Genomic DNA, 72,089 nt, shown 5'->3' on the forward strand with positions numbered 1-72,089 from the left:
AGTGAGTATGGTTTTACGCCGCTTTTAGCAATATTCCAACAATATCACGGCGGGAGACACCAGAAATGGGCTTCACACATTGTACCCATGTCGGTAATCGAACCCGGTTCTTCAGCGTGACGAGCGAACGCTTTAACCACTAGGCTACCCGACCGCCCCATATATAAAGGTGAAGATGGTTAAATGAGATATGTAAGGTTGAAGATGGTTGAATGAGATATGTATAAGTGAAGAAGGTTGAATGAGATCTAAAGGTGAGGTTGGGGAAGATTGAGTATGAGTCAAGATCATCTGAGCATGAGTGAAGATTGCTGAGTCAGCAGAGCATAAGTGTCCAGGATAGCCGAGTTATTCAGTGTATCTAGAAAGATATGATATGAGCGTCACGATACCACCTGACACATCTGACATGGTGATGTATACATGTAGCATGGTCTACGTGATGAATTAACAAACAGTAACATGATTCCACCCGTGGAGACGTGAATAGTGTAAGTGTGGCAATTCAGGCAGCTTGACAATTTATGTTTCAAACAAGTACATGTACTTTAACAAAAAGGTTTGTTTCTCAGACAGGTATAAACATATAAGCAAAAGATGAAGAAGCAAGGATATATCAATCAATAATATAATGCATAACCATTTTGCAAAACATTATGTGTGTGTCGGTATTGTTTTACGCCATAATTAGCAATATTCCAGCAATTTCACGGCGGGGGACACCAGAAATGGACTTCACACATTGTACCCACGTTGAGAATCGAACCCGGGTCTTCAGCGTGACGAGCGGACGCTTTAACCACTAGGCTACCCGACCGCCCCCAAAACAGTATGTACTGCATCCGCTAGTCTGTCTTACAGACCCTGATACAAATATACTCTGAAAATGAACAGAGTCACTGGGCTCCTTTTTATTATATTTTTTATCAAGATAACTGAACAACTGTACTTTTCTGTACGATATGTTCAGAGACCAGATGTTAGTCTATGCATCTGCTGGAAGAAGCGGGACCATTATTACCAATGAGATTGAAAAAAAGGAGACAAAACCATTTCCAGATTCATAGAAAACATGATCATAAAGAATGTTAATAGTCCATTGTACACTTCCGACAATACATGTATCAGAGAGACTGCATCGTGTTCAGCCTGTCACCGCCAGTCAACACTTAGTGTCAGTTTAAGTGGACTTTGAAATTCATGGAATAGTTAACATTCAGTGAAGCTGGTTCAGCGCATTTAAGTTACAGTGGGGGAGAAGGACGTGCAATGCTCCCGGCAGGGTCGGGAATTCCAGCTAGTTATCACAAAATATAGGCTGTCTGGGGAACAAATACTAGCAATCGAGCTTCATTGAATTGTGTACTTTCTTATGGAAGCCTATTAGTGCCACGGTCTAAGACAAGTATCATCTACGTAGATTAAAGTATTATCTATTGCTACATAGATGGTAATAAAATAAAACTGTGGCACTCACACGCTTCCATACTTTCTATCTCAAGTGAATCTGATAATAAAGATCTTTCCTCCGAACACAACACTTAAGTTGGTTGGTTGGTTTGTTGTTTAACGCCGCACACAGCATTATTCCAGACGGCGGTCTGTAAATAATCGAGTCTGGATCAGACAATCCAGTGATTGATATCATGAGCGTCGATCCACGCGATTGGGATCGATGATCGTGCATCAACCAAGTCAGCGAGCCTGACCACCCGACCCCGTTAGTCGCCTTTTACGACAAGCATAGTCGCCCTTTATGGTAAGCATGTGTTGCTGAAGACCTATTCTATCCCGGATCTTCACGGGTCTACAACACTGAAGAGTAAACAGATAATTCTTATAGCTTTATGATCCATTTATGATGTCATCCTCAATTTTACAACACAATGTTATTATAGGACATTAAGAGAGTGATTGGGTATGGTTACATGCCGCTGTTAGCAATATTCCAGCAACACAAAGGCGGGGAACACCAGCAATGGGCTTCACACATTGTACCCACGTGGGGAATTGAACCCGGGCCTTCGCATGTCGATCGAACGCTTGAACCATTAGGCTACCCCACCGCTTCGATATGACGCCAAACAGACAAAACTCCCGAGAGGCATCATACTGAAGCATGTGTTATCATTCTCGCATCCGATAGGTAATCGAAGCGCATCTGGAGTGCTGGGATGCATAATATAAACGCTGCTATAGCAGAACGCTGTAACAATAGCGACAGGTGTATTGATTGCGACGTCGTGACTATTGCGTTTCGCCTATACTAATAATAAGGCTGACTGGTATATTTGGTATGTGGTCCAGTAACCTGATCTTGCTGCGATTGTTTTATCTTTGTACCGCTCACCTCCTGACTCCGCTGACCCCACACGGGGGCGTGTCTGTATCTTTATGTGCTTGGCCATGTGAATAATCATGTATATCGTCATGTGTATCATTATGTTATCATCATATGTATCCTTATATGTATCATCATGTTATCATATGTATCATCATGTTATCATAATATGTATCATCATGTTATCATCATATGTATCATCATGTTATCATCATATGTATCATCATGTTATCATATGTATCATCATGTTATCATGTTATCACCATGTAATCATCATGTGTATGATCACATTATCATCATGTGTATCATCGTGTTATCATATGTATCATCATGTTACCATCATGTTATCATATGTATAATCATGTGTATCATGTTATCTTCATGTGTATCACCATGTTATCATATTTAACATCTTGTTACCATCATGTTATCATGTGTATAATCATGTATCGTCATGTTATCATCACATATATCGTCATGTGTATCGTCATGTGTATCATGTTATGATCACGTGTATCACCATGTGTATCACAATGTGTATCGTCATGTTATGATGAAGTGTATCATGTCATCGCCATGTTATCATCATGTGTATCGTCATGTTATGATCACATGTATCGTCATGTTATGATCACATGTATCGTCATGTGTATCATGTTATGATCACGTGTATCACCATGTGTATCGTCATGTTATGATGAAGTGTATCATGTCATCGCCATGTTATCATCATGTGTATCGTCATGTTATGATCACATGTATCGTCATGTGTAGCATGTTATGATCACGTGTATCACCATGTGTATCACCATGTGTATCGTCATGTTATGATGAAGTGTATCATGTCATCGCCATGTTATCATCATGTGTATCGTCATGTTATGATCACATGTATCGTCATGTTATGATCACATGTATCGTCATGTTATGATGAAGTGTATCATGTCATCGCCATGTTATCCTCATGTGTATCGCCATGTTATCACCATGTGTATGTCATGTGTATCATAATGCTTTAATCATGCGTATCTTCTTGTCGTCATCATGTGTATCAGTTATGCACCTCCATTATTCTGTGAGGACACCGTCGGTTTATATATCCCAGCATGGTAGTCCTGGCAGGGCAGTTTGGTCTGGGCCGAGAGGTTCTAAACAAATCGCAAGTTAAAGGGGGAGATGACCTGGGCAAATAGGCTCCCAAAGCAAGTTTCATTAACTCACATGTTATGATGAAGATCAGTCAGACAGTTACTGCAGCTGGCTACCCTAATTACACAGAGATAATACCGCAAACAGAGCACGTCGGACCTGGACAAGAGATGCGCCCCAGGTCGCGCAGCATCGCTTCAATCACTGTTTCCGACACAATGCAACCTCGTGGCAATTACAATGGCCATTCCAGTGTTGGTGTCCATCAATCTAAAACACTTTCCGTTTTTAATAAATGAACAGTATCGTGTTCCTGATTTCATTGTTATGTTGCAAAGTTGAAATTACCAATAAACCAGGATGTCTCAATGCATATACTAAATCCTTTCGGACAACTGTATCACTGGATTGTCTGGTCCAGACGCGATTATTAACAGACCGCCGTCACATAGCTGGAATATTGCTGAGTACGGCGTTCAACAACAAACAAACAAATAAAACCTACCAAAGGGTGTAAAAGTACATATTCGAATAACCTCTTGTTGGTTGAACTAACTTTAGTAAGAATATAAACTGTACTTGAATAAACAGTCTCTATGAACTGGGGGCACGGGTGGCCCAGTCGTCTAAAGCGCCGCGATTCGCTGTGCAGAGTTGCGTCCCCTGGACACGCCAGAAACTTATGATTGTGGGTTCGAATCCCGGTTCGCCCCAATTATGTTTCTGGGTTTGTCAGCACCATACCCATGCTCGTGGGTTTCACCGAAGTGGTAAACGTCTGAGACCTGCATCACTTCGGGCTTTCCTCCCACATTAAGCTGTCACGCCGTGATATGACTGGAATAATGTTAAAAGCGGCGTTAAACCCAACTCACTCACTCACTCACTCACTCACTCACTCTATGAACTCGCGTATAATGATACTGTGTGGTTGATCTAGTCTGTCATAACCTGAATCAAATATATCCAATACAGCCCTGTCGAGTCTATAACGTTTGGCACGTCTAGATTATTGCAGTCGCGGTATGGCTGAAATATTAATTGCCGATGTGACAATAAAATCTTAACTCACTCACTCACTCACTCACAAGATTACTGCAGTACCTGAAAATGAAGAAAGTCTATGGGACCTTTTTATTATATTTTATAACTATTTTAACAACTGTGTTTTCTGTAAAATATGTCATTTCAGAGACTAGATGTTAGTCCATGGTTGATCATATCGGCAAAATATACATGCACGCGAAAGGTATAGGTTATATATAACATATTCAATATGAATTCGTCAGCACATCCTGATATAGGGAGTTGGTGCAGAGATTACATAGGTGTGGTACAGTCCTCGTATTAGTGTGTAAACCTGTGTCTGACACATCACTCCGACGTCCTCCGTGACAACAGGTCGCATGTTTCCCCAGCGGGTCCTTGTGTGCGAGGCTTCACGGACAATACATACTTGTATTAGCCGCCAAGACAGTTAGTGGGACTGGAATGCGCAGGTTTGCCAGAATAAATTTGATCTCAGGTTGAAACACAGGTTGGTCTCATTCGGCAGTGTTGCAGGGAAGCTTTCATATCGATCTCGGTGACCTCGTGAAGGTCATTGCCAACATGGCAGTAGGGTCACGTGCCCAGTGTTTGGAATTCCCACCGAATTGATGGATAACTGGTTTTCCGTTACCGTGGTGTTACGTAATCATTGACCGACTCTTTGACAGGTGGCCTGACAGACCGTTACATACCTATATCAGCATGTGGAAATAACGCACTTCGTGCTTCGGTATAACAGAGTCTATGCGTCATTATATTGATATCTGCGATCGTAGCCAAGACTAAATATATTACCGACGGCTGAATTAAAAGAGATAGTCAGCAGACCTCGTCTTTAAGTTTCAAACATAAGCATTAATATGTGATACACCAGAGTTCAATGAAAAGTCAGCATTAACGGGAGTTACCGCCCCTCATTGCTTGTTATAGATACAGATGCATCAAATGCAGTTAATAACTTGTTAATAACATATTTGTTCATATAAGATATATTTCGTCTAGTTTCTTTGTTGTTCACGCTGCGATATTCCAGCTATATGACGGCGGTCTATAAATCACCGACCTGACAATTCAGTGATTGACATCATGAGCATCGATCTACGCAATTGGGATAAGATGACATGCATCAACCAAGTCAGTGAGTCTGACCATCCGATCCCAATAGTCGCCTCGTACAACAGGGACGGGTTGCTGAAGACTAATTCTTACCCGTATTTTTAAGGTTATATTTCGTGTAATAATTACTTACAGCATTTCGTTTGTGAGTGAGTGAGTGAGTTGGGGTTAACGCCGCTTTTATTCCAGTATTCCAGTTATATCATGGCGTTATTTTAGTTTGTATAACCTCGAAGCAACGACAGTACATTGACACTGCGGTTGTTGTTGATAACGTCCGTGTGGCCGTTCAAGACACTGTTGAACATATTATGATATAAGATATTTATAAATATATTTGAGAGGACATTGAAATGTGTCTTGACGTACGACTTCACAGTGTAATTAATAATGAGTGAGTGAGTTGGGTTTAACGCCTCTTTTAACAGTCTTCCAGTTATATCACAGCGTGACAGCTTAATGTGGGGGGAAAGCCCGAAATGATGCAGGTTCAGACGTTTACCACTTCGGTGAAACCCACGAGCACGGTATGGTGCTGACAAACCTAGAAACATAATCAGGGCGAACCGGGACTCGTACCCACAATCATAGGTTTCTGGCCTGCCCAAGGGACGCAACTGCACAGCGAATCGCGGCGCCTTAGACGACTGGGCCACCCCTGCCCCCGTAATTAATGATGAAATGTTCTAGTTCTGTTGGCGTTTGGATTCCAAAGATGAAGAACACGTTTTCATGCATGTATTTGCCAAACATAGTGACTGTTTGAATGTAGTGATGAGCCGAAATTCAAAATGCAAACCTTTCACGTCGGCCTGTGAATACGTCAGTCCAGGACACGCAAACCAGTGGCTGAAAGTATGAGCATCGAACGACCCACACAGTCGAAACATGATGGCTCACATCACGCATTGTAACTACCCAATCCCTGTCGACTGTTCTGTCTGACATCTCCACAATGTCAACTTAAGGTGGACTGCGCTATTAAATTAAATAAAATTATGAACTCTTACAGCGCACTTTCCAATGTATAACTGATCAAATGCGCTAAGACCATGATAGATCTAGTCAAAGGTTTGAAGGGACAGGTACTGTGTGGTCTTTAAATGTTTGTCAAATTTTATGATTCTCTGATATTTGGCGTCAGATTGTTCCACAACACTGGGCCAGCATGTTGACATGACCTGTCACGTACAGGTATGGCTTGTTCCGTGACTTTGGTACCGACAGCTGATGTTGACTTTGATAGGAGTGAGCTATGTGCGAGCTATGTGCTATTCATAGAAAAATAGACGATAAAGTAAAAGGTTACAGTTACATGATTAGTGGTGCATGGCAAAAATCTACACTTCCAATGTCACAGGTGACGTGAAATGAAGTTTACGGGTTTAAGGTCGCGTTCAAGAGTATTGCTTTTTAATAGCGACGTGCATGCATGTGTTTGCGTGCGTGTGGCCCCTTATATTAGTAAGGATAAGCTAACATCTTGTCTCTAGAAAAAACAGTTAAATTGAAGTTATAAAACATAATCATATCATTTTCAGATACTGCAGTAATCTAGACTTGCCAAATATTATAGACTTGCAAAGGCTTTATTGGATATATTTGTTTCAGGGCCTGTATGACAGACTTTTGTCCGGACTGATGTTTCATAGTGCAAGCCCACTGAGATACCATGCGGCTGTTTGACATGGATACCCCACAGTTTACTGACCAGACCTTGTTTTACCCATTAATGCGGAGCGCCAGACATGTTAACAACAAGTGTATGAGGCCGTACCTTCATCTTGATGTTGTAGGTCTTGCAGGATGCAGGTCATTGTATTTGTGTAGTTCATTCCTGTCTCTCCGTGTACTGTCGTAATGGATTGTTCTAGATATATTAAAATCTATTTGTCTACAAATGATACTTGTCATAGTAAGATATACACTATACGTAGTGTAGATATGATTTGTTTGTTTGTTTGTTTGTTTGTTTGTTTGTTTGTTTAACGCCGCACTCAGCAATATTCCAGCTATATGACGGCGGTCTGTAAATAATCGAGTCTGGACCAGACAATCCAGTGATTGATGTACCAAAGGTTTGAGCACAGACTGGTATATATGCTAAAGATTCAGATCTATGTTTCTTAGTGCACTTAACAGATCTGACAATCCAGTGATTGATATTATGAGTATCGATCCACGCAATTGGGATCCATGACATGCATCAACCAAGTCAGCGAGCCTGACCACCTGATCCCGTTAGTCGCCTCTTACGACAAGTATAGTCGCCTTTAACGACAAGCATGGGTTGCTGAAGACCTATTCTATCCCGGATCTTCACGGGTTGTGTAGATATGAGAAATACCACACCTCTGAGACCTCACTACAATACATCTGCGTTTAACATAATGATTAATGTAACTGAATATGACTAAATGTGAATGCCTTTTATAAGGTGTGCGAGTTCATACAAAATGGAACGGAACAGAAAACAGAATATATAGAACATGAAGAGTTAATACCCATCTAGGAAGTTATCTTTGACCGCTTATATCTCGCCATCTCGCGCAGTATTACAAACGTATAGTGCGTACAACTTAACTGTCTACTGTACAACGTATAATGTGTACAACTATACAACATCTACTGTACAACGTATAATGTTCTACAACTATACAACGTCTACTGTACAACGTATAATGTGTACAACTATAAACGTCTACTGTACAACGTATAATGTGTACAACTATGAACGTCTACTGTACAACGTATAATGCGTTCAACTATACAACGTCTACTGTACAACATATAATGTTCTACAACTATACAACGTATAGTGTTTACAACTTTACAATGTCTACTGTACAACGTATAATGTGTACAACTATACAACGTCTACTGTACAACGTATAATGTGTACAACTATACAACGTCTACTGTACAACGTATAATGTGTACAACTATACAACGTCTACTGTACAACGTATAATGTTCTACAACTATAAACGTCTACTGTACAACGTATAATGCGTTGAACTATACAACGTATAATGTGTACAACTATAAACGTCTACTGTACAACGTATAATGCGTTCAACTATACAACGTCTACTGTACAACATATAATGTGTGCAACTATACAACGTATAGTGTTTACAACTTTACAATGTCTACTGTACAACGTATAAAGTGAACAACTATATCACGTCTACTGTACAACGTATAATGTGTACAACTATACAACGTCTACTGTACAACGTATAATGTGTACAACTATACAACGTCTACTGTACAACGTATAATGTGTACAACTATACAACGTCTACTGTACAACGTATAGCGTGTACAACTAAACTGTCTACTGTACAACGTATAATGTGTACAACTAAACTGCCTACTGTACAACGTCTAGCATGTACAACTAAACTGTCTACTGTACAACGTATAGCGTGTGCAACTATACAATGTCTACTGTACAACGCATAGCGTGTACAACTATACAACGTCTACTGTACAACGTATAGCGTGTACAACTAAACTGTCTACTGTACAACGTATGGCGAGTACAACTATACAACGTCTACTGTACAACGCATAGCGTGTACATCTAAACAACGTCTACTGTACAACGTATAGCGTGTACAACTATACAATGTCTACTGTACAACGTATAGCGTGTACAACTAAACTGTCTACTGTACAACGTATAGCGAGTACAACTATACAAAGTCTACTGTACAACGTATAGCGTGTATTACTATACAATGTCTACTGAACAACGTATAGCGTGTACAACTATACAAAGTCTACTGTACAACGTATAGCGTGTATTACTATACAATGTCTACTGTACAACATATAGCGTGTCCACCTGTTCAACGTATTACACAGCACAGCTTCTTTCCTAATTTGGATTAATCCCATGTGTATCTAGGGATTTCTAGGGCGATGCGCATTACTGCACTATAAGCCGATCAGGAAAACCGACCTTGGGATTAGCTCCGCATTGAGGCACACAACGCCCCTGCCACACAACTGTCTGACCGGTCAAGCGTAACGGTTTTGAAAAAAATATTGCTTGGGTTGAAGTACGCTGAATGTGAACAGGGATTGATGAGACGAGGCAAATCTAGTGTCAGGTGAAAATACTTCCGTGCACATGTCCCGCTATGAGGAGAAATGGGACTACATAATCTTTGTAATCACGTTTATAATATGATTACGTGTTGAAGGTTATCTGTGGGTTCTACACACAGCTGGCACAACTTCCTACACGCCTACACGTCAAGTCGTCTAGTTAGAAGCGTGTTACTCCATACACTATCATAAAATGCCTAATAATGCTGGTGTATTTGCTAGTATCGTTCTATCAACAGGCGCACTACACAGTGAGTGATACACTCCCTAAGACATCACTGTGACTGACAACTCCATGAACTGACTGTATGTGGGTGTCTACAGCAGTGGGTCAGTCGTAGCATGTTCCCCACACCTATATCATTTGTGCCTACCCACCACCAGCCCAAGTATCATTGTAGGCCATATGTATACTGACCTGTAGACGTATTGAGGACACACCCTGTATAAATCAATCTCAACAAGGTACAGTTTCTGGAACTCATGGATGTTCGATGGCGAAAATTCTCTAGAAATATATATACTATAATAATCATTATTAAATGATAATAGAGTAAAGCCCCTTCAACCAGGAAAACACTGCTCTCAGAGAAAATAACGAATTATTATTTAAAAAATCCCATTAACGAATCAAAGGTTGGAGTAATATCTTCTACCAGAATTTGACGTATTCAATGGCATAGCTGTCCGGTAAAACAGTACACAAATGCTGTATAAGGTGTTGTTGGAGCGTCCGAATAATGTTACAAGACGGACAATAATATAACAGTCCTGACAATGAAATAATGGGTTTGGTTTGCTGTTTCTTTATTGATGATGGATCTTGCGATACACTCGCTGTACATAATTCATAATAATAAAACAGAGGCTTGTCTCGTCTCGGCCCACCCTACCTGACCGCATTCCTTACTCTCACACACAACTGTAACCCGTCATTAAGACGTAATGTTGCATGTCTACATAAAGGCAGATTAACATTGAGTAAGCTGTGACGCATTCTAGTACGTCCACGTAGATAAGCATAGAACATAGGTATCTATCACCGCGGTGACCTTACGCAATCACAGAAGCGACCCTGCGGGGGTGCTGGTTTGCTCCCGGGGGACGGGCGATTACCTCATCTCGTGTGGTCACGTTGCGCGCGGTATAATGAATATTGATTCTAATTCTCTTGTCGAGGATTTTCTTAAAGTATATGTGTTTTATAAAACCAGAGACCATTTAATTCTATTATATGGTCTCTGATAAATCATATCAGTTTCACAAACGAAATCAGCTTATGTGTGGATTAGTCTGATGTAATATTCAATTTAACTAACGAAAAACCTCAACAGTAGATCCGTCAGTGTCTTTGATTACACATAACCGATTTGACACCCTTCAGTTTTACGCATGTTTGTATTTAGGTTTTGATAAAAACGGAAAAATATATTGGGGAAGTTGTCTGACGTAAAATCGATGTGATAAGTATAAACGTGATTGGTTCAGCCGGAAAGATTTGAAAGATCAGGATGCTGTTTGTGTGAGCAGTGTATAGAAGGTTGAATCATTCGCAGCCTTGTATTTTCCGTAATTGTACACGTCCAATAACGTTGTAACAGCCTCGATGACAGACTGGCTATCTGACAACCACACAGCTTCCTGCAAACACTCGGGAAGTAGATCTCACCCCAACTCACAAACAACACACGTAACGACTCACTACATTTATAGGGAAATGATTCGAGGTCTCCTTTATTATTGAATTCATACAGAATTCTTTTCGTTTATGTGATTACTGTTAATATTTAATAATATAAATCAGACTTTACTTGCCAAATCAATAAAAGTAAACAGTTTTACAATTACCAACAAACTTCAAAAGTGAATATTACGTTAATAGCACATATTACTTTGATTGAATAATTGTGCCAAAATACATTCTAAATACAACATAATATGTGAAATATTTCTGTTCGAATGTTAATCGACAATAAAAGCTACAATATGATTGAAATTAAATACCTGCGTCCAAAAAACAAAATATATACATTACGATAAGCTAACGATCAGATGGACGTTTGTATACTGTGGTATATATACAATTATGAAATATTTCAACACAAGTACACGCATAGATATTGATAACATACTTCGGTATTTACGTCTATCTGCTAACGTCACCTACAACCCTGCCTAAGACCAAATGGCCAAATTCGGCCTGAGGTCAATCGCTCTTAACATGGGGCAGTGCGCAGCGTCATCCAGCTATTGTTCGGCTTGAGCGTGCTGACGGTGAATAGCCCGTACACCATACCATATATGGCAGAAAGCATTTCCTTATTTGGAGAGTTAGTCTGGATTTCCTAGAAGCCGCGATCGAACGCGTTATAAATAGATGTCATGTGGCGTATTCGGTCTCAGTTGAACTTAGTCAGCGGCCGGCGAACTCGTGTGTGAATTTTGTTTGTGTTTCAACGGAAAATTTAAGTAATCAAAATGTGTGACGAAGATGTTGCTGCGTTGGTTATCGACAACGGCTCCGGCATGTGTAAGGCCGGGTTCGCCGGTGACGACGCCCCCAGAGCTGTCTTCCCCTCCATCGTCGGTCGTCCCCGTCATCAGGTTTGTAATATTTCTATCGTTTGTTGCAAAAACGTTTCAGTCGATTTCAAATATTAGCCATGTTGGTTTGAACTAAAGTTCATCACCCACTCTCTTAAGTAAGCCTTATTAGATTTACCTTCCGCGTTGAATATGCTTCATTTTATTTTGTGATGTAGTATATCAAATAAATGGAGTTTATTCTATATTACAATTTGGATTCGTTTACGTCATCAAATCAAACGTATTGCATACGATTTGCAAAGTTTTCAAATGGTAACACTATATTCAATGAAACAATGTGGCGTCTCTTGTCTAGAGATGGACAACGCCCCTAGTCTCATTGTCTTGATGAAATCAATAATTGGTATCCAAATATATTTGTCATCCGGTTTGAGGCTTTGCAGCGATCATTATCAGTTGTGTTGAAATAGGCATGTCTCTAGTAGTCACTGCACGAAATATCGTTGATTTCTAAGTCTTTATTCACGCATGGACTCCAGGCTTTGCCCTCGGGCGGCAGTTTAGAACCGGTTTCACGTGGCCGGTGTGCAGTTCTTGCCACGCCCCCTGATCGCGTCCATTGTTAGTCATGTGACCTCCCGCATGAGATAACGTTTCATTATTACATGGTTCGATGAATTTAATTTATTCAAAAACCAAAGATAAATTATAATTTCTTATTTTCTTTTTTTATCAGATTTTCACTTTGAGCAAAATATTTATTGTATCCATTATTAACATATAAGGAAATTTAAAAAACATCCCATCTATATATATTAACATCTTTGACAGAATAAGTGTCGTTAATCTGCTGTTTGGCTTGCATCAATATTATCTTTAACCCGGAGATGTGATTTTGCGAGGCCAGCAATCATGTGATGACGTCACACAAAGTCGTATGATGTGTTGGTTTCACAGATGGCTTACCATAAAAGGGCATAAATGAAACGCCACACATGGGATTTATTATTAGCATCCGCTTTGAAATATTTAACATGTTTCCTTCACTGATAGCTTTCAGCCTTTAATAATATCAGTATAGGAAAACAATTTAAATGTAATCGGGTTGAATGGGACTTTGATGATATTTATTTGTTACTTAGTTTGTGCTTTTTGCTGTTATATTTGTCAATGTAGCCATTTGTCAATATGCTTAATATATTTAGCTAACGAATTTTGTTAATTGTTTCAGGGTGTGATGGTCGGTATGGGACAGAAGGACAGCTACGTCGGTGACGAGGCTCAGTCCAAGAGAGGTATCCTCACCCTCAAGTACCCCATCGAGCACGGTATCGTCACCAACTGGGACGACATGGAGAAAATCTGGCATCACACCTTCTACAACGAGCTCCGTGTGGCCCCAGAGGAGCACCCCGTCCTTCTGACTGAGGCTCCCCTCAACCCCAAGGCCAACCGTGAAAAGATGACCCAGATCATGTTCGAGACCTTCAACTCTCCAGCTATGTATGTGGCCATCCAGGCTGTTCTGTCTCTGTACGCTTCCGGTCGTACCACGGGTATTGTTCTGGACTCTGGTGATGGTGTCACCCACACTGTCCCCATCTACGAGGGTTACGCCCTTCCCCACGCCATCATGAGACTGGATCTTGCTGGACGTGACCTCACAGACTACCTCATGAAGATTCTCACTGAGCGTGGTTACTCATTCACCACCACCGCTGAGAGAGAAATCGTCAGGGACATCAAGGAGAAACTCGACTATGTAGCACTCGACTTCGAGCAGGAGATGGCGACTGCTGCCTCTTCATCCTCCCTGGAGAAGAGCTACGAGCTTCCCGACGGTCAGGTCATCACCATCGGAAACGAGAGATTCCGTTGTCCAGAGGCCCTCTTCCAGCCATCCTTCTTGGGTATGGAATCTGCTGGTATCCACGAAACAACATACAACTCCATCATGAAGTGCGATGTTGATATCCGTAAAGACTTGTACGCCAACACTGTTCTCTCAGGAGGTACCACCATGTACCCCGGCATCGCTGACCGTATGCAGAAGGAGATCACAGCCCTTGCCCCCAGCACAATGAAGATCAAGGTCATCGCACCCCCAGAGAGGAAATACTCCGTCTGGATCGGAGGCTCCATCTTGGCCTCTCTGTCCACCTTCCAGCAGATGTGGATCAGCAAGCAGGAGTACGATGAGTCCGGCCCATCCATTGTACACAGGAAGTGCTTCTAAATTGTAGGACTCCTGATAGTATTACGTACGGAACTGTTATGCAAACAACCTGTCATGTCTGTGTTCAAATGCACACACACACACAACCAAATATGTTGGCGCCATCGCTCAATTTCGACCTGTGAACTATGCTCAACAGCCCAAATAAGACCCTAGCCTGATACGTGTGTATCTCAGTGGCTGTGTCGTCGATCAAACTTGTACATGTATTCATCTCTGTGCAATTGGTCATATCTTTGTTATGTCACTTTTTTGAAGTTTTTTTTTATAAAAATGTTAAAAATGCATTCCTGAATAAAAAAAATAGCAAAAACATCATTTTCTGTTTTGCATGTATTCTAATCTTTGAATATAAGATGGGGTAAACTGAAGGACAAGGTCACGACGTATAGTATTGCGAGGAAGGGGCGTCTCATTCATATTGTGTCGCATTTGTGGCTAGGGGCCAGCGGTCGCATTCTATTGGAGACTCATTTATTTCAAAATTTACGGTATATGCACTTGCACGCAACTGGAATACAAACACAACAAACCCGAAAGTATTTTAGAAAAACAGCAAATGTTTTCACTCGAATTTATTATACAAGGTCAAACAAGTGGAATAACGCATGCAGTGACTGTTTAAAGTAACAATCGATTCTTTCTTGAGGGAGTATTTGAAAAGTAAAGTCGACCTGTGGATTATACAAAGTTAACCTAGTTTTTACCACCCAATTTTATCAATGCCGGTGTGGAGAAGTGTTTCAATTTGTCATGGGTTTTAAAACGGTTATACCAGTAGGCAGACAGAAGTGAATAGGCATGAGTGTTGTGGTTACATTTGGCAGGGATTGTTGGTGTGGACGGAATCAGCAATGTGTGGGGCAATATGTAGCAGTGACGGTTGCCATAGACAACTGCACGGTGGCAGTCCTGGGGGTCAAGGGTCAAGGGTCAAGAACGTGATAACTGCACAGTATACAGAAGATTTGTATATTTGTTCAACATACAATTACTAGGTATTTCGTTTGGGTATGTACCAGATACCTAATACCAGCCAAACAAATATATAAAGCACTTGCAATTCGACTTACAGTTCAAAATATTTAAAATAAAATACAAAGGTGAATACGTTCTCCAGGTTTCTTTCGAGTTCACAGAAGCCCGAAATTACACACACACATTTGAAATTTTTTGAAATTTCCAAAAGTTACCGCGATGATATAAACTGTCAGCATGATAAGATTTCAAATTTAGGTCGTGTATGAAATCTTACGTCTCCGACGGCAGTATTTTCAAATAGAGCGGCTTCTTGGTTCGTTTTGTACAATAGCACAATGATATGAATGGCACAGTCGAGTGAGGCACAATGGACTCGGCCAGGCGTATCCCGGACAGCTGCGTGAGGTTCAACCTCAACGTTCTCCACACAAAGAAAGCTCGGCGCCGAGCTACCCGGAGCCGCTGACACATGCACACTGCCCGCATCCCCCCGTCAGGTGGAAATTCAGGCCAGCCCATGCAAGTCGTCTCGAAACGTTCATACAATACACTATTTGGGCAAGGCAAATAGGCTTCGAGCAATCGTGAAGAGCCAGTGCAAGCTGAAGTTTAATAAAAGCACGTTTCTAGAGGTGCGCCCTGGTCAGTTTGACATATATATTCTGATATGCTATCTCTCTGTGTGTGTGTGTGGGGGGGGGGGGGGGGGGGGGACTTAAAGCATTTTCTGCTACAATGTCCATTTTATAATATTCGCCTCAATGAATTACCGGTACATTTGATAATACTGCTTTTGTCAATAATACACAAGATGCCAAAAATATAATATTAATGCAAAATGCCTCGGCTATCGCCGACTTTGGTAAAATGTATTTTAAAATGTATGCCCGACGACAACGCTTTTTTAAACGTTGTTTAACCAAGTAATTTTTACCCAAGTTATATTTTATATACGTACTGTATAATTATTTTAAAAACCTAGAAAATATGTGATAAATTGTTTAGTGTTTTGTGTCTCCTCGGCCTATATTGGCCTTGCATAAAAGTAATTTTATTTATGACACGGAAATAAACAATTCATTCATTCAATAGTAAACACTAGTGACAGCTAGACATTTACTGAAAATAAGAAGCTCTGTCCTCGCTTGAAAATAATGCAGTTATCTAGAATTGACAAATATTATAGCCTTGCATGGGCTGTGTTGGATATATATGTTTCAGGGTCTGTATGACAGACAAATCAATCGTTTACGACGAGCAGTCTTTGATTTTACTACAGGAAGAGTCACGAAGATATCACGGGTAGGAACTCCGGGCACATCATCATGGAATGGAAAGTGTTATCGGTATGGAAACATAATCCGGTAAACTTGGCATCACGATCCTTTGGAAATGTAATTAGTGTCACCTAGCAGGATTTTATATTTAATAGGCTATATACGTCCACGCTGTGCCAACTTGCTGTAAACCACCATAGCTTCCCGAGGCAAGGGAGCTAACCGACTCCAAAAGTCCAGTTAAAGCCAATTAACTCCCTTGCCTCCCGAAGACGTTAACCACTGACCCACATTCCAATAAGTTAGGTGATTCCCAATATGTTGGCGTTTCTGCAGACAAACGTGTCTGCATGTCATTTAGCACTTTACGATAAATAATGCGATTCTCGGCGGTGAGACGGGAAGAGAATGTGTGCATAACTTTTTTTAATTCTTTTTAAACGCGCTTTCAAAAGTTTCCTAGTAACTGAAAGTGCGCCTTACATTTCGATTATTTTAAGAATGACATACCATACAGAGACCACCCTTATTTCTGTCCTTCCCTATTGGAAATTTCATAAAGAATAAACAAAATGGACAATAGCTATACATAATACATGATGGAAACACTCGGCTGATGATCTCATCTTTTCTAATTAACACAGGGGCGGTCGGGTAGCCTAGTGGTTAAAGCGTTCGCTCGTCACGCCGAAGACCCGGGTTCGATTCCCGAAATGGGTACGATGTGTGAAGCCCATTTCTGGTGTCCCCCGCTGTGATATTGCTGAAATATTGCTAAAAGCGGCGTAAAACCTCACTCACTCACTTACTCTAATTAACACAAAAATACAAATTGCATGACCAAAATGTCAAACTGAGCGACCGTAAACAACAATCATACTGTTTCATCAATCAACTAGGGACGAACATCCGCTTTTGAGGAACACGGCTTCATAATTCACCGCTTGCCTGTTCTCTTGACATACAAAGCTACTGGGTTCGTTTTCGTTGAAAACGATTATTTTATCGATGCTACCATACATTTACCTCTTCTAACAGATCTATATAACTTGATAACAGATTGCTGGCTGAAGGGTATAATCAGACCAATATATAAGAAAAAGGGTGAACACCTAGATCCGAACTCATGTAGACCTATAACAATTCTCAGCTGTATCGGAAAACTTTTCAAAAGTATCCTTAATCGAGGCTTACTGAGTCAGTTGGGTTTAGCGCCGCTTTTAACAGTCTTCCAGTTATATCACGGCGTGTCAGCTTAATGTGGGAGGAAAGCCCGAAGTGATGCAGGTCTCAGACGTTTACCACTTCGGTGAAACCCACGAGCACGGGAATGGTGCTGACAAACCTAGAAACATAATTGGGGCCAACCGGGATCATAGGTTTCTGGCGTATCGATAATTATACCAAGCTTGGTACAAAGTTGCGCAGAAACGGGAGATTTGTAGAAGGCATCAATGTTTTAGCAGAAAAAGCAACAAATGCATATGTTCATTATTAAAAAAGGACGTTAGATTAATTTGCATGGATTGGATTCTTTAATATCCGCATTTTACACTTTGATTGACCCGATCCTAATGTACTGTTGTGGAATCTGGGCGTTTGAAAACATTAAATAATTGAAAGAGTTCAGTTAAAATGTCATAAATTGGCAGCAGGTTTTCGAATTGCAACACTAAACCATATGATTTATAGAGAACTCAGAAGGGAACCCCTATATATGAAAATGTACAAACGTGTTATTCGATTCTGGCATGAAATGGTAATCGATAATCAAACTCCAAAATTAAAAACTATTATTTATATATTTATCACTCATAACTACGCTAGATTCCCTGAAAAACTCCCATGGGCAACACTTGTCAAGAAAATATTAAACTGAGGACTCAGAAATAGATCACAACCCATTAATGTGTTCATCATCATGGCTAGCTTCAAAAGTTGAAGAACTATTGAAAGACCAGTTCCTGCAAATTGGCACAGTTCCATTACCGAGAGTTCTAAGGGTGTCTACTAAAAACTGTTTAAAGAAAATATAAACTTTGAATTATTTCTTTATCTGCCTAAAGACATTTATTACCCAATCTATAAATTTAGACCCACAAACCATAACTTACCAACTGAAACTGGACGCTGGTCTGAAATCCCAAGAGTGGAACGTTTGTGTAATCTATGTTGTTCTCCCGCGTTGGGTGACGAGTTTCGTTACCTTTTCAGATGGGATGTTCTTCTCCAATGGCGGTCAATGTACATACCTAAAGATCTCTCCGAATGGCCCGACATGTATAAATTGAAATAGTGTTTATCCAGCATTAGAGTAAAAGATATGAAAACTTTGTTCACATTCATCAATACCATCTTTAGAAATGTTGAAGCTGTTAAAAACGTGTACTGTTAAAAACGTGTATAAGATTCCTGTCACTTTATTTTTGCCATATTCTATTGAAACTATTAATCTCTAAATGTATTTGCACAATATCCCTGTCATCTTGATATTATTATTATATACAAATTTATGATATACTTAGCTTTATTCTCATGCCCCAACGTTGGTGGGTCTTTCTGACAATAAACTGAACTTAACTGAACTGACTGTTCGCGTGTAGCTCGATGCTACAGACCATATGTTTTGGTGAGTGTCGGGTAATGTACCTATGTACAATAGAAAGATATACCTCCATTCTGTCATACGCTTCGGAATGAAGCCCTCACAGCAAATCAGATTATTTCACTGTGCTGGCAACCTCGGGTCCAATTTTTATGCAATCATTAAGAACGTCCGTCTTATTTTAACCAATATTCTGAATAATTAGTAATGCAAATGCTCATACTTTCGAAATAACCGCCTGAAGAATTCTCGGACTCACAAACTTGGTTGACACGGGATGAAGACGTTACTTTTACGACCGCTTCTTGTAGGGGAAGCGTGATCGCTCAATTGTCAGCTTTCATATACATATTATACTCTGTCGTTATTATATTGATATGATGAATATCATTCTGTAATCGACCTGAACGGTTTGGCTTGGCCGTTTACCTGTAATCACACTGACTTTGACCCACACTACACCTGTACTGAGATAGCAGCGTCTTTAAGTTTTATAAATACAATATCTGATACAACAAAATCATGAGCTTTTTTATTTAATTCAAAAAAATAAAACCCCACGTGAATCTTGTAAATGTGGATTTCTAAACCAATAAGGCGAATTCCCTTGAGATATATTATTTTGTCTGACGAACGCACTTTTGTCGTTGGGGATTTTTTTCTGGTCGCCAGATGTATTATGGTGTATCATAAGATGGTTATGTGTTATGGTGGCAAAGTGATGGACCAAAAATAGATCGGTAATCATTTGACGTCATCGATCCCAATTGCATAGATCGATGCTCATGATATCAATCACTGGATTGTCGGATCCAGACCAGATAATTTGCAGACTTCCGCCATGTAGCTGGAATATTGCTGAGTTCGGCGTTTAATAACAAACGACAAGCAAAGTCGCCTGTTCCGGCAAGCGTTGAAGTTCATGGGTCTCATTTATTGTGTGAGTCTATTTACTTCCCGTTTATCATTCCGGCTATGCCACAGTTGTGGGCTCAAGTAGACGCCGGGATTGTCGGCGTGGCGAGCGAACACTTAAACCACTAGGCTTCACAATGAGACAGTTTAAACGTCTGCACTTGTAATCGATGCGACAGCCCGCACTGGCAACACATATTTCACATATGTGACATCACGTAGGAAGCACCCAGAAAAACGTTCGTTGTGTGTGCAGCCATTGAGTGTACGTTGGGTCACGTGCCAATTGGTTGTAATCCATCTCAATCACGAAAGGCTGTAAATCTGAATCTGGGTCAACCAAATCAGTGGTCGACAGCATTTGGAAGGACACACATTGAGACCACCGGATTGCCATGTTAATCACCTCTTACCCCAAGCATAGGAGGCACTGGGGACACTGTGGGGTGGGTTTCTTACATCGAGAGGCACAGCGTAAATCTAATTAAAATCAAATCTTATGCCTCCCCCCCCCCCCCCCCCCCCCCCCCCCCCCTCCCCCCTTCACTACGACCACGAATATACCGAATAACCCCGAATCGGAAACTTTCGAAATTCGTGGTGATTCGGCCAATATATGCAAACTTTCGTGGCTAATGGGGTTGAAAAATGTGAAGAATGCCAGGTATGGGTTAAGAAACATGTACGAGTTACAAGATTCATGTACGGATCATGCACGAACTGTAAGAATCACCTACGACTAAGTTACGAATATGCCGAATGTTGTTCTTACTTAATTCTTACATGATTCGTAGTTGACTCGGGATATTTGTGGCTGTTTTGGGATGTTTTCGGGTTGAGGACAAGAAATTTTGGAAGCCACGAATCGCTAAGAATAGCCAAGAATGCAAAAGAATCGATTACGAAGCTGTTTCAGTTAAGAACTTCAAGAAATGATTGAGATTTATCAACGAAAATGAAACATGTCCTGTTAGGGGTGATTCGGGATACTCGTGGTCGTAATGAAATGGGGGCATTAGTGCTCGCTATCCTCCATTACAGGTAACCCAAGATCGTACGACCTTTCATCCGACCAGATCGCGAAAGTGGCGGTCTGAGTGTGTTTTTCGGATCATGCAACCTCGGGAGGTTTAACACTGGGCAATCAGAGTTACGATCTGATTCCGAATGCCAGACACCATCTATCCCTCTCTTCTATAAGAGCAATATTTGAACCGGAAGACTTTCCAAAGCCCGTGGGAGGTACCACCATACAATCTCGGCAATCTATTAGATATTCCAGATGTTTCTTTTGTTCAGGTATCAAATTTTGAATCGAGAACTTTGTCAAAAAAGTTGTCAAAGCATAGTTTTGAATGAAGTCGCTATTTTGGAACTTGTGCCGTTCATGCTTTGTGACTAGCTAATATCATGTTGGGTCAAAGTTCGCGAAATGTCATTCTGACGTGACTTTGAATGGGATGTATGCGTAGCGCTAGCGAGCACTCAGATCTGATTTCAGTGAGATTGGGCACAGCGTTTGCCTTATATCTTTATCGCGAGGGATTGTAACTTGCGAAAACCTCTAATCTGATGAAGGAGTAAGCATATACTCCGAAACGTTGTGTTCCTCATAATAAAGAAATTGACTTCCATAAATTCTCTTCCTCTCAGTATGATTTTACGAGGCATCATATATAATTGTTCAATATTGACACAGTATCAACAGGTGGCATGTTTTATTGCTGGATACACTAAGTAGACCGTCTTTATTAGAACGGGTCATACATGCTTATGTTATGAACAATCTAAGTCTCTATAGTCCATGGGGCGGTCGGGTAGCCTAGTGGTTAAAGAGTTCGCTCGTCACGCCGAAGACCCGGGTTAGATTCCCGACATGGGTACGATGTGTGAAGCCCATTTCTGATGTTCCCCGCCGTGATAGTGCTGGAATATTGCTAAAAGTGGCGTAAAACCATACTCACTCACACACTATAGTCCGTTTTCCTAAATTCAACTGTGGACCATATATTAAACCTCCCAGTCACGCCGACACTAAAGAGCGAGGGTGGTATACTCCTTGGCACACGCCTTGCATTCGTATTACACCGGGACGAGGCAGTTAGTTGTTGTCGGGAGGGCTGTACGATCAATGATCACGCCACACAGCCTGTGTCAGGCCTATGAGTCGTGTGTGATGTCTGATGTTGTTAGTCACAGCAGCAGATGTCACAGTACCTGAACTGAACATGAATCGCTGAATATCCATGTGTGAAGTTTATGTCTGGCCCGAAAGTCTCTCACTCATGTCCATCTACCCGTAACACCACACAAATAACAATGAGTGAGTATGGTTTTACGCCGCTTTTAGCAATATTCCAGCAATATCACTGCAGGGGACCCCACAAATAGGCTTCACACATTGTACCCATGTTGGGAATCGAACCCCGGTTTCTCGGGTGACGAGCGAACGCTTTAACCACGAGGCTACCTCCCCCCCCCCCCTCCCCCTCACCCACCACAAATAACGCAGATGAAAATAAATATTAGATATGAAAAACTTAAAACGATTTTAACACCAAAAGTAATTAATTAAATACAAACAGAATATTTCGGAAGATGCATGTATACTGTAATAACTGTAGTTATTAAATATATAATTATTTTGTAGTGGCCTTATTCGTCTCAGAAAACAATATGAAATTAAATAAAATCAACATTTTGAATTTACATGGTATATACATCATAAAAAATTCATAATAACTATACGCAACGGTGTATATTACGAGTTTCTAGCTGTAATCACAGAATGAAAAATCTACTCAGATGACAACATGACACTAAACTCCATACCATAATATACCGTGAGTAGTTGTTGATAATCAAGGTCAAGGTAACACAATAAGGCTTCCCTTACACCTGTGTGTTCTATTTTGGGGGATTGTGTCATGGTGTGTCGTCACGACTTCTGCACCGGAAAGCCTCGAGGCGGGAATCCACTGGGACAGCTTCTGTCTTGATTTAGCTCACCTGTAAAATCCATCCGAATGATGCCTGCATATCAGCTCAACTGGTACACTATACCACCAAAGTGACACAGGTAGCTAGTTCTTCATCTCTACGTAGTGTGTTGTTTGTTTGTGTGTGTGTATATATACATGTATATATGTCTCATGTCGTGGTTGTCAGTGACAGGGAAGTATGCCACTGCTGTATGCTTTATTATTGCATTGAATCAGCGTTATGGCGTGGCCTTGAATCAAAGGCGTTGTGGGTAGCACACAGGTGTGGGGGTGGGTAGCACACAGGGGTGGGGGTGGGTATTACACAGGGGTGGGGGTGGGTATTACACGTGGGTGGGGGTGGGTAGTACACAGGGGTGGGGGTGGGTAGTACACAGGTGTGGGGGTGGGTATTACACAGGGGTGGGGGTGGGTAGTACACAGGTGTGGGGGTGGGTATTACACAGGGGTGGGGGTGGGTAGTACACAGGGGTGGGGGTGGGTAGTACACAGGTGTGGGGGTGGGTATTACACAGGGGTGGGGGTGGGTAGTACACAGGTGTGGGGGTGGGTATTACACAGGGGTGGGGGTGGGTATTACACAGGGGTGGGGGTGGGTAGTACACAGGTGTGGGGGTGGGTATTACACAGGGGTGGGGGTGGGTATTACACAGGGGTGGGGGTGGGTAGTACACAGGTGTGGGGGTGGGTAGTACACAGGGGTGGGGGTGGGTAGTACACAGGTGTGGGGGTGGGTATTACACAGGGGTGGGGGTGGGTAGTACACAGGGGTGGATGTGGGTATTACACAGGGGTGGGGGTGGGTAGTACGCAGGTGTGGGGTGGGTATTACACAGGGGTTGGGGTGGGTAGTACACAGGGGTGGGGGTGGGGTAGCAGAGAGTCAGGACCCACTCACCCCGGGCCCTTTACAATAGTACGTATAATCATGTCAGTCTGACCCATAATACTAGTCGACCCGTGAAGATCCAGGTTAGAATAGGTATTCAGCAACCCATGCTTGCCGTAAAAGGCGACTGTGCTTGTCGTAAGAGGCGACTAACGGGATCGGGTGGTCAGGTTCGCTGACTTGGTTGATGCATGTCATCGATCCCAATCGCGTGGATCGATGCTTGTGGTGTCAATCACCGGATTGTCTGGTCCATACTCGATTATTTACAGACCGTCGTCATATAGCTGGAATATTGCTGAGTGCGGCGTTAAACAACAAACAAACAAAAATATTATACTAGTCATATGTGTGCAACATTACTCCGGACAGTGCTTCTATTCTGTTCAGTTCTACCCTATCCACCCCTTACTAATTCATCTAGGAAAGTCTAGATATGTGGACAGTACATCTAAGGACTCCAGTCTGTTATAAGGATAACTTTTCTTATTATTTACATAATCTAGGAATTATTATTTAAACTAATAATTATTACCTCAGAGACTTGTGCAAGTCTAGGAAGAGATAACGGTTGCTTGCCTCACGCTGTAGAACAGTTATGTAATCAGTAAAGGCTGCATCTAAAGTCGCACTTGTATACAACCTTGACATGTAAGTTGAGGTATCCGGATTGTTAACACTTACGTCATTGACCTAAACTTTGACATACTTTCGTTTCGAACAATCACCATATGACACAAAACGCGTTTTAGTGAGAGCATTCAAGTCTACGAGAGCTGTGAGCTGCATATATCTAGGTGAGACAACAAAGTCACAATGAGTCACAGCCGGTTCGAAGGTAGGCGACTCCCTACGTTAGAGAGCCGATATTCCCCGGTAACCACGAGATACGCTTGGAAATAGATATGAAGGATGTCAAGGCCATTGCTGGAGGGGTTACCTCCGTGCACAGAGAAGCGAGCAAATATCATTGTCGTAAAATGATGGCCTGATGTCTCAGCCTACGCAAAGTAAACCCTCAACCTGGTGATAAAAGTTGTGGTTGTCGGAAAGTGTTACTAAGAGTCAATGGATATTTAACCCGGTAAGTACAAATTTAGATGTGTAGGGGTTGAACTTCATTAGTGTTGCTATTTGCCGACATTATAATTAAATGCATTTACTGTAAATTATGTAAGTTTTGATTAGCTATAGATCTGCTATTACGAAAGATAGATAATAGATGGATAGGTTTATGATAGATAGATTTATGTTCATTCAGTATGATGTAGGTAGATAGATAGATGTTAGATAGATAGATAGATAGATAGATAGATAGATAGGCAGACAGGCATGCAGGCAGGTCTAATGTACATTTGATTGATAATATATCCTCACGTGAGGTTAAGAGACTGCAAACTATGAACAGTTTAATGAAACAGAACAATGTTATCAGCAAATAAGAACATGATATCTTTAAGTTGTTGTAACACGAACATTCCACAGTTACATTATATTTTCATAGTACACGCAAGCTTGGTTATAAAGAAGATGAATAAAATTGGACTTAGGACACAACCTTATGTCACACCAGTGTTTGTTGCAAAATAGTTTTTACACAACATTTAAACCCAAATACTTACTTTTTCGGACACTACACAATTTACCATGATAACCATTGAATAGTAACATATGATAGCATTATTTTCCTGTCAACAAAATCAAGATTCTTTTTTTCAGCATTAGAGACTTCGTGGCCCAGTGCTAGTAGGGTTCAGTGCATTTATACATTATTTATTTGTGGATCTTACACTAGTGATATGTAATGTAATAATACATAATATATTTTAAACTTAATGTACATAACTTTCTCTTGACATACAAAGCAAGACCTTTGATTGTTCAACGTGTTGTGGAGGACATTAGTTCAATTAATTTCTGACAAGAAGGATATTTATGGTAACATTGTTGAATTAATGTATCTCTACTTTGCTAATAATACGAACAGTCAAGTACAAAATGGTGATGGTCCTCAACGAACTAATTCATCACAATGGGGACCGTAACAGGTAATCAATATTAGTTTTCGCATTATTTTTACTCCACCGCAGTTTTTGTATTTTAAACTTAGAGAAAGTGTGTGAAACACTGGTCAAATCTTTATTTAACATACATCAGTAGTAATGACTTGTACGATCAATAATTGGAGAGGACATCGGAGCTAGTATTTTTTTTTAACCATTTCTGTATCTCAGTATTTATACACATCTGTTTAAAGATAACTATGAAACCTTTAGTGTTTCCATAATTTTGTGCAATCCAGACATAGCAAAACCTGAAATAGTAAATAGTAACATTGTGGCATGTGAAACCTAATTTAAAGCCCCCAAACGCACCATGCCATTTTAACATTATAACATGAATGTTGTTATACACCACAGTTTGAAACACTTACTAGCACAATGAGTTTATTGTTTCACCCTGGACATTGTTTGGGATTTTTGTCTGGAGATTAGATATTTATTTAGCTGCAGATGCAAAACCAGATATTTCTTAAATTAAAACAATGAGCCTGAATAGTTTTTTCTAAAACACACCTTGCAACAATGTTAATGTTAGGAAGGAAGGAGGTGGTGTTGCCTTTTGATAAAATCGTTCACTTGACACACCAAGTTACCGGGTTCGATTCCACACATTGGTGCAATGGGTGATAAGGCTTGAATATTGCTAAACGCGGCGTAGAACCACACTTACTAATTCAGAACCGCCGTGTTTATTACTGTTATGTACTGCTTCAACTGCATTGGCCCCGCGACCTAAGACGATTATTATCACATTCCATACTTGCGTCGTGGTTCGATTCCAAAGTTTGCCATGATTTTTTATTGTTTGTTGTTTAACGCCTCATTCAGCAGTAGTCCAGCTATATGACAGTGGTCTGTAAATAATCGAGCCTGGGCCACACAATCCATAAGCATCGATCCACGCAATTGAGAAACGATGACATGCGTCAACCAAGTCAGCGAGCCTGACCACCCGATCCCGCTGTTCGCCCCTTACGACAAGCAGAGTCGCCTTTTACGGCAAGCATGGGTTGCTGATGACCTATTCTTACCCGGATCTTCACGGGTCGCCATGATTATGACCTTTGGTCTATCAGCACCATGTCCGTGGTCGTCTGTCCTACCACGGTAGTAGTCTATTAACTGTCTCACTTACAGTTTTCTCCAACTGACATACATGAAATGCTGTTTGAATCCTAACTCACTCACTAACTCGATGATAATAGGAATACAGCGGTTTACTATATCAAGTGTTTTTCCTTCAGTCTTGAGTTAATTTCTTTCTGAAAGCAAGTTAAAAGGTCTTTGATAGTTTAATGACGATGTTCGTGTAGTTCGGATTTCAACGGAATTTGCAGAGTATGTTAATTGTCAAATACTGAACTATTGGCCAAAAATAAATATTCCAAACATCCGCGATACATGCAATGTTTGTGTTGCCATTTAGTTATATGTTTCATTGATGAGGTGATGGGGATGGTAATCTTTGTCATGATGACTATTAAGATAAATAAAGACTATCTGACATAGTATTTACATTAGGTTTTCTTTGCAAATGGAGTTTATCTTGAACGTACAGAAGGATCCCCCTCTCGCGTGCCTTCAGAGATTTGTTATAAGTCGGCGTTTCTGTCTTTCATGAACCATCCCACCCCGACCTATGATTTTGTTTCTAATGAAGCATTTAATCAATATACCACTGCACCTAGCAAACCTAGATAAATTACCATTTGTAAATACTAAATATAAAGCATATGGCAAGTTAATTTCAGCAGTACTAAAATAATTACGTTTCTACAGTTTAGAAATGACGACACTGGATGAGGCTGGTCATGACGTCACGTCCGGTGATCCTGAGCAAAGAAAAACCTCTGACCATGTGGACAGTGGTTGTGCCAGGAACTGGGTGAGCATCAAGTAACACTTTTATATGCATATTATTATTATTGTTATTATTATTGTGCAGATTAAAATAAATAAATGCAGCAAAGAGAGCCAGGCCTGTAGGGCTCATCATCAGCTCAGGGCCCTTGCCCCCTCGATATTGTATCCCAGACAGCGAATGGGACTTCTCCCAAGAAACGCTGCCTTGTCGAACCCACCCATGCCTTTTCTGAGAATGTAAAGACTACCCAACACTGCAGCCTTTTCCATTACCAAGATTGTTGGAAGGGCTGTGTTCCTGACATTCCGTAAGCGAGGTCCACATATTTACCTTGTTTTTCCTGAATAACATTAGTAACAAATGCATTGTGATTATTTTCGTTCACGTCTGTATCGTCGTGGTCACCATCATCAAACTCATTGTACTTTTGAAGACCTACTTTCAAATTAAAGACGATACAGTAGAGTAGAGTCCAGTGGTCTATAGTCTACAACTTCAATGTCATAAATGTGCATCTTGCAGTCAAGATTCAAAGGCATACGAAACTGTCATGGCAAGCTGAGTGAAGTAGTATCATCTGTATTCAAGGACAGTGACCCCCCGAGAGATGATTGTAGCCGATCTCGACACAGGACCACCTCGGTAAGTTGTCACCATTCATACCTCTTATGATTGCTCAATTCAATTTCTTTTCTGTATACGACTGAGACGTCGCATCTTTTTCGTTACAATGAGCGATATGAAGTCATAATGGTGACGTTCGCTGTAGAACGAAAGCTTTGCAAAGCTTGCTTATTTTTTTCTTAGAGGTGCCCACCTCAAGTTAGCTTTCCAAGTTGCCGTGCTTATATGTTCGAGTGAAGTATTACCGTGTAAACAAACTGCCTGAGCATATACAGCACCACATAGATTTTTTAGCTGATTCACAATTACCTTAACCCAAGAGGTAATGGCAACGCATTCTCCTGCTTTAATCTGTAATGCTGCTTTATAACCAAAGTATCGAAGAGCAGCGTTAATTCCCAGGCCACTCACTGACCTGTTGTAAGATAAAATGAGTTGGTTGGTTGCAGGAGAATGACATCTCCAGACAAGTGAGTCACCTCCAGAAGGAGATGGAGAAACAGAGTGAGGGGCAGGCAAGCATAAAGCAGAGCCAGGACGAACTGAAAAAGACTGTGTTGGAACTCAAGGACAGTGTTACATCTCGATCTTGCAGCGTCGGTGACATCTTCTCTCAGGAAGAACCTTATTGCACATCAACGCCAGCCCCTCGCAGGGTAATGACCGGCACAGGTCTTTCTTTTATATCAGATACATGGTAATATTCAAAATCCAATACTGAATCCAACCCTCAAATGCCGTACCGTTATTTGAATGTATGTCATATAGCCTTCAAACTATATGTATTAAGAACAGCTGGGCGTAATTTCTTTTGTCACACAAAAAAGCAAACTAAATTGTAAAATAATCCTTACACATCTGTAGTGTCCGATTAAGTTCCAATCCAGGCCAATGTTTTTGTCTCAGTATTTCTCTTTTCATCTTTCCATTTCGTACATTCCCCCTTCAGGTGTTCTCTCGCACCAGCAGCTCCACCAGTGTTCCTGCTTTCTGTTTCACATCTGGGACCACCTCGGACTTCAGTGAGTTGTCCTCATGCAACTCTGGCTTTACCAAGTCAATGGACATCTTGCGACAGAGGGACACTTTGGAGACATGCCTGTCAAGAGAGGTAATTGGGACTTTTTGAGTAATCAAACAATTTGGAGAAAGATGATCTTAGTCTCTGCAAAAAACTGCCTACCCTTTTTTTCGAACAAAATAATACTGCAAATGACCAACTTTTATGATAAAAGCCAACGGATGAATATAGGAATGTGTCCGAACAAAATGTCCGTTTCAGACATCTATAATTAAGATGATGGCAATGGTTTAGCTTTTGATAAGAATTGAATGAGTAGTCTAAATGTGAATGCTTCACATTACATAACGTTAATCTCAACTCACATAGATGCTGAGGAATGTGGAAAGGCATTTGGAAGATGTTAAACTCAGAGACCAGCAGCTTTCAGACGATATGGCCCAACTGATGGCACGCGTGAAAGACCTCTGGCGTCTGAATACTCGGGACAAACGTAACCGTGGAAGTTACCACTCCTTGGTGAATGCAGACCACAGAACAGATCCCCTGCCTCCTCATATCCAAGCCTTTTGTATGAAACTGGAAGATGTCATACGTACGTACATCGATAGGCTGGCCACCAGGTTAACCCCTACCATATTAGACAGCCTCCGTGGTCTAGTGGTAGAGCGTCTGCCCATTGAGCGGAAGGTTCGGCGTTCGATCCTGGCCGCGTGACACTAAAAGACTTTAAAGTATGGTACTTGTTCTTACACTGTCTGGCGCTCGTCACTAAGAGGACTGATCGGCTCGGAGTATACTGTGTCTGAGTGGGGTATTCATGTTAAATTGCGACATGGTATCTCAGTTGGCTAGCACTATAAAATCGGACTTATTCCGGACTAGTACAAGCCGTCACACACACACACGCACGCACGCACGCACGCACGCACACACACACACACACGTCGTTATATAAGTGCAATAAATACCCTATTTAGCTGACGAACCAGGAACTGGATTATTGTACAAATCAACCTTAATCCATATTCACTCATTCACTCACTCATTTACCAATTTACTTCCAAAGACATTTCAAACAATTGTACTACATGTATTTGTAAGGAGGTTTTACTGATGTTAAAACCCCACCCTTCCAGACGTCCGTGTGAGTGACCTGGCGAGATATCTCAATGTGTCTGACATGAGAATTCTGGACGGTAACAACGCATCCTGTAGGAGCCTGTTCTGGGGGGTAATACAACAATGGAACATGGAATGTCAAGCTAGAGGTTCATCTGCACTGCTGGAAACGCTCATAGATGCATGTCAGAAGTGTGGCGTTCACCATCCATTAAAAGGCAAGACCATTTAACCAAAATAATGTCCATAAATGTTGGTGTCAGTTCTGAATGGGCTCATCTTCAAATTCTGTGTTTAATACTTATACTGCTGTCTGTCACCGGAAATATACATATATATGTACACGAACTGGTTCTTTCCTTGTAGTGGAGCCAATGCCAGTGCATCACCGCCGGATCCTAGAGCAGAACTACTCCTACCTGGCCGAGCATGTGATGGTTCCTCTGTTACTCACGTATCTCAGGGACAGTGGATTCCTCACAAACGAACTCGTCCAGTATGTGCTGCAGCCGGACCCCAGACCAGATAAGGTCCACCGACTGGTGGACATCATGACAGTTTTCGGCAAAAAGTCCCTTAACCTTCTGCAAGATGCCCTGAGAAGGTCAGATCAGGGTCATATTGCCGATATGTTGGTCTGCAGGGATGAAGAAGTGTTTGAACCAGGTGGGCGAAATGTTTCACTCACAGAGATGACCCCATTTCCACCAGATACTTATGGACTAATTCTACTTCAAGGACACGGGTCTTTTGCATGTCATAATGTCTAATTTATTAACCATATTTTTTACAAGAAAAATATGACACGAAATGATCTAGTATCGGAAATCCACCATCGTATAATATACAACAGTCACACAATAGATACCTGTTCCATGTTAAATAATTCTTCAATGCCTGAATAACCAAAATAAAGTCCACAAATGTAAATACTCTGAATGGAGCTCAATATCAAATTATTTGTTTAATATATGTACTGCCGTCTACGACAAGCTTTGGTGAAAGTCATCTCTCTTCTATCGAAAAAAGTAAAGATTCTCAATTAAATGCCGGTTAACTTTGACACCAGAAGAAAACAAGCAGGACTATGGGTTCTATTTGCAACGTTTCTCGGCAATTTATAAGTAGTAATATTTGGAAAAACAAAGTTATGAGGACAATTCTTCCAAGACAGCGCACAGTCTGTATATATATATATATTATGCTCAAACTGTAACCTGCACATACATGTATGTTATTCATTTTGTTTGTTGTTACCCAGATCAGGCGGTCTCGGCTCTACCCAGTGAGTCAGTTCGCCTACAGGAGAGCCTAAAGTGCCAGTTGAAGGAACTGAACATCTCCACAGATCAGATCAGGAGGCAGAAGGAGGTGTGTCAGGTACCCTCGTGGAAGCTGTGGTCAGGTGAGGCCCGCATCTTCTTTCAGTCAAGTGAACCCCAGCCAGGGACAATATGTCTTTATCACCTGTGCATGGATATACAGAACAGCACCATAAGTACCTTCTTCTCTGTGACGGCTACAAAGCCATGCCATGTTTGCTGTTTCTGGTATTACAGAATGCTCTGACTGAAACTGATTGATTAATCACTGTCTTACTCCAGGTCACACCTTGTCGTCTTCCATGATATGTTAATAATTAAAAGCGAGGTATATTTACTCATACCATGTTTGCTGTTTCTGGTATTACAGAATGCTTTGACTGAAACCGATTGATTAATCACTGTCTTACCAGTTACTCCAGGTCACACCTTGTCGTCTTCCATGATATGTTAATGATTAAAAGCGAGGTATATTTACTCATACCATCATTGTGAACGATGTTTGTTTGCATGTGATGTGTGATTTAAGAATGTGTGATACTCATAAGCCTAATAAAATACAATGTATATTGATGATAACACTATATACAAAAAGACAATGAATGCATTTCAGGACTGTTTCTCAACTTGGAGGTGTCAGTGAAAATTCCCCACCACACTGTAAATAGTCTGAGGCTGCTTTTAGAGGCTAACCATCTGCGGGATTTTAAACACGATCATATTGTTCAGCTGTTTGGTGTCAGCATGCAGACAGACCCTCCATGGATCATCACTGAGTCAGTCACTGGGAACCTGCTGAATTACATTCGGGGTATGCAAGGGATGGAGGTCAGCGCTTCTTTAATACTTGGAATGGCAACTCAGGTAACATTTTCAACAACTTTGGCTTACAAATGCACTGCAGACCCGTGCTTGTTATCAGAGTAAATGAATGGGTGAGTTAGGTAATTTCAGTTATATCGAAGTGTGTCAATGCGGGAGGAAAGCCTCAAGTGATTCAGGTCTTAGACGATTTCTTTTTTTGTGAAACCCACGAGCATTGCATCAATGCACATGTTTTGCGGTTGGTCTTTCACTAATTGTTTTGGAGGCCATGCACGAAAACTCCAATGATGTTCAGCTGATCCGACTGAAGCACCGGTAAAAGATATTATTAAGTATGGTGGGCAATCCATGGCTGAGGCGCAATGCTCCAATATTTTGTCAATTTTTTTAAGATCTTAATCAAAGTTCTGATGATAATGACGATGTTTTTGCCAGTAACATAAATTATGATAATCATGATGATATCTTAGGTTGTAGGATTACAGAAGAAGAAATTATGTCAGCGGTCCGTGCATTGAAGAACAATAAGGCTTGTGGGTTGGATGGTATTTACAATGAGTACATTAAAAGCTCTATTCATGTTATGATGCCGGTTTACGTAAGGCTTTTTAACCTCGTTTTGGACACTGGTGTTTTACCTGAAGCTTGGCTTGTTGGCAAAATAAAACCAATCTACAAAAACAAAGGAAACCAAGCTGACCCAGACAATTACAGAGGTATTTCTATCCTAAGCTGTTTAGGTAAATTGTTCACTACACTATTGAATAATCGTTTACAAGCTTACTCAGTTCAGACTAATCTAATAAGCGAAGCGCAAGCAGGATTTAGAAAAAAAACTCAACAATTGACAATATGTTTTTTCTTAAAGCTCTCATCGATATCTATAGAAATCGTAATAAGAAGTTGTATTGTGTTTTCGTCGATTTTAGCAAAGCTTTCGATACAGTATGGAGGTGTGGTCTGTGGACAAAAATGATAAAGTCTAATATCAAAGGAAAATATCAAATCTTGTGTTTCACATAATAACAAGGTGTCAGGTTTCTTCCCATGTCAAATTGGTATAAGACAAGGTGAAAATGTGTCACCTTTTCTGTTTGCATTGTACCACAATGACCTTGAACAATTTTTATCTGAAAATGACTTTGAAGGACTGTATAATGTAAATAACCTTTTAATAGATTCACTTGAACTGTGCATAAAACTTTTTCTCATTTTGTATGCCGAGGATACTGTTTTAATGGCCGAAAGCCCAGAAGATTTAAGAAAGTGTCTCACTATATTTGAAGAATATTGTATTATCTGGAAACTTAAAGTCAATGTTGACAAAACGAAAGTTGTTATTTTTGCCAAGCACTCCACAAATAGAGTCTTCAATTTTATGTTAAATGGCTCGATTCTTCATGTTGTTTACCTTGGTATTTGATTTACAAACACTGGTAGATTTTGTAAGGCACTAAAAAGACTGACAGATCAGGCATCTAGAGCAATGTACGCAGTATTTCGTAAAATTAGAATATTAGAAATTCCTATTGACTGTCAATTGAAATTATTTGAACAACTTGTTCAGCCAGTATTGTTATATGGATCTGAGGTGTGGGGTTTTGAAAATGCTGTTGTCATTGAACGTGTACATCTTAAATTTTGTAAATATATTCTCAAGTTAAAACAGTCAACACCCGATTACATGGCCATGGTATATGGTAAACTAGGGAGGTATCCTCTCAGCATTTTCATCAAGATAAGAATGATTTCATATTGGTGCAAGCTAACATCATCACAAACTAGCCTTTCTAGTATAGTATATAAACTTATGTTTCAAATGTCCATTGTAAATCCAGATTACCATTTCCCACTATTAAAAGAAGTAAAATGCATTCTTCAAAATATAGGCTTTAATTACATTTGGTTGTCTCAAACCTATATTAGTGCTGCATGGTTGAAACAAAATGTGAAACATGTTCTCATTGATAATTTTCTGCAAAGATGGCGAGAATCAAAGGAAAATTCATCTAAAGGTTACTATTATAACATGTTTAAAGAGTTACCATCCCTAGAGCCTTATTTACTAGAACTACCAATCACCTTACGCATCTCTCTTGCTCGTTTTAGAACAGCAAATCATAGATTACCCATTGAAACAGGAAGATGGTATAATATTGTGAGAGAGGAAAGAAAATGTACATTGTGTAAAAATTGATATGTGATGAAATGCACTTTTTATTAGAATATCCAAAACTCTCAGAAATTAGAAACAAGTTTTTGTCTCAATACTACTGTATGTATCCTTCTGCCATAAAATTCTCCCATTTGATATCCATTACTTATAAGCTAATTCTATTAAAACTGGCGAGTTATATAAGATCATGTATGGAAATGTTCCACTGACATGTTTTCTCCTACTGTATCTAATTCCTGTATCCAATTACATCTCTGTATCACTGCCGTGATTTACGAGAATAAACATCATTCAATCAATATCTTGGCGTAGGATATGTGCTTCAACCCAAACTCACTCATTCTATATATGTTGCGGAGGGTGTTAATTTCCTATGTATAACACTCAGGATTTCCAGCTCAGTAACATGATCCAGATAACCTTCAGGGATGTAGCTCCATTCATGAATGAATGAATGAATGAATAACATTTAACACTTTACTCGGTAAAATGAACCAGATGACCATGCAGGGATATAAATCCATTCACTGCTGCATAATGACTGACTGACTGACTGAATGAATCTATGAATGAATCTTACCGGAAAGTTTAGCCCTATCCAGTGTATGACGGAGGTGACATATTTTCATAAAATTATGATTTTGATGAATGAAGGTGACTTGTTATTGCAGCTGAGCAGCGGTATGGCTCACCTGGAGGGGAAGGAATGCATCCATGGTGACCTGCGAGCTGAGAACATCCTGATGACCGACAATAGAACCCTCAAGGTTGCCAACTTTCATGTCACGATCCCTTCTGACAAGACTGATGAAAGTATGTTGCTTTCATAATGTATTCGTTTCAAAACAGAATTATAAATATATATAGATGTGCCAATTGTTTCATAATAGCATGTCTCTCATTAGTACCTTGAGGATTCTAGTTGCCAAGAAATGATGCCTTCCAATGTATTTTGACTGCAGTGGTAATGCCCACATCTCCCTGGCGACTAATTCTTTACCAGCTGACTTACCTGTTAATTTAATCAATTCTCACTGATTCTTGATGAAATCTAAATATGTCAAACCTCAACGTAAGTAGAATGGTACTCCTTTCAGTGGCTAACTACAGTAGATGGTCAGCTCCCGAGGTCATCAACTCAGGGGTGAGATCCACCAAGGCGGATGTATGGGCCTATGGTATACTGTTGTGGGAACTCGTCACCCTGGGAATGGTTCCATATCCAGGTAAACTCGTCATCACCACACATAGAGCTAACACCTGCTCCATTGTAGCTCTGCATATTTCGGAAGTGGTAACTAACAAGATTGCAAAATCATGTTATTCCTGTTAAAAAATTATGTCCAATGCTGTAATATTTAAGCTAAACCTGATCTATATTTTAGAGTGAAGGTGCGTGTTTTCTTCTGTGTAGATTTTGCAATCGACCTTATGGCGGACAAGGTTCTTCATGGGTACGTCATGCCTCCTCCACGTCCACAATTTCAAGCCCCCTTCGTCATATTTGACATCATGAAAAGGTGTTGGAGATATCATACTTCTGAAAGACCAAACTTTAAAGAAGTGGATACTGAGCTCACCACTTGTCTGGAAAGACGAAACTTTGGACGAGAGGTAGGAAGCTATTTGAAAACATACTAGAACATGTTTGCAAAAACAAATGTGTGAACTCATAGCTTTTATTTGCACGAATGCATCGGACCAATTCACTAAAGGAAATTAAATATCACAAGATATATGTCTAAACATCTACCTCTCTGTATGACTGAAAGTATCTATGTGAAAATTGCTTGATTGCAGGATCACTCCCCCATGATAACTTCAGTGGAAGTTAGCATTGTGGGTAAATGTATACTTCAAACCGATTCCCATACATGATGTATCCACTTGATCTTCATAATTGAAAGTTCCAGAAGTCAAGAGTATTTTGTAAGAATTTAACTATTTTTATGATTGTCATTACATTATCAGTATGGCTTATTACAAGTGTGTAAGAAACATGTATCTTACTACAGCGCCCAAGACATAACAAAGGGTCACGTCGTTCGAGTGTGGACAGTCGACGTGACTCCGTCAGACGCCAACGTAGGATCCGACAGAAGGAGACGCAGGAGGGGGTGTTGAATGAAGGACCGCATGTGCCCAAAGGTGCCCAGAAATATCCTGAGAAGGATGATTGCACGAAGAAGGAGGAGAAGATGAAGAAGAAAAGCATATGGGAGAGATTGGGACTGGTTAGGAAGAAGAAGAAATAAACATGTCGATTTTTTTATGCTTCACATATGATATCATTGTGCATAGTTTTCTCATAAAAACGATTTTGTCGCTTGTATATTCAACATGATCTCAACTGACCTCATATCAGGCATGTCATCGTATCAACATTCATTTCAACATTCCATACAGCTGTCAACATTCATTTCAACATTCCATACAGCTGTCAACATTCATTTCAACATTCCATACAGCTGTCAACATTCGTTTCAACATTCCATACAGCTGTCAACATTCCATACAGCTGTCAACATTCGTTTCAACATTCCATACAGCTGTCAACATTCATTTCAACATTCCATACAGCTGTCAATATTCATTCCAACATTCCATACAGCTGTCAACATTCATTCCAACATTCCATACAGCCATGCAGATATAGAAATCGATCGCACAACACAGTATTACGTGATTATTGCTCACATTGAAAAGATAGTTAATACGTAGTGTTTTATCAACTGAACTCGACCAAGCTGAATTTTTACGAACCATTTCAGTACATATTTACACTCTCGACAAAATGGCAAGAACTGATATTTTGGTACAATTTGGTGGTCTATTGTCATTGCAATGTAGCAGGCCACTGGAAGTTCCGAGAAAATGGCTTTACTGTATAGAACATGAAGTATTCTGCATTTATTTCGTGTGTGTGTGTGTGTGTGTGTGTGTGTGTGTGTGTGTGTGTGTGTGTGTGTGTGTGTGTGTGTGTGTGTGTGTGTGTGTGTGTGTGTGTGTGTGTGTGTGTGTGTGAGCGATAAATAGATATACATATATAGATAGATATATTTTAAAAGTTATTTTTTCAAAGCAAACATAACAATACTATAAAAATATATGCAATATTTCATATATTTAGTGACTTGTAAATGGCCTAACAATAGATTAGTGGCATATTTTTAATTCTTTCTTTTTAACAGCATATGTTTTCTCTTTTGTTTATTTATATCTTTACATCAGAGGTAATTTGGGTATTGTACCAGGCAGAGTTTTACATTTCAGAAAATGAGCAGCTGTACATAGTATTCGATGATGGTGTTTTTGTGTGGCAGATGACACTATGTTTCCATCTTCTAATATTTTGAAGATAAGTGTATGAAAGGGGGCTCAGGGTTTGACAGGGGAGTCTGCCAGTTGCCTATCTGTAGATAACAGCGACAATACCCTTTCTATATTCATAAGAAGTCTCTGCCGATTGTACGGTTCCGATTAGATCATGTGCATGTGCTTATGAATCACCATCAAAATAGTGATAAAACCAGGTGTACGCGAATAGGTGAGCGTATCCTGCTCTGCCGGTGGCATCCGTCACAAACACATGCAAAGGCAAGTCAGTTGCTCTCCTGAAAACAACACGGGGACATAGGATACAAATTAAAATAGGGAATTGCATCGGACATCATATTGTCAATGATGCGCCAAATTTGGAAATGTCCTCCACAATGCCTACCAAAAATATTTACATAGACAGTGCATGTGTAACTTGGATCAAACAAAAAGATGAGCAAGATTCGTATGACGCTGTTTGAAATCTTGGTTGAAAGAGCATGCTCGATTGTACCTCAAAAGTTGTAAAATGCAAATACCAAAGGCTGAAGCCGTTTGAATATTGCTCGACATATAGGGAAAGTTTACATTTTGAAAGTTGAAGTCATCCCTCTTGTCATACAGTCTTGTTGGGTGTTCCTTCAGTCTGAGTTACGCTCATGCATATGGGTTTCTTCTGTAAGTCTGTAAAACAAAACACGATAACCAACTGAGAACAGGATATGGCTAGTCTTCATGCATGCGTGCATAACCATGTGCCAAAAGATTTTTGCTTGTATATAATCTATCTATTAGCACCAGGCTAAAATGGAAAAAAAAACTGACTGACAAATTAATTTCAGGGCCATTCTATGAATGTAAAAGTTATTATTGAAAGTATTATTGACTTTTCTGACAAAGAGTGACGGGAGTGTTATATGTCATGTATAATACATTAAGAATCCCTGTTGTAAAGTGGCATTTGTGCATTACTTTAGCATTAGTTAGTTTAAGCATCAGCTATATCACCCGTGTGACGTCCTGTTGTTCTTTGCGAACATGAGGATGTCTGAGGTCGTTCGTGTTCAAAACATGTTTTACAAGTTTTCAAAATTTGACGCATAGTGACCAAAATGATACCCGATGCAATTCCATATTTTGACTTGTACCGTATGTTCGTTCACGTTTTCGCGAACACGTAGTATCACGACTATTTGATAGTGATGCCGAAACACATGTTAGTCGGAATCGCTAGATCGAATCTGCTTTAGGCAGAGATTTCTTATAACCATAACAGTGTGTTAGATCAACGTCAACTTACAAAACTCGTAACAATCAAATGCATTGAATGAGGAAAGAAATGGCAAAAGAAAATGGACATAAATAAAGTATATTGCCTGCGATAATATCGTCATCTGCTTGTGGGGTTCTGAGAACGTACATACAGTGAAAAGTATAGCAGTTTATGAAATAAATCACATTCAGTATGAAATGAATCACATTAAGTATTTCAATTGTTGTTTACCTGTGGCCAGACTGAGAGCAACCCCCACCTCCAGCAGGTTGAGGAATCCTAACACCTGGTACAGAGTGTGTAGAACAGACTGTGAAAGGCATCCAGGTCTGATATGGTAGAAATGAAAGTTTGCTTTATAATAGTATAATAATAGGTTTTTTTATCAATTATGCCAGATGTCATTCACAGGGTACTACATTATTACTACCCTGGTGAAGGGATCAGTGTGCATTCGATTTTGATTCTCAACTCCCTATTCAGTGTGTTTATTCATGTATGGGAGGCCATAGGCCCATGTACATTTCAGTTATATATAGTAATATACAATTGAGACAATCTACATTGCAAACAATCTTAAGGGTAGAATATTACGACTTGGTACGTAATAATAGGGCTTCCTTCACATACTTAGCTACATTTCTGAGTATACAGTCATTTTTGCTATTTAAGAGATTACTAAAAGTCTTAATACATGGATTGCTATAGAATCTTACAGGGATAAACTTTTGTCTTAATGTTGCGTAAAACGGGCAGACAAACACAAAATGGACTTCGTCCTCAATACAACCATTGTTACATAGCCGACAAAAGCGTTGTGAAGAATCAATATCCTCTCTTCTGCCCAGATTACTCCGTATAGGCAATTCACTTAATCGCAACAGGCACATCATACGTCTATGGTCTCTATTTCTGAAAGCTGTAACATAATATTCCATATCCAATAATATCTTGACGTGTGAATAATACCTTAATTTACGAGACTCATAAATTTTCATCTGTATACTCTGTTTGTTGCAATCCAACAAACGTTGTCTAAACAGCTGCAAGAAACACTTAACATCACCAATATTCTGTTCGTACCACACATTACCAAATCCATATATGTCGAGTAAATATTTAACATGAGTTGCCCAAGTAATTCTACCACATTCATCCAGCTTCTTCATTAACAAATAACACTGTCGGGGATATCTTTCATCATTCATTCTAATCAGTTTACACCAGTATTTAACACACTTCATATGATAATCCACATGCAAACCATTTCTTCCACTTTCAGCTAATATTGCCGTACTTGATACATATTTACCAACTCCTAAAACAAATTTACAAAACTTAGTATGAAAAGTTTCGACAATTTGACTACCTTTGCAGCCCCAGATCTCAGCACCATAAAGAAGAATGGGCTTTATCTTAATATCAAACAATTTAAATAAAATATTAACTGGCATATTTACAAAGTGAAATTGCAATTGTTTAATGGCAAACAAAGCCTTATTGGCTTTTATCTTGAGAGTATCAATGCATTTAGTCCAAGACAATCTATTTGAAAACAGAACACCCAGATAACTATAGTAAGTACTAACATTTATACGTTTATCATTCAAAAACCATCGTTCATCATACCTTAAAGTACCACCTCTTCTGAAAACCAAAATTTCGGTTTTAGACATGTTAATTTCAAGTCCCCACTTTTTACAAAAATTGGATAAAATATCAATTTTTCTTTGCAGACCTATTACTGTGTCATCAAAAATACACAAATCATCTGCATATAGTAAAAGTAATATGTCCATAAACTCCTCTCCAATAAAAATCCCTCGCATATCACTACTTTCTATCATTGACTGTAATTCATGGATAAACATCGTGAACAGAAAAGGACTCAACACGCAGCCCTGTCTTACACCACTCAGTGATTCGAAATAATCTAAAAGAGAGTTATTTGATGTCCTGACAGCACACTGAATCTTAGAGTATAGATCCTTCAAAACCACCAATAAACGACCATGTATTCCATTTTTCCTTAATGAATACCACAGGAGATTTCGGTTAATCGAATCGAATGCTTTACGGAAATCAACAAACAAACAATAAAATCTACCCCGACGTTTAGAGAGATATTTTTGTGCTAAACATTGTAATGTAAATATATTATCAATTGTACTGTATCCGCTTCGGAATCCTGCCTGAGATTCAGGGATTGTATCATAAACGTCGGCAAAGGTCTTGAGTCTATTATTTAATACTGTTGTCATCAACTTTCCAAATACATCCATCAGCGTTATTCCTCTATAATTATTGACATCATTTATATTATCTTTCTTATGCAGGGGAACTACTATACCCTTTGCCCACTCGTAAGGGAATACACCACTTTGCATAATCCTATTAAAAACTATAGTTAAGTATGATACGATTGAAGTACTACAACATTTCACCATTTCCGGTAGAATTCCATCCGGTCCAGCCGATTTACCCAGTTTCAAGTTATGTATAGCTGATGATACTTCTTCTTCAGTTATATCAGCATTAAGGAGATTATTCATAACATCATCATTACAGTAATTGCACTCATTATTATCATGATTGTTCATAAAAGTTTCTGCCTCATCTAGAATGTCCTCATCCACAAGCATATCAGTTAAATTAAACACATGCTGGAAATATTCGGTCCACTGTATATTGGTAATGCCTGGGTTCCCTGTCACAGAAGGTGAAGAAATAATATTGTTGATGCGTCTCCAGAAGGATTTACCACTTTTACTATTATTAACCAGATCATTTATACAATGTTCATCATGCTTCAATCTCTTCTGTCTACACATTTCTCTATATTTATTCTTAATTACAACATATTCCTTCAAAAGTTCCTTACTTCCTGAGATTCTGAATAGATCAAGTTTATTAAACTTTTGTCTTTTTAATTTCATACACTCATCATCGTACCAATTCTTACTATCCTTAGTCCGGCAAACATTACTATACTTCTTTTTTAAAAGACCACAAGACTCAGCACAAATATGAAATACATCAACCAAAGTTTCTACCGCAGACTCGATATTAAGTGGAACCTGGTCTCTGTCACTATCTAATACATAAGGTGATAACATATCGGCGACAGACTGCCGAAAAGTTTCAATAACAGTGTCCTTCCAAACATATCTTAGTATATCTGACGATGTATTATTTTCCTCGTTTTCTGCCCCATACTCCGTTGTACTGTCAGTATGTACTTGCAATGACATAACGATTGGAAAATGATCAGACTCACACCGTGTACGTACAGTAAAGTCGATATCTCTGGTAAATAAGTCACTTGAACATAAACAGTAATCAACCAAGCTTGCTCCGTCTCCTTTAAAACAAGTAAAGCTACCCTCTGTATCACCCGCACATCTCCCATTCAACATGTGAATGTTATGAGTTGAACATAAATCTAGGAGTTCCTTTCCATATTCATTGCATACATCATCACGGCTTCGTCTTGGCATGTCAAAAGAATCAGACACATAGTCCATGTCCTCAAAGCTCGGTATGTACCGATTACCATCATGCACAACAAAATCGGACTGATTTCCACACCTGGCATTAAGATCCCCAAATACTATAAACTTACCATTTGGAAAATGATTAGTGATAAATAAAAAGCTTTGCTCGAGATACTCTATACCTTGCAGTGGTCTAACATCTGTTACCACAGAGGAACCAGTAGGGTGTATATATGTAAATACAAAGATGTAATCATACAATGAACTGAACAAACTTTTCTCAAAGACTACCAATATAATATCGGTGAAATCTAGACACACATACTTGATATAGCGCTCAAGTTCAGACCGAACACATACAACCACACCGCCTCGCGGATTGTAATCTCTGTAATTTACATAAACACAATAACCGGGGAACACTGTTGCAATCATGTCTTTCTCACAGTTTCTCCAAACTTCAAGAAGACAAAAAATGTTGAACTGTGAACAAAAATCAATTAGTTCAGTATTATCCAACTTACTCCTTAAACCATTAATGTTCCATGACATAAACTCGAAATGTTTAATAATAAATTGACAGTCACTCACGTCATCATTCACAGATACAGTGTGATCATCGTCATCAATATCACTGTTGTGGGCCCGGCCACATTCCCTAAGGAGTATTCAACTCAAGCTGCCTGTGAGGCACCAGAAGGTCACACTACAATCTCACCCTAATCTCAACAGTCGAGTCAACTGCTCTCCACTAACAACGTTGCTTTACTTCCTTTCATCTTGTTGTACACACGATCGCGTGGCACCACAGAAATTAGAAGGTGGCGATTGAAATAAAGAGCATATCGAATAATGATTGGATAAAATGCTTGTTTGTAAAAGGAGCTTAATGGAGTAAGAAAATAACGTCTGACGTTTGTCATTGATACATTCATACGTTACCCTGTATATTGCTGGAGATTGTGATTAGTTGAGTTTGGGCTCATGACGGTGATGTAAGTCATTGAATATGACAGGGAGGGATGACCACTTGGACAGTGCTATGTAGGGACAGGGTGAGAAGGGGCGTCTGCCTGCATGATCTCATCACAAAATATCATCGCCACTCCTACTTCATCAACTCGATTCCTATGAACTTGGCCATCCATCCATTTTTTTACTTCATCATCATCAGCTCATGTAATCTTAATGAAACAGCATCAAATTGCACTGTGTATAACATCTCTTTGTACTTCAATCGTTTCTATTGTATAAAACTTTAAAATGTATATAGCCCCATAGGTCACCTTGCTGTACATCTCTTGCGTGAGAAAAGGTGTTTCTACACTGAAGCGTCGCCTCAGTGTTATAAAGAAGTTATTTGTCCATAAGGATTTGTCCTTGTTCATGACACCAACTTTCAAATGCCACTCATATTTGACACGTCTGCACCGCCTGCACAGTCCTCCATATACAAGTTGCACCCGTCTTCTATAAAACAACTCATAATAGACCACACGTTGGGAGTTTAAAATACCCACATGAAACCCTTATAATGTTAAATTTCTCATATTGTTAAATGGAATCAACTTAAAAGATGTAATAACAAGCAACAGTGTGAGTATCTATGACTATCATTCAGCTACATTTTCAGTACATGTACTTTACATATATATTTCCTCTAGTGTACTCTATACTGAACTGGCGCTGTAATAAATCTGAAACAAAGAGCCACTTTGCCCTCCACGAGTTTAGAGTCAGTGTAGTATGCTTTACGAAACCCATGGGCGGGCACAAAAATCAAAAACCAAAAAAACAAACACCAACTGTCAAATACTTATTAGCAGTACAAATAAGAACTCCCCATGTCAACAATACTGAAGGGTCAGAAATATAAACAGCGTGACATTCGCATTTCGTCAGCTAAACGTGCGTGTAACACCCCGCGACACCGAGGACGATTTATTAAACAGTATTGGTATGTCTATACTGAAGTCATTACGATGTTCTCCATATTCGATATCATCTCATGATGCGTGATGACCTTTACATGGAACTTTCAGAATCTCCTTACTCGCGTTTACTTGTTTAAAAAAACATGTGAGTGGAATCTGTTTCCGCAAATATGCGAGACTGATTATTCTATGGTGTTGACGTTTTGAATTTGCAAGTATGCTGAAGGTTTGGTAGTGGTGTCACACAGATGTCATCGAGGGTGGACACAGTTGAAGTGCACATAAAAGCACCAAACTTGGCACACGAAAACATTCAACCATTCCAAACATTTCCTGATATAGCTCCACCTCAGCAGTCCCCGGTGATAGAAAATCCAAGATGGCCGCGAACATGGTTAAAATATCTTTACCAACTTATGCAGGATAAATTACAACAATGATGTTTATAATTAAAATTCGGTATGCAGCACACCTTGGTGGTGATGAAAATCAAGATGGCCAACAAAATGACTTAATCTTCAGAAATTGTCAAATGTTTGTTCACAATATTAGTATCATTTATTAATTTCAATCATTTCCATTAAATTTGACTTTAAAACAATTCCATGTAATATGTTATTAAATGTATTAGTTTGTGGTACTAAAATTAATTGATTTGAGGCAAAGTCTGCATTCCTAAGGGTAGATCTGGGAAATCTATCAGACTGCATGAACTTGGTTTGAATTGTGTAACTGTACACACAAGAAGATTGGAATCAAGTCGTGTTAGCAATTTCAGATCTGAGAGCTCACCATCATGGCAAAACGGTCATACTTGAATTGATAAAGGTATTGGACCAGCCCTGAAATATGCCTGCAGTCAAAGGTTTGATTATGAGTCATTTATGCTAGCTAGAGCAGCAACAATTATCCAAAGAGATATCGTCAGGTTGAAACAAACTTTCAGGGGAACTTTCCTTCTGACTGCCATTGACAGCCTAAACCTACCTCTTTGAACGCTCTTGTCAGTATGATATTGGATGGACCAGGTTTTCAAAAAATCCTCAACAACAGGTACACAGTCGCGAGCGTCCCAAACTATCTCAGAGCATCTTGTCTTCAATGCGTGAAATCTGGCGGAAATCTCTTCAACACATTGACACTAGCCCCAATTTACTTTTTGTACTAAATAAGAAAACGTGATCTTGCTGACATATTTCACAACATGGGTTTGGGCATTTCGTATGACTCGTGTACTTCAACAGATACAGCCAACACAGTTTGTGGTGTTAATGAAGACGTAGATGTGGTATACCCACCGACATCTATCATAATCCCTCCTTTAAAACAGCAGACCCGTGAAGATCCGGGGTAGAAGAGGGCTTCTCCCATAACAGGGCTTGATCTCCAATCGCCAGCAGTGGTTTATTCGTAGTGGTTTATTTTTATTTACGCAATCTGATTGGCTGGATGAGAGTGGAGAGCTGTGTCATCGTGTTTTGATTGGCTGTCTAAAAATAAATTCCGGCACTATTTTCGAATCGGGGATTCCCGAGGTCGTCTGGTGCAGGAAATACTCAGCTGTCAAAACATTAGGCCCCACCGTAGTGACGATGTTTCAATCACCGAAAGTTGGTGATCAAGTGAAAATTTGTGGAGGAGGAAGGGGTGTGATATGCGGAGATGTATCTGAGAATTTCGGCTTCCCGATGTACGAGATTAAGTCGCAGAATGGGAAGACGGTGACCGAAGCAAGATACCGCTTCGATATTACGGGACCAGGTGAGCCATTCCGGTAGATTCTTCACTGGGCGTTTTCAATGATAATAAAACAGCTAATGAAATACTTAATTAATTTATGTAAGAATACTAATAAACTACCATATTGCTTTTGGTATTTTAAAAAATTAACCATCAAATACATAAGCAATGTCACGTTATAAACGAAGTGTTGATATGGAGCCGATCGATCGTTTGTGTAACCCAGCGTCCAAAGCATATTTCATAGTTATTTGACAATAATAGAGACATAAACTTCATATTTCAAGAAAATAAAGACTCAAATAATTTGTATCTAACGCAATACTTCATTTTAATGAAGGAAACGATCATACTTTGCCGGACCGTACAGCGCACGACCAGGGTGTACTGCAACCACAGCAGTTGTCTCCCCTTACAACAGGTAGAGTTTATCCAGATCAATATAATTCATCTATTTGGGCTTATATTTATTTGGGTTTTTTTACCTTGAAGACTTCAATAATTGAAACATACAATTTCAGGAAAATTATGAAGCTCATTTTTTAAATAAAAAAACAACAACATTACCACATTTAAACTTGAATGTATTAAGTTATAAGTACCTTGATCTCTGAAAACTCAAGAAAGTAATATATGTATTTATATTTTTTCTTAACTATTTTGATTTCTTATAGGTAGCAGTGAAAAAATAATTTCATACTATTATTTTAGGTAGAAACTCACGAGCAAAAGAAAGGAATGGGTCAAAGAAAAGATCAAGAGAGAGTTCTCCATTCAGAGGTAAAATTATGATATAATTTTTTTGGGGAAATTCTGAAAAATTTGTTATTTTGGTTGGGTTCGAGGCTTGCCGAGAACTTAGCCATAGGAACGAGGCTTGCCGAGTACCTTACCATGACTTACCACAAGTATAAATATATACAATAAAATACACACACATAAATCGATGAATAACTGTTATTAAATCTCATGTTGTTTATTTGTAGATGTTAGACTAGATGGTTCAGATGATGAGTTTGATGAAGAGTTCAACAACTGGATGTCATGTAGCCAGGAGGAAATACAGCAATTCATCAAGGCACAAGAAAATAAGAACACCGCCAAGAAAACTAATTCAAACATGACAACACTTGCCAAGTGGTTAGAGAAAAAGGTGAAACAAGACCCCTTCAATCCATTCCTCCACACAGACTTTACAGTCACCTTTGCAAGTTTTTTATGGATGCCAGGAAAAGTAACGGTGAAAACTATGAACCATCATCCCTTAAAGGTAAAATTACGCACTTTAGAAACATTATTAAAGTAATATCCAATATTATAAAAACATTGGCCTCAGATTGGCAACTTTTCACTATTACATTCACAGATGTCAAAGAAATTGAAGTTTAATATTTTGGTAAACATCCACATCATTCACTTACTGTCATTCTGATAGCAATGTATAGTATATATTCCAAAATTAGGAACAATCTGATTACAGTTAGTTTAATAGATGACACATAATATTTGAACATCTTAAATTTCAAAGTAATTATACAAATCTAAATTTAAATATACTGTTATGATGATTTTAATTTTGGTTTATTCTACATTAGGATAATACACTTAATATCAAATTATTATTTAGAACAGTCTGCTTATTACTAAAAGTATGAAGCATGCTTATCTTCAAGTTCTTAAAGACATTTTACTTACAGGAATGTTATCATCATTTAACCGACATCTGAGGGAACACAATTACGCCTACTGTCTCATTAGGAGCGAGGAGTTCGCCCAACTTAATATGGTCATTGCTTCCAAACAAATGGAACTGAAAAGAAGTGGGAGAGGAAACAGACCTCGTAAAGCGGATTGCCTCACAGAGGATGAAGTTGACAGGCTTTACTCATCAGGTAAATCCATGTTATGATAAATTTATTCAGCTCTTAACATCCAAATATTCTGTGACAATTAGTTCTTTAGCTATGAAAAAACATATGAAAACAGCTAAAACTTTTGTAACGAGCGAAGTGGTGCTCTTCACATGTATGTTATAAAAGGTCTGTAGGTAATGTATAATTGGCAGGTGTTCTCTTTACTGATATAAAGTCTCCCTCTCTCCCTCAGGTCAACTGGGATCACACACACCGGAGGCGCTCCTGCACACTGTATGGTTTAACAATACCATATACTTTGGTATGAGAGGAGTGCAGGAGCACCATGATATGAAGTGGGGCGATTTGAAACTGAAGCAGGACGGTAATGGCGACGATTATGTCGCCTTCTGTGAGCGATCTACAAAAACAAGAGGTGGAGCAGATCCAAATAATATCAGGTAAGGAAAATAAATTGGTGATGATTTGTGAGTATGAATATTATATAAATACAACTTAATGTGCAACAAAACCAAAATATTCAATTGTTTAAAATATACTTCAATAAAATTGATTTTAATGTAATTTGAAATAATCTTCTGGTATGTTTTATGGATGAAAGAAATGTAACTCTTATGAATTATAATGAGTGACCTTACACAAATAATTTTGTAATTAATCTGTAAAATAGATCATCAATGATGTGAAAGATACTTTCACTATTTCTATCTATCATGTGTTTGTCTTACAGACAAGTTGAGCCAAAGATGTGGGCTACCAAGGAGAACCCAGAACGTTGTCCTGTAAGGATGTTCAAAAAGTATTCAGAATTGAGGCCAACACACTACATGAAGGAAACTGATCCCTTTTATATATCAACTTGTACAGACATGAATAAGTCCAAGAAGTGGTTCAGGGGACAGCCAGTAGGGATCAACAAGTTGGGTTCCTTCATGAAATCTATGGCGAAAGCAGCAGGTAATATATGTTGAACTATATGATCTAAATATCAATATAATAAGAGAACATGTAAATTGTTCATATCAATACATGATAATGTTTACACTACAGTGATGATAACTTGACTTACTTACTAAATGCAGATTTAATATAACAAATGTAATACAGTTTTCGAATAAACCATTATGATTCAGGTTTGACAGATGGAGGACCACAAGCCAAAAGGTTGACCAACCATAGTGCGAGAAAATATGTTGTCCAAAAGTTGTGTGATGCTGGTGTTCCTAGCAACCAAGTGATGCAGGTTAGGAGCTTCACTAAGTGCTAAATCAGTGAATATTCAAAGTTAAAAAATCAAATTTCATGTTTGAAAACTTGTAAAGATCTGTGCAACTTCTTTATGTCAACGTGATACAAAGAAAATACTTATAACTAAATTTTAGGAATGAAATTGACATACCCCATATCTCATAAAAATGTATTATTTATTACGCTTATTGATTGCAGATATCTGGCCACAAGAATGTGCAAAGCCTAAATGACTACAGTTCACTGAACAGCAACCAACATAGAACCATATCTAAGATTATTGGTGGACAAGCAAAAAGACCCAAAAGCACACAAGGTCCTGTGAGCCCCATACCAGATCCCGTGAGCACCATGGTGTCAAGCCAGATGTCCAGAACAAGTTCTGAGCAGAGGGAGAGCCACACAGTCAATGTCTCCAGGGGTGTAGATCCCGTGCAGGGAATGTTCAACAATATATATGGGGGCACATACAACATCACAGTTAATTATTTCCAGAATCAACAGTATTAAAGACAATGTATTAAATGTTGTAAATATTTGATAACTGTTGAAATGATATTTTATTGTTTACATATATCCTATGTCTTTATGTTTCACACACAATAAACTATTGTGCTTGTCAAATTCATTGTTTCTTGTCATTCTCAAATGTGGGAAAATTAGACAACTCATTTAGTAACATTTTTGGTGTTATGATGGTAAATAGTATGTTCAAAAGTCAAATATTGAATTATTCACTGTGAAATTAGTTTAAAAAGCAAAATTCGTTTACAAATATTTCAATTCTTTCATGGAGTTGAGAAGATTCACCTAGCAATAGAAGCTAGAATCTGTCACAGATTTGCTTTGAGATAGGACTTCGCTATCCGATACCATTTTTTCTTCTATACTATTATACAATAGATAGCTGATGGAAGATCTTTGAGATGATGAAAGGATAAAAGACATGATATTAAATTACTACTACTAATTCTCTGTTGATTAATTAATTGAAACTGTTCCCTCTGGTCTCTCCAACTTCTGATACTCAGCATGCTCACAGGCATTGATAGGATCACAAATCTCATCTTCATTTAGACAACATGGCGGCGCTCTATATATATTTCCAATATCCTCTTATAATTAGAGACTAATATTAGAAAGCACCTTCAGAAAAGACATCCGGAGTTCCCCACAAAATTAATCGTTACAAAAACACAAAAGTAGGGTGTGGGGAATAGTATGGACTCCGTTTTTGACATGGCATTGTGGCTTCGTCATCTAATAGCATTATAGGGGCGGTCGGGTAGCCTTGTGGTTAAAGCGTTCACTCGCTACGCCGAAGACCCGGGTTCGATTCCCGACATGGGTACAATGTGTGAAGCCCATTTCTGGTGTCCCCCGCTGTGATATTGCTGGAATATTGCTAAAAGCGGCGTAAAACCATACTCACTCACTATAGCATTATAAACCGAAATATATTACATGTACGGGTATTTTATTCAATTCTCTTTGTTTATATTGATATCGTTCTTGAAAAAATTCTGTTTTAGATGATGTGGATAGAACCCGCAGAGACATCGCGAGCAGGAGGTAAACAGCGACAAAAGGACGTAACAAGTTGATTGACAGACGGCCGTGACATACTTGTAACACGTTGTCTGACAGACGGCCGTGACATATCTGTAACAAGTTGATTGACAGACGGCCGTGACATACTTGTAACACGTTGTCTGACAGACGGCCGTGACATATCTGTAACAAGTTGATTGACAGACGGCCGTGACATATCTGTAATTTGTTGACTGACAGACGGACGTGACATATCTGTAACAAGTTGATTGACAGACGGCCGTGACATACTTGTAACACGTTGTCTGACAGACGGCCGTGACATATCGGTAACAAGTTTATTGACAGACGGCCGTGACATACTTGTAACACGTTGTCTGACAGACGGCCGTGACATACCTGTAACATGTTGGATTAAGTCATTTTCAAAACAAAAGGAGCTTTGTCTACCAAAGTAACAGCGTTACATAAGTATCGATATTCCATTACTTGTAGACACTTATAGATCTGTCCCCACTGGTGAATACGATCAATACATCTCTTCAGACTTACGATTAAATGTTTCAGTACAGCTGTTGCTGACAGTATGTGTACACTGGGCTCCAACACTACACAACGTCACCAGACAAACAGGGTCTGTACAGGCTACGGATGAATACGTGTGAAACAGTTGGAGGTAAGATTTTCAACAATGTTTATTTTAGTATCGTGAACAGAAAAAACAGAAACACATTTGTTTCAAGGCTAGAACCGTACCCCTCCCCTCGCTCCTTAACACAAACCACCCCAACCTCCAACCCAAACACACACATATATACTCGCACCTCCTTGGGAAAATAGTAGGTGGCATAGTGAAGTGTAAGTGTCATTTGTACAAATTAAAGTATGAGTGCTGTAAAGCGGAATAGGGCTTTTCGCTGTCTCCGAGATCGTGCTGCATATTTCACACAATTGATAAACCAGTGAGTGAGTGAGTGAGTTGGGTTTATCGCCGCTTTTAACAGTATTCCAGTTATATCGCGGCGTGTCAGCTTAATGTGGGAGGAAAGCCCGAAGTGATGCAGGTCTCAGACGTTTACCACTTCGGTGAAACCCACGAGCACGGGTATGGTGCTGACAAACCTAGAAACATAATCGGGGCGAACCGGGATTCGAACCCATGATCATATGTTTCTGGCGTGCCCAAGGGACGCAACTCTGCACAGCGAATCGCGGCGCCTTAGACGACTGGGCCACCCGTGCCCCCTAATAAACCAGTAACTGATCGACTCAACACTATATAACGACTGTGACTATTTTAAACTTCCCGTTTCTGTGTTTGAAACTTAGGTTACCCAAATTGATGTATTATTTCGTAAAAGACTACGATTTAAATTCAATTCTAAATGGTAATTCACATTTAACTACAGTAACAAATCTTGATATTTTGAAATCAGTGCACAGTTTTTATTCTATCTTCTTGCCGATTTAGAGATTTTGTCTGAGATGTTGGCTTTGCTATATGATACTGCAATGTTGTTATGACGGATGTAAATGATAAGGTAACTGTAGTTATGAAAGATAATCTAGTAATTAAACACTTACAGAACAATACTTATCTTTGTCAATTATATAATGTATGCTATTTCTCATGTCACTTTCAATACATTGTAATTTGTATATGTATCAATATTTGGAAGAGGCATTCAGATGAGCAAAATTTGCTTGTTTGCCAATCCTTCCACTTTGTGGAAATAAATATGTTTATATCAAATCGATGTGTAACAAAGCAAGACGTCACATACGTTCGGTGTGTGTCAAACTACTTCCTGGACAAGTGACTTCATCGGTAGGCATATATGACAGCATCATCGATTTGTACCACACAGTGTATACTATTAATCTATTTCAACACAATTGCTATGGCATGCTGTCACAGTTGCATTACGCGGTCAATGTATTTAATATCACAAGGAATTCTATTTCTCTGAGGGAGAATCATGTTGGCACACGTTGTTGACCTGCAAGAATAGCGCATAATGACTGTCACACGTTGCTATATATCTCTGTTCTGTGTCAAAAAATATAATTTAAAAATAATTTGTCGCTATCATTACATATTCATGATGACAAACCTAAAACTTAAAACTATTCTGTGTTCGACATGCCTGTAAACCTAGCTATTCTGTATTTGACTTTTGTATTTCCACAAACATATTTTGTATTTGACTTTTGTATTTCCACAAACACATTTTGTATTTGACTTTTGTATTTCCACAAACATATTTTGAATTTGACTTTTGTATTTCCACAAACATATTTTGAATTTGACTTTTGTATTTCCACAAACATATTTTGTATTTTACTTTTCACAGCGTTTGGTGGATCGGTCCATATCGTAGGAAAAGTAGATTCTCAACAATCGTTGCAGATTTCGTGTGAGTACATCCTCTTCATTCAGCTCAATCAAAGCGATTGCAGAAAAGTATATACCTACCCATAGCCTTCGGCTTGATTGTCATAACATCGCAGTGTAATATTTGGCTTCAGTCTTCGGCTTTGGCTTCGTTGAAGGGGACCCGGGCCCTAATGGAGTATATCCATGGTACTTTTTCAATTTTAGGATAGGTCTCAATATCTCTTTGCGTTAGGGTACTCATTACCTGATATACTCATATACTCAATATAATTTGAGTAGGGAGGTGAAGAAAGCAATGTTTCAACAACATTGAAATAACTTTCTCAGAAAGCCAAATTTTCTCAAGCCGAGTCCCCATTTAATGTTTGTTATGTTAATGTATTACCAGGTCCCAAACTTCAACTGGACAGCACAAGGGCGAACACATGGCAATGTCACGTTAACACAGAAGGCGAGCTGGTCAACTCACAGCCGGTCGGACGCCAACAGGAGGAGCATAGTGGCAGACTACGCAAGTACCGTGGCACATGCAGCTCCACCCCTATCCTTGTTACTCCCAATTCGTCCAACCCTGACTGTGTCCCTGCCGCACCCCGGTACTGGGAGACGCTGTCCGATGTGACGGTGGAGGTGGGCGTGGGGTGGCCTGCTCTAGAGGTGTCGGTCGTGGAGAAGAAACAGGTGGACCGGAACCTATGGACGTGTTACCAGCCCCGCTCCTGGAGTATCTGTGTGGTGGACTGTCCCCAACACCGATGTATCTGTACCAGGGTTTATGATGAAGGGTGGCATATTCTCTGCTCAACCAACACCATGTCTAACGCCCCATGTACACAGGTCACACTTTCATATGGCGTTGTGCTGGATGTTTGGGGGAAAAGGCTCGCGTTCATTGATCTGAATAATAACGCCGTTTTGGCTAAATTTTATGTTTCATTTACAGAATTACTGTATCCGATGTTCGGAGTTGGGTCCAGGGAATGCAATTACACTGTGCAGATGAAATTGGTCAGTGGCGAGGCCATTGAAATGACAGACACAAAGAAGGCTCTAATCTATACAGCACTCACGTAGCCAAAGGAAGGACTTACCAAAATTGCTTGTCAATGGGCTTCTTCTGTTTTAAATACATAATTTATAGAATAGAATAGCAATACAAAAAGGAAATGTCCTTATGTCCAGTATTTATTCTATGCTACCAAAGTATGGATCGGATTTGAATAGTTACAACACTACTTGGAGAAGAGGTCATTCTGGAAGGTGCCCATGTTCTGGTTGATGTTGTGGGTTGTCTAACCTGTACACTATGAACTGGACCCACTTGCACAACGCGATCTTAGCTCTAAGATGATCGTTACTCCCATTCTTTAACATAGGCTTACGATAGTCTTAGCGCGAAGTGAGTGAGTGAGTTAAAGCTTAACGTCACATCGGCAATATTTCAGCCATATCGTGACGAAACAAAATTGACATTTACAATATATATTAAGTAGTACAAAATTCTGCCGACGAAGGCCTTAGCGCGAAGATCGCCTTGTGCATGTGGGCCCTCCTGCTCCGTTATATACAAGCAGCTTTAAACCCATTTATATACACTTACACTGAATGAATGATTAAACATTATATCAGTCATGTCGTGTCAACTTAATGTGGGAAGAATCCTAAAGTGGTGCACGTCTTAGACGTTGACCACTTTGGAGAAACTCATGAGACGAGTTTATCATACCGGCCAACCTAGAAACATGGAACCGGGTTTCCAACCCACAATCATAGATTTCTGGTACACCTAAGGGGCGCAACTCTTCGCAGCGCCTTAGACGTCTGGGCATCTGACGCCCCTTATACAGTTACAATGTATATTTAACCCAAAGAGCCCCGTGGGGTTTTCCGGTTAGCAGTGGCCCCTTGAAGTCTATAAGCTGTTAGTAAGACGCGACTTTATGGATCAGGTGGTCAGACTCTGCGATTTGGTTGATTCTGTATCATGTATCGGGTGGCCCAGTCGTCTAAGGCGACGCGATTCGCTGTGCAGAGTTGCTTCTCTTGGGCACGCCAGAAACCTATGATTGTTGGTTCGAATCCCGGTTCGCCCCGATTATGTTTCTAGGTTTGTCAGCACCATACCCGTGCTCGTGGGTTTCACCGAAGTGGTAGACCTGCATCACTTCGGGCTTTCCTCCCACATTAAGCTGACACGCCGCGATATAACTGGAATACTGTTAAAAGCGGCGTTAAACACAACTCACTCACTCACTCACTCACTATCATCTGTCCCCGATTGCGTTGCTCGTTGCTCGTAATACCAATCACTGTTTTGTCAGATCCAGACATTATTAACAAACCGATGTCATATAGCTGGACCATTGCCGCGAGAGGCATTAAACAAAAAAGCAACACGTCAATAATCTTGAATATTAGCTAATATTAATATATCCATCTGTTGAATAAAATGAATAAGGTTTCTACTTAACGTGCTTGGACAATCTTGCAATACTTTCATTAAAAGCGCTAGATTCGACGATCCAATAATCTCCAGGCTCTGTCTAGATGTTCTTAGTAACCTGTTGTTGATTGGTTGATCCAGGTACACCCAAGGTACAAGATAATAAAGTCTTGTTTGACAAATCTGCAGATCTGTATCTGTTAGGAATTTTTGAAGTCGGTTACTCTGTATGACACTCACATGTGCGGATTCAAGATTGCGAAAGCATAGAAACAAAGAAAGACACTTTGAAATTCATCTGCATATGTTTATTTCGATTCTGACATGTATCTGTATACATTGTTCCCAAACTCGCCCCCGTGCTTCAATTATAATAGTTAGTTCGTGAGTGAGTTGGGTTTAACGTCGCTTTTAACATTATTCCAGTTATATCACGGCATGTCAGCGTAATGTGGGAGGAAAGCCCGAAATGGTCTCAGGCGTCTCGCAGGTCTCAGACGTTTATCACTTCGGTGAAACCCATGAGCACGGGTATCGTACTGACAAACCTAGAAACATAATCAGGGCGAAGCGGGATTCGAAACAACAACCATAGGTGTCTTGCGTGCCCAAGGGACGCAACTCTGCACAGCGATCGCGTCGCCTTAGACGACTGGGCTACCCGTGCCCCCTATAATTGGGAACGTCAGTCAATAGTTTATTTGGCAAGCAGACATTGCATCGATGTATGGAGCTTAAAACTAGTCCCTGCCAGGTGACCACATTTGCATATTGACGTGATCGTGATCCCCATGTTTATCGGATTCGTTTATCGCATTGACAACACTTTTCATTATATGATAGAGTTTGTTTTGTTCTTTTGCCACATTCAGCAATACTCCAGCTGTATGACGGCGGTCTGCACATAATTGCGTCTGGACCAGACAATCCAGTAATTGACATCATGAACATCAATCTACGCTTTTGGGATACGATGACATGCCAAGTACGTGAGCCTGACCACCTGATCCCGTTAGTCATTTTTTTTCCCGATACGATAGTGAATCGGGTTTTAGTTTGGGATTGATCAGGAGCAGTCGCTTTGATCTGTGGCAGCGGCCACATCTGAGCAGGGTACGACATTGTATTCACTGGTGCTAGATTCCTGTCATTTCCGAAAAAGACAAGACACCAAGGTCATATCGCTCAATAAATCAATTTCGTTCACCTAAGTAATATTACAGAATTTATTTTCTTCACTTGCGTTATTAGATCTAGTAAGGACAATCCATTCTGTTTCACCTGGCAGCTACACGACATTAAACACCAGAACCTAAGCATTTATTTATTTTTAAGTCAGATGAAATGTTACAAGATAAGGCAAAAATACTAAATTAATTATATTCCTGATAAATGCAGGGATTAAAGAGAAAATAGAAAAACGAGTTGATTGTAAACACCGATTGAGAATTCGGGGAAACCCCGGAAAGTAGTTCCGGCAAAAGTTCACACGATCAATTTCACAAAAAATTGCTCACGTCGTGTGAACTTTTTAGTCGTCCGTTCACAGGAGTGTGAACTCCAAATATCAGATCACGTGACTACTCATTCAGCCAATCAGCATGAAAGAAACAGTGTAAACGTTAAAGTATGAAATTATTACTCTATGATTGAGGAGGTCGAATGAAACGGGAAGAGCACCAGAAACAGAGAAATGATACAGGTCAATACAAATATCAGCATACATTTTTGGGAGTATCAACATTCTTTGAGATTATCTATTTAAGAAATAAAGAAAGAGGATGTTATAGTATTCTGGAGTTCTGTTTACTTAATACTAACAGTATATTTACTGTTGAACTTCCTCTGGATATACTTGCGTAAGTGAGTGAATGATGTTAATCGCCACGATCGGCAATAATCCAGCTATGATGACACGCTTATCACCTGATCCATTTCAGTCAATTCTTACGATAAACATATCTGTAAGAAGAAACTTCCATTCTATCACAGGATTCTCTTTGAGGACACATGGGGTTTGCAAGAGCGTCAACTTGCCTTTTTATCAAAGTCTTGTTTCTATCCTTGCCACATCAAGCCCACTTTCCTGTGCTAAATATGATTGGACTATCGCACATATCGATACTCCAATCAGAAAACGTTTCACAAAATCAACATCCACGACTGGTACCCCTTCGCTTGAAAGTGATTTACCACTGCCTGCCTTTGTTGACATGGCGACATGGTGATATTTGCTTGTGTGCTGCTTTTCCTTCAACATATGGCAAGTATTTGGTACAGAAAAAATCCTGTGCTTTAACTTCCGTCATTAAAGGTTTCAACTTCCAAGAGTGTTCGAAAACATTGTAGGGGTTGTATCGTTCTGCATATAGCACTCTCTCCTGGTACCACAAGTACGTTCCATTAAGTCGAACAATATTGGATATATGATCCAAGCCACATAGCATGGTTGGAAGGGCAAGAATGGCAATCTCAAGAAACACGAATATATCTTTTTCATCTTTAAACCCCCAACGATTGCCTATGTTTTTGTGTCAGGGATGAAATCGTGAATGTCAAGGTTATCTGATCGACTAGGTCGTCGCCTAAGGTAAGTCGCCATCTTTGTGAAGGTATACGGGATAAGAACAGCGACCTGATGGGATATCGCGTTATCATTACAAGAGGCACTACTCGTGATCTACGCGAGGTGGCGCCAGGGTAGAGCCAAGATAAGTGGCCTTGATGTGGCAAGGGTAGAAACTAGGCTTTGTTATAGGCTAGTGGACACACTTGCGTCAGGACGATAGTTCGAATGTGAAGGTTATATCCTCGATTAGGTTACAGATGAAAGTCGCCTTGAAAATATTCAAAAGTGAACAAAAGCATTTCCGTTTATATGCTGAAAGCCCCGAGTGAACGGTGAACTCATGCGATAACTACCTTTGTGTGTGATAAAACTGATATATTGCAAACACTTGCACATTTAGTAGTAATCTTTAAAATCTAATTTTGAATTACATCAATTACCCAATTTGAACATTGCAATAGAAGTGAGTCTGTTGTATTGACAAGACCTGTACTGGATAATGTGGGATAACATCATCAGGGTGGCACAATTTCGCTTTGCGTTCCTTATACGGTCTGGCATTGTCATTTACTTCGCGATTAAGAACACCTGTTGATTTGTGTAATGTATTGATCAATATACTGTATATACTCTAAAGAAAAGTAGGGGACGTTCGAAAATATCTGCTTGTACTAGTACGGACTTCAGGCAATTTTATGGAGTTTACCCACTGAGATGCCATGTCACATTTAAACACTGATACCTCCTTTTTATGCCTAAATGCCATGTACCATATTTTTACATCTTTTGACATGACGCAACGGGGCGAGCCACTGACCTTCCACTCTCGGGGCAAACGCTCTGACGATGCCTGTTGTGTTGTGTTGGGTGTATAATCCTACCTCCATGATAGAATGATGAGATCTGATTGGTCCACGTCATCTTGATAAAATACTGTGTAACCCGTCTTTGAGGGTAATACATTTCTCAGCGGGGGAATTAACTTCAACGTCGATGCAAGAAGCCGCACGCTTAACCTCAGCTCAATCGACCAGCTGTTTCTATCAATTTTCAATTTGTGTTAATTCTTTTACAATGTCACATTAAAACATGTCGGTAAGATACATTCGTTGTAGCAGGATCACGGGGGGTACATGGGGTTTTATGTGTCCCTCCTAGGGTGTTATAACACTCGCCCCCGACTCGTGGTTTAAAATCTACGCGGGACACATAAAACCCGAATGACCCTTCCTCAACTTATATTGTACAACGTGGAATTGTTTGAGTAACAGTTTCCTGGTATCCGAGCAGTAGGTTGTTTCTATAACTCTTACCTACTAGAAAATGGGGTAAAAATAGCTGTCTGTAATTTTTATCTCATAATTGTGTTACCAAAGTATTTTATTCTACGACATTTATAAAACGTATCAAGATATTTCAAGACATCATGAAAAAGGGTCATCAAGTTACATTGATATCAAAAGAATTCCAAATGATGATTTATTCTAAATAGTACAATTCATTCAGTAGGTTCCTTTAACTCCAACACAACATCATAGCATTACCTGTACACTCAATACAGCGAGACATGCAGTAGTTCACATTAGCAAAAGTACACCATTTGCGCAGAAATATTTTTGTTTAAGAAATACTATTAAAGTTGGGTTTTATTTCATATATAACATACGAATTTTCGTCTGTCTTTTAGTTTAATTATATTGAATATAATATATTTTTGTGGATGACACTTCATGTGACATAAAACATCATTTAAATGTCATTTCTTCAGGGCGATATTTGTTTGTGTGCTGCTTTTCCTTCAACATATGGCAGGTATTTGGTACAGAAAAAATCCTGTGCTTTAACTTCCGTCATTAAAGGTTTCAACTTCCAAGAGTGTTCGAAAATATTGTAGGGGTTGTATCGTTCTGCATAAAGCACTCTCTCCTGGTACCACAAGTACGTTCCATTAAGTCGAACAATATTGGATATATGATCCAAGCCACATAGCATGGTAGGAATGGCAATCTCAAGAAACACGTGATGCCCAAAGAACAGTTTTGAAAAGAAACTGAAAAGCTCTTTGTGTTTAGAAGGAACATAAAATATATCCGATGCTTCGTAGAAAGCTCCTCCAGGCCCACCAAAACTCTCAGAAAGTTGTGAAAGAAAATTCTGGACCTTTTGCTTGTGAGATGTGGTCTTAAGATGTTCAAAGAATGCCCATAATTGTCTCAAGCGCCTTACGCCCCAGTTACCAGCGCTCCAAGGCCACCAATGCAACTGCCCATTTGCTTTAGTAATGTTTGGAACTTTCCTGGTTCCAAGTGTTCCATTTCTTATACTTTGTTGGAACCAGATCTTGTCCCTCGGTAAGTCGACGATGTTCCACATGTTCAGCAACACGTCGTCTGACATCTGCATGTATCCACTGACATTGTAGCCAAGTTCCATGGCGTAATCTAAGCATAGATAACCATGTACACCTCTATCAAATTCATTGACCTCCAGAAAGGTGACAGGGTGACGATACTGTTTCTGAAATCCCCCAAAATTACCCAGAACGCTGCCACAGTAGACAATATGTTTAAAGAACTTCCGATACACATAATCTAAGTATTCAATGTTTGAATAATATGTTGGATAGTTGAATATCACAACAAGCACAATGTCATTAATAGGAGGTGGGGTAGTTGCTGAAGGGCGTGGCAACTTTGATTTGCATATGTCTTCGTACGGATTTGTCTCAACTTGTGAATGTGCTTTAGCAGTCGGTTCATACACAACGTTGTGAATCACATTAGGGGGTTCTTTAAGGACAAATCCTGGAGACGATATATTCCGTTTATGTTCCACGTAGTTGAGAGACCCAAGGCTAGAAAACCAACTTTTAATCATATCACTATTGGCGTGCTTTAGCAGTTTATTAGTTACCATGATGTTGGTAAGCTTTAGAGCACATGTATTAAAGCTATCTTGTGATCCACATTTAAATCCCCCAAGTAGTGTTTCAATTATATCGTTTTCATTTCCGCCACTTCCATCTGAACCAGAATAGCCAGACATATCTGTACAGGATGATGGGTATATTCCGATTATTTCCTTCAGATCTGTCATTAACCATCGCCACCAGTTGGTCCAAGAAGGGGATTTTTCTTTCACCAGAATACTTCCTAAAGCCCAAAATGACTTATAGCTGACAAGTGAGGACACTAGATCGGTTGACTTGTAAAGATATGCTGGTACATATGCATGAGGCAGTCTGCAAGCTACATTCTCTACATCAAAATAGGGACGATTCGAAGTCTGTAAAGGCGGCCTCCACTTTCTTTGAATGCTGGGTGTAAGAAATTCTCCTAACTGATAGGAGACGTGCCTGTTTCTGTCTCTGATATCCGTTGACATATCCTTGACGCCAAAATGTCGGTCTGAGTCAAACATGACATCCCCACGATATAACATGCCATTTGATCTTTCTCCAAATTGAAAACCATGTAGTTGTTCCTGAAGATTCGAGATCCTGTCTGTGGAATATATCCACTTAGCGCCGTGACTTATTGCAAATAGATATGATGTCATTCTAATGTTCTTTACACCTGACAGTGGAAGGTCTGTAATAATATTAGACTTGTCATTGATGAAGACACAGTCACTGCATCTGAAATTATATGGATATGCAAAAATATGAAAGATAACATTATATATGCATGTAACTGTGAGTGATCTCATACCTCATTTCTTGCAAGGAAAATAAGCCCCGACAGAATAAAATCACAACAGCCATATTCAACATTATTGTTTATTAAGCATTAAGCGAAGGCAACATGCATTTTGTTCCTGATTAAGTGTTTTTACATTCGTTCGTTGCCAAAATTGAACGCAAATACAACCAGAATCAGCATACCACCATTGACTGAATGGATACAACAGGATCAGTATACCACCATTGACTGAATGGATACAACAGGTTCAGCATACCACCATTGACTGAGTGGATACAACCAGCATCAGTATACCACCATTGACTGAGTGGATACAACCAGCATCAGTATACCACCATTGACTGAGTGGATACAACCAGCATCAGTATACCACCATTGACTGAATGGATACAACCAGCATCAGTATACCACCATTGACTGAATGGATACAACCAGCATCAGTATACCACCATTGACTGAATGGATACAACCAGCATCAGTATACCACCATTGACTGAATGGATACAACCAGCATCAGTATACCACCATTGACTGAATGGATACAACCAGCATCAGTATACCACCATTGACTGAATGGATACAACAGGATCAGTATACCACCATTGACTGAATGGATACAACAGGATCAGCATACCACCATTGACTGAATGGATACAACAGGATCAGCATACCACCATTGACTTAATGGATACAACCAGCATCAGTATACCACCATTGACTGAATGGATACAACAGGATCAGTATACCGCCATTGACTGAATGGATACAACAGGATCAGTATACCACCATTGACTGAATGGATACAACAGGATCAGTATACCACCATTAACTGAATGGATACAACAGGATCAGTATACCGCCATTGACTGAATGGATACAACAGGATCAGCACACCATCACATTTAACAAGTACAACATCCTTACTGACTCAATGAATACAACCGGCATTGCCATACCGTCATTGACTGAATGAATACATCCAGGAGTAGTTTACCGACATTGACAGAATGAATACAGCAAACATTAGCACACTATCATCGATTGAATGAATACAACCAACATTTTCATACCGTCAGTGACTGAATTAATACAACCAAATTTTGTATACCAGCATTGACTGAATGAAAACAACCAACATTAGCATGCAGTCATTGACAGAATTAATACAACCAACTTTAGTATACCACCACTGACTATGAATACAACCAACATTAGCATACCGTCTTTGAGGGAATTAATACAACCAACATTAATATACCATCATTGACTGTATGAATACAGCCAATATTACTATACAGTCATTGACTGTATGAATACAACCAACATTAGTATACCGTCATCGACTGAATGAATAAAACTAACATTTCCATACAGTCATTGACTGAATGAATACAACCAACATTTCCACACCATCAGTGACTGTATGGATACAACGACATAAGCATACCGTCATTGACAGAACGAATACAACCAACATAAGTATACCATCATCGACTGTGTGAATACCGTGAACCAACATTTGCATACTATCGTTGACTGACTTAATACAACCAGCATAAGCATACAGTCAGTGACTGAATAAAAACAACCAAAATTAGATTAGCGTCACTGACGCTATGATTACAACCAACATTAGCATACCGTCACTGACAGAATGAATACAACCATCATTTGCATACCATCAGCGACTGAATTAATACAACCAACATTTTGCATATCGTCAGTGACTGATTTAGTACAACCAACATTGGCATAATAGAATAAATGTAATATGGTAGGACTTGACAGAAGTTGGAGTTCTAGTCCTGTCATTGATAATGGTCACAAAATGTCCAGTTCAGATTATTCCCTGTAAACTCACCTTCTACTCTTGAAGAACCAAATGTTTTGTCCAAAGACAAGAATCCTCCATCCAGGGACATCCGGTATGTCAAGGACCAAGTTGACGGGGATGTCTGTAGCGTCAAGCACGATCCATCTTTCAGCTTTAACTGTCAGCCTGAACACAATAACTTCTGTGGTAACTTTCTTTGAAGCGGATTAAGCACATTATCATTGTAAATACTTGTTTTAAAGAACCAAATGACATTGGTTAGTACTTTGAATGTGTGGCTGTTGTGGTGATTGGACAACCAGACATGATTACCTTTAACTTCTTTGATCGTCATTTGGAAGTTGGAGTACTAAGTAAGGATCTATAAACTCTTATCCTTACTTATGATTACCTTTATTGTACAGAGTTATTAAGATGTGGATATGTACGGATACCTAAGGATACGAGAAACATACATTTGGTCGTTGAAGTCGTCACCTTCACTGAAGATGGTAATCATGTTGCTCTTGAAACGGCTCACGTCATTAATGGTAAATTTAAGCGTGGATAAAACGACCAGCGTCATCATGACGCCCATCAGTATCAGCATAGGCGAGCGTCGTCTCATACTTCGATACGCCCTGAAGCTATAAACAAAGAAATTTTCATATTGCATAATGATTAATCCAATACAACATTGGTGAGATAAAAAAGGGACTTCTCTCTTCCACTTTTGATCTCAGTTTATATTGTGTAAAGTATTACAAAAACACTTGTTATCTGTTCATAAAGGGGGCACAGGTGGCCCAGTCGTCTAAGGCGCCGCGATTCGCTGTGCAGGGTTGCGTCCCTTGGGCACGCCAGAAACCTATGTTTGTCGGTTCGAATCCCGGTTCGCCCCGATTATGTTTCTAGGTTTGTCAGCACCATACCCGTGCTCGTGGGTTTCACCGAAGAGGTAAACGTCTGAAACCTGCATCACTTCGGGCTTTCCTCCCACATTAAGCTGACACGCCGCGATATGACTGGAATACTGTTAAAAGCGGCGTTAAACCCAACTCACTCACTCACTGTTCATAAAATTGGATATGGTGTACGGCTTTTAACAACACACTTTTAAAACTTGCATTATATTGCCTCACTGTTGCGGCTATTCTCTCAAATATGATAAATGCATATAGAATGTCTCGTAAAGGTCGGGCTGATCGTTACCCCGGTAGCAATACTTTAGGAATATTAGGGCTTGTCATTTTAGTGCCCAAAGTGACACAGGTCGTAGACGAATAACACTTTTGTGAAACCCACGAGCACCGGTATCAGGAACTCAACTCGTGATCAGCGGATCCTGCAACTACCAAACGACGCAACTCGCACAGAAAATTGAGACTCACACGTCTTCATCTACGACCAACACACGCTATCCTCAAGACGGCATGGCTTCATCATTCAAATAGTCAACTTTCCCTTAATGTCGAACAATAGTCAAGCAACTTTGGGGATCTACAAAGTACATTTCACAAATATTGGGGTACAATCGAGCATACGTTTCCTAAATAAGATTTCAGAGAGCGTCGTACGACTCTCACCCAACGGTTGTTTGATGAAGGTTACAATATTCAAGACCTAAGTAAAGCGTTCAAACTGTTTTATGGCGCATCACTGATAAAATCTGAAGTCTGATGCAATTCCATATGTTGACCTGTACTATATGTTCCCGTGTTTTTTTCAGGTGAACACGTGGCATGCCTTTGCATGTGTTTGTCACGGGTGCCACCGGTGGAGCAGGATATGCTAACCTTGTCGCGAGCACCTGGTGTCATCACTATTTGATAGTTCTTAAAAAACATACACTTATGATACAGTCGGAATCGGAAAATGGATCCTGCCTTTAGCAGATACTTTTTAATGATAATTGAAAGGGTGTTGAGGCTTTTATTCAATTACTTAGCAATTGACTCCTTGTCTTGATTATTGTTCATGCTTTCAGTCACTGGTTTATCTGGTTTAGACTCGATTATTTACAGTATTGCAAAACCACGAACACATAAAGCTTCACATTCACCCGATGTTTTTACCGTTTGTTTGCAGTGAAAATAGGAACTTATCTTTATTGATCCAGCGTGAGTGAGTGAGTTCGGTTTTACGCCGCTTTTAGCAATATTCCAGCAATATCACGGCGGGGGACAAAGCAAATCGGCTTCACACATTGTACCCATGTCGGGAATCGAACCCGGGTCTTCGGCGTGACGAGCTAACGCTTTAACCACTAGGCTACCCGGCCGCCCCTTATTGATCCAGAACAATCATTTAAGTTAATATACAGTTAACATTTATATGATTTACTTTCAGATGAAATTTTTAATTTAGCTCTATGCTCGATTCTATGTATTTCTTCGGAATAGGCACGTTAAGTCGTTCTTTGTATAGTTGCATGTTCAAGGTAAATATAACTATATAGACGTTAACATGATACATATATATCATCTAGCAACATTCAACACAAAATAAAGTTGTAAATAATGAAAATGGCATGCGTAACGCTGAGATCATGGATAAAAGGGTCGCGCGTGGCCCAGTTGTCCAAGGCAAGGCAATATAGAGTTGCGTCCCTTAGACCAGCCAGAAACCTGTGCTTGTGTGTTCGAGTCCCGGGTATCGATGCGCTCACAACGATCGGGGATTCGTCACAGTGGTAAACATAATGAATGCATTTTCGCACATTAAGCTGAAAGGTCTTTATGAATCCGAACTTTTGGTCAACGCGACGTTAAATTCAATTCACTCAAATGTGCTCCCATATCCTTCGTTCTTACCTTCCCTCGAGACCAGTCCTGCGCCGCTGCAGTTACCCCTATGTTGAATGGTTATATAGGTTGTGTCCTGCTGAGCGCAGACCGGGTAGGTATCAACAGCCGGAGACGGTAGTCGGCGTGTTACACATGCAGCATTAGACACCTACCATTGCATGTGAGTCATGTGACGAATCAAATCCCATTTAAACGTTTAAGCAGTAATGTCTCTGCAAAAGTAATTCCGTTATTTAAGTCCATGATCCCGTTTCACAAAGCCGTCTTCGGCTAACAGCTGGTGCGACTCCAATACACGTAGACATAAGTCATAGTAATAAAGGTAAGAAATAGGCACATCGTTAAATTTGTTTGCGGACCAAGGTGTTAACAAAAAAGACCTTCTTTAAAAAAGAAGAAGAAGAAAATGATTCAGTTTGGATTTGAATGACAATACCAAATGTCAAACACATGCATAGGATACATTCGCTTCAATTTAATGTCTTCAGTGAAATATTAACAATTTGGCCCTTGAATACTGTGTGTAGTATTCGCCTTACATGGCATGTTTAGTGTTCGCCATACATACGATGTTTAGCGTTCGCCACACATACTATGTTGACTGTTCGCCATACATACTATGTTGACTGTTCGCCACACATACAATGTTCACTGTTTGCCATACATACAATGTTGACTGTTCGCCACACATACAATGTTGACTGTTCGCCATACATACAATGTTGACTGTTCGCCATACATACAATGTTGACTGTTCGCCATACATACAATGTTGACTGTTTGCCATACATACAATGTTGACTGTTTGCCATACATACAATGTTGACTGTTCGCCATACATACAATGTTGACTGTTCGCCATACATACAATGTTGACTGTTCGCCATACATACAATGTTGACTGTTCGCCATACATACAATGTTGACTGTTTGCCATACATACAATGTTGACTGTTCGCCACACATACTATGTTGACTGTTCGCCATACATACAATGTTGACTGTTCGCCACACATACAATGTTGACTGTTCGCCACACATACAATGTTGACTGTTCGCCACACATACAATGTTGACTGTTCGCCATACATACAATGTTGACTGTTCGCCATACATACTATGTTGACTGTTCGCCATACATACAATGTTGACTGTTCGCCAGACATACAATGTTGACTGTTCGCCATACATACAATGTTGACTGTTCGCCACACATACAATGTTGACTGTTCGCCAGACATACTATGTTGACTGTTCGCCATACATACAATGTTGACTGTTCGCCACACATACAATGTTGACTGTTCGCCATACATACAATGTTGACTGTTCGCCATACATACAATGTTGACTGTTCGCCACACATACTATGTTGACTGTTCGCCATACATACAATGTTGACTGTTCGCCACACATACAATGTTGACTGTTCGCCACACATACAATGTTGACTGTTCGCCATACATACAATGTTGACTGTTTGCCATACATACAATGTTGACTGTTCGCCATACATACAATGTTGACTGTTCGCCATACATACAATGTTGACTGTTTGCCATACATACAATGTTGACTGTTCGCCATACATACAATGTTGACTGTTTGCCATACATACAATGTTGACTGTTCGCCACACGTACTATGTTGACTGTTCGCCATACATACAATGTTGACTGTTCGCCACACATACAATGTTGACTGTTCGCCACACATACAATGTTGACTGTTCGCCACACATACAATGTTGACTGTTCGCCATACATACGATGTTGACTGTTCGCCATACATACTATGTTGACTGTTCGCCATACATACAATGTTGACTGTTCGCCATACATACAATGTTGACTGTTCGCCATACATACAATGTTGACTGTTCGCCACACATACAATGTTGACTGTTCGCCAGACATACTATGTTGACTGTTCGCCATACATACAATGTTGACTTTTCGCCACACATACAATGTTGACTGTTCGCCATACATACAATGTTGACTGTTCGCCATACATACAATGTTGACTGTTCGCCACACATACTATGTTGACTGTTCGCCATACATACAATGTTGACTGTTCGCCACACATACAATGTTGACTGTTCGCCACACATACAATGTTGACTGTTCGCCACACATACAATGTTGACTGTTCGCCACACATACAATGTTGACTGTTCGCCATACATACAATGTTGACTGTTCGCCATACATACTATGTTGACTGTTCGCCATACATACAATGTTGACTGTTCGCCATACATACAATGTTGACTGTTCGCCATACATACAATGTTGACTGTTCGCCACACATACAATGTTCACTGTTCGCCAGACATACTATGTTGACTGTTCGCCATACATACAATGTTGACTGTTCGCCACACATACAATGTTGACTGTTCGCCACACATACAATGTTGACTGTTCGCCATACATACTATGTTGACTGTTCGCCATACATACAATGTTGACTGTTCGCCATACATACAATGTTGACTGTTTGCCATACATACTATGTTCACTGTTCGCCATACATACAATGTTGACTGTTCGCCATACATACAATGTTGACTGTTCGCCATACATACAATGTTGACTGTTTGCCACACATACTATGTTGACTGTTCGCCACACATACAATGTTGACTGTTCGCCATACATACAATGTTCACTGTTCGCCATACATACTATGTTGACTGTTCGCCACACATACTATGTTGACTGTTCGCCATACATACAATGTTGACTGTTCGCCATACATACTATGTTGACTGTTCGCCACACATACAATGTTGACTGTTCGCCACACATACAATGTTGACTGTTCGCCATACATACTATGTTGACTGTTCGCCACACATACAATGTTGACTGTTCGCCATACATACAATGTTGACTGTTCGCCATACATACAATGTTGACTGTTCGTCACACATGCAATGTTGACTGTTCGCCATACATACAATGTTGACTGTTTGCCATACATACAATGTTGACTGTTTGCCATACATACAATGTTGACTGTTCGCCAGACATACTGTTTAGTGTTCGCCACACATACTATGTAAATAATTCGCCTTGATAAATGAATTAGTGTTCGCCATACGTAACTGTGTTTGGTGCTTGCCAGATATACTGTTTCGTGTTCACAAAACAGACTATGTTTCCCATACATATGTTTATACTATTACCTAGAAGTTCATTCCCCTTACACGTGTTGAACACGCGTGTGTCATGCATGTAACACGGGACCGGGTTACAGTTGGATTTGACAAATAGGATAGTCAGATAAAACAGAACAATGAGATGTGAACCTCTGTTCACCAGACCATAAGCACAATTTCGGCCCGTCTTAATTAGTGTTCGGTTGCTGGACTTACATGCGTGAACCATTCCACTAGGGTCTAGTCTGGTCATTGTGCCAAGCCGACAGCAGAAGAGTAGTGAATATAGACACGCGTTCATTACGTCGGGAAGCCCCGAGTTTACACGATTGTCGCGAGTTGGTAAATGTATGCAATTAATCAAGTGATTGTGTTTGTGGATTGCGGACATTCCCGTTTTTATTTTGCCTATATGAGTCGTTCCAGGTGATTGCAAATATAATGATGTTCGTTCGCCAAATCTAAGCTTCAGGTGGTAAATTATGATAGAGCAGTCCCCACCACTGATGTTCTATTATCTTACGTAGAATACGCTCCATCTCCCCACACCCCACTTTTTATTTTGTTTTTGTGAGAATTAATAAGAGGAAGTTTTGTGGGAGACTCTACCATTTACCATTAATTATAAGATGATAATGGAAATGAATATAAACTACCATGTTGTCTGGGTGTAGATGGAATTTGTAACAATCAGCCGGTGTGCACAGAATCTCATTAGGGTTTATGACTTTTACAATTGCCCAATGCGCATGCTTGGGGATATCAAAGGAAACAGTTTATTATTAGAGGCAATTGGTCCTACTCTCTCGCGAAATATAGACAGACAGACAGACAGACATAGTTTATTAAAGTGTCACATGGCATGAAACAATAAGAATGCATCATTTATCATACCATCCAGCCTAGCTAGGCTTACGAGACACTATTTTATCACAGATATACACAAGTAATTTCTTACCTAATAGACAATATACATTGTCCGTGAGTGAGTTTAAATGTTACGTCACGCCACCATATTGCGACGAAATTATTATCAGCTTGTACTACATGTAACATGGTTGCTTTACTTGACATGTATACTTTCTAACAACACAGCTGCTTGAATGACTTCGAATTTCATGAACAATTAGTTTTCTATTGTGTGAACAAATCAGTCAAGCTTTCAACATTAGATGAATTAGCTGATAAATTTTGACCGCAGCGTAATGAATGTTACCGATAAACAACACAGGAGTCGATATATAACCAAAGTTATGGTCCTAGCCTGTTGAGACGATTGACAGAACGTTGAAGCAAATGACAGTAACTAATGTTAACATTCCCAAGTAATATTATGAAAGACATCATCACCCATAACCGTCCGAGAGACAGTTCTCAGCTACATCTTGTTGGGTCCAGTCGTCTAAGGCGCCGCGATTCGCTGTGCAGAGTTGCGTCCCTTAGGCATGCCAGAAACCTATGATTGTGGGTTCGAATCCCGGTTCTCCCCGATTATGTTTCTAGGTTTGTCAGC

At 39.7% G+C, this 72,089-nt stretch overlaps 5 protein-coding genes and 1 pseudogene across 5 annotated transcripts; 5 read left to right on the plus strand and 1 right to left on the minus strand.

Moving 5' to 3' along the window:
- Positions 1 to 12,160: 12,160 nt before the first annotated feature.
- Positions 12,161 to 14,876, plus strand: LOC139480223 (actin-2-like). The gene is made up of 2 exons (XM_071263251.1): positions 12,161 to 12,379; positions 13,554 to 14,876. Exons 1-2 carry the CDS (start codon positions 12,254 to 12,256, stop codon positions 14,556 to 14,558), a joined length of 1,131 nt encoding a protein of 376 aa, XP_071119352.1. The 5' UTR covers positions 12,161 to 12,253; the 3' UTR covers positions 14,559 to 14,876.
- Positions 14,877 to 23,303: 8,427 nt separating this feature from the next.
- Positions 23,304 to 37,738, plus strand: LOC139479052 (uncharacterized). Its single transcript, XM_071261803.1, has 14 exons — positions 23,304 to 23,415; positions 28,070 to 28,175; positions 28,677 to 28,796; positions 29,228 to 29,434; positions 29,728 to 29,889; positions 30,169 to 30,394; positions 30,939 to 31,139; positions 31,288 to 31,587; positions 32,183 to 32,326; positions 32,857 to 33,107; positions 35,916 to 36,057; positions 36,342 to 36,470; positions 36,659 to 36,858; positions 37,260 to 37,738. Exons 2-14 carry the CDS (start codon positions 28,077 to 28,079, stop codon positions 37,497 to 37,499), a joined length of 2,421 nt encoding a protein of 806 aa, XP_071117904.1. The 5' UTR covers positions 23,304 to 23,415; positions 28,070 to 28,076; the 3' UTR covers positions 37,500 to 37,738.
- LOC139480438 (uncharacterized) lies at positions 34,447 to 35,453 on the plus strand (annotated as a pseudogene).
- Positions 37,739 to 40,425: 2,687 nt separating the features above from the next.
- On the minus strand, positions 40,426 to 41,750 carry LOC139480292 (uncharacterized). The gene has a single exon (XM_071263344.1). It carries the CDS (start codon positions 41,704 to 41,706, stop codon positions 40,426 to 40,428), a length of 1,281 nt encoding a protein of 426 aa, XP_071119445.1. The 5' UTR covers positions 41,707 to 41,750.
- A 7,068-nt stretch (positions 41,751 to 48,818) lies between these two features.
- LOC139480441 (uncharacterized) lies at positions 48,819 to 50,635 on the plus strand. The gene is made up of 5 exons (XM_071263516.1): positions 48,819 to 48,895; positions 49,110 to 49,317; positions 49,608 to 49,834; positions 50,011 to 50,120; positions 50,324 to 50,635. Exons 2-5 carry the CDS (start codon positions 49,181 to 49,183, stop codon positions 50,633 to 50,635), a joined length of 786 nt encoding a protein of 261 aa, XP_071119617.1. The 5' UTR covers positions 48,819 to 48,895; positions 49,110 to 49,180.
- Positions 50,636 to 51,639: 1,004 nt separating this feature from the next.
- On the plus strand, positions 51,640 to 55,782 carry LOC139479976 (uncharacterized). The gene is made up of 4 exons (XM_071262931.1): positions 51,640 to 51,697; positions 52,244 to 52,352; positions 54,031 to 54,093; positions 54,463 to 55,782. Exons 2-4 carry the CDS (start codon positions 52,328 to 52,330, stop codon positions 55,146 to 55,148), a joined length of 774 nt encoding a protein of 257 aa, XP_071119032.1. The 5' UTR covers positions 51,640 to 51,697; positions 52,244 to 52,327; the 3' UTR covers positions 55,149 to 55,782.
- The last annotated feature ends 16,307 nt before the right edge of the window (positions 55,783 to 72,089 follow it).

The sequence above is a fragment of the Haliotis cracherodii genome, unplaced genomic scaffold, assembly GCF_022045235.1.
Source record: "Haliotis cracherodii isolate W230 unplaced genomic scaffold, xgHalCrac1.p SCAF_4, whole genome shotgun sequence".
Classification (NCBI taxonomy): Eukaryota; Metazoa; Mollusca; class Gastropoda; order Lepetellida; family Haliotidae; genus Haliotis; species Haliotis cracherodii.

Bases quoted from the DNA above. Each gene is read 5' to 3' on its own strand.
- LOC139480223 (XM_071263251.1), top strand. From the start codon at position 12,254: ATGTGTGACGAAGATGTTGCTGCGTTGGTTATCGACAACGGCTCCGGC. The intron at 12,380-13,553 runs GTTTGTAATATT...TAATTGTTTCAG, and splicing joins TCGGTCGTCCCCGTCATCAG to GGTGTGATGGTCGGTATGGG.
- LOC139479052 (XM_071261803.1), top strand. From the start codon at position 28,077: ATGACGACACTGGATGAGGCTGGTCATGACGTCACGTCCGGTGATCCT. The intron at 28,176-28,676 runs GTGAGCATCAAG...TGCATCTTGCAG, and splicing joins GTGGTTGTGCCAGGAACTGG to TCAAGATTCAAAGGCATACG. The intron at 30,395-30,938 runs GTACGTACATCG...CCACCCTTCCAG, and splicing joins GAAACTGGAAGATGTCATAC to ACGTCCGTGTGAGTGACCTG.
- LOC139480292 (XM_071263344.1), bottom strand. From the start codon at position 41,706: ATGTTTATCCATGAATTACAGTCAATGATAGAAAGTAGTGATATGCGA.
- LOC139480441 (XM_071263516.1), top strand. From the start codon at position 49,181: ATGAGAGGAGTGCAGGAGCACCATGATATGAAGTGGGGCGATTTGAAA. The intron at 49,318-49,607 runs GTAAGGAAAATA...TTTGTCTTACAG, and splicing joins GCAGATCCAAATAATATCAG to ACAAGTTGAGCCAAAGATGT. The intron at 49,835-50,010 runs GTAATATATGTT...ATTATGATTCAG, and splicing joins ATCTATGGCGAAAGCAGCAG to GTTTGACAGATGGAGGACCA.
- LOC139479976 (XM_071262931.1), top strand. From the start codon at position 52,328: ATGAATACGTGTGAAACAGTTGGAG. The intron at 52,353-54,030 runs GTAAGATTTTCA...TACTTTTCACAG, and splicing joins TACGTGTGAAACAGTTGGAG to CGTTTGGTGGATCGGTCCAT. The intron at 54,094-54,462 runs GTGAGTACATCC...ATGTATTACCAG, and splicing joins ACAATCGTTGCAGATTTCGT to GTCCCAAACTTCAACTGGAC.